The sequence below is a fragment of the Nannobrachium achirus genome (assembly GCF_963921795.1).
Source record: "Nannobrachium achirus genome assembly, chromosome: 11".
NCBI lineage: Eukaryota > Metazoa > Chordata > Actinopteri > Myctophiformes > Myctophidae > Nannobrachium > Nannobrachium achirus.
Genome location: NC_137820.1, coordinates 1,565,010 through 1,637,098, shown reverse-complemented (window position 1 = coordinate 1,637,098; position 72,089 = coordinate 1,565,010). Strand labels below are relative to the sequence as shown.

General features: G+C 41.1%; 1 protein-coding gene across 1 annotated transcript; it reads right to left on the bottom strand.

Moving 5' to 3' along the window:
- Positions 1–36,873: 36,873 nt before the first annotated feature.
- Positions 36,874–71,671, bottom strand: scamp5a (secretory carrier membrane protein 5a; the record flags this gene model as incomplete). The annotated part of the gene is made up of 9 exons (XM_080736227.1): positions 71,542–71,671; positions 69,423–69,480; positions 68,266–68,385; positions 64,942–65,098; positions 63,433–63,534; positions 60,730–60,847; positions 57,584–57,786; positions 38,385–38,454; positions 36,874–37,008 (listed from the first exon to the last, which is right to left on the bottom strand). Exons 2-9 carry the CDS (start codon positions 69,427–69,429, stop codon positions 36,874–36,876), a joined length of 912 nt encoding a protein of 303 aa, XP_080592353.1. The 5' UTR covers positions 69,430–69,480; positions 71,542–71,671.
- Between the last annotated feature and the right edge of the window lie 418 nt (positions 71,672–72,089).

Below are 72,089 nucleotides of genomic sequence, written 5' to 3'. Positions count from 1 at the left end.
TCAGTCTGTTGTAGAAAACCATCCCGGTGTCTTGAACTCTAATTGTCTGCAAATGAAAGAATAACATTTTATTAATATCACTACTCGTATACTGTACACACTGTATCCACACACTCTCACATCGCAAACAGCCTATGGCAGGGTTTCTCAAAGTGGGTCCCGTGGCACCCCAGAGGGCCGTTACGCTGCTGATGCAAGTGGTTTGTAACTCTGGGGTCGTGTTCACACATTTAAAGGACAACTTTGTTTTTTTTACAACAAGGGTTCATATTTTAGATTGTAATTAGAGAAAATAAAAAGTGAGTGTTAAAATGTTTTCATTTGCTTTGTTCTATTGTTTTATCGCGTTTACCGTGCTAAAATGTGGGGCATGCGTACGCATGGGGGCATGTGTACAAGTGGCTAAATATGTCTTTTTAGATACAATAAGCCAGCCGTTTCTTTATTGCTATTTACAGTAACACTTCTAGCCCCCAAAAATCACATCCAACCATGAAAGGTTGCGTTGTATCTTGGGAATGGGATTATTCTGTGTAAAATGACATATTTAGCCACTTGTACGCATGCCCCCACCCCCTGAAATAAAATGTCCAAATAAAAACAATAGAAAGAAGTAAATGAAAACATTTTAACACTATTTATTTTTTATTTTTTATATTCTTTATTTTCAATCTAAAATATGAACCCTTGTTGTAAAACACTAGAGTTGTCCTTTAACTGTTTGTGATAAATTTACCCCCATTCGTTCCGGATCCGGAATCAATGGGGGTAAATTTACTCGAATAAAATCTTTGTCTTAGGAATGTGACAAAAAACTAAATATATTATTGAACTCTACTCTCCATGGCATGAGTAATCAATAGAAAAAAAGTAATTTTGGGGGTGAACTACTCCTTTAAGTAAAAGTATCAACACTGCAATATAGAAATACTGCTGTTACAAGTAAAAGACCAATATTCAAAATGTACTTGAGTAAAATGGACTTAAAAGTACCTAAAGTAAAAGTACTAGTTATGAAGAATATCCCGTCTAAATTGTGTAGAAGTCTTTTGAAAGTAGCAGATCTACAAGCTCACAACGAGTCACATCGCAGCGCGTTGTGAGCTTGTAGATCGTTAATCTTACCGTAGAGCCATGTAATATGACGGTCACAGCTTCCAGACAGGTCTCGTATTGGTTCCCACAGCTGTACATGTCACCCAGCACCGTGAAGGACCCGTTCATCTCCTGCAAACAATGGAAACCGTCAGCCGCATTACAACCAGCAAGACTCCCTTATCGGGAGATAAGCCACCGTCAGGTCGCATACACAAACTTTAGAAGGCAATGGTAGCCAAACAGGAGGGAATATGGGAAATGAGACAGATCCATGTTGATGACATGACTGTAGAGATACTGTGTACCACTTTGTGTGATTTTAGGGCAAAATCTGTAGGAGCAGTGTCCAAAAATGTGTTGTAAAAAAATTGGCCTTGTGGTGGCGCTAGAAGAGGGCCATGTGAGCAATCAGGCTGGAGGTTGTGATTTGCCATCCAAGGAGTGTGTGTGCAAGGTTTGGCATGGATAGGGCCAACGGTGGCAGAGATAGAGTAGGGGCAAAAGTGTGACGTGACGGACAGACAGACGGACAGACAGTCGTTGCCGTCGCAATAATTGCCTGACTCACTTTTTGGTCAAATTGTAATTCTTTCCTCTACTCTCCTAAACACCTTCTGCACACAGGATCTGATTTTTTACGTGGAAAAAAAAAAGAATGTGTACAAATTGGGACCCGATGTGCATGAGGTCAGAGAGACAACATGTGCTCATTTATTGTCATGTATTTTTGAAGCGGTGAAAACCGCTTCCAATGAGTGGCTTTGTGTGTCCCACGCCCATATATGGTCATTTCAGTCCAGAATGAACAGGTTTTTTCTGTCCCGTACGTCCAGAATATCAGTCCAGAACGAATAGGCTTTTTCAAAAAGCAAAATGTGTGTCCCATGTCCATATATGGCCATTTCAGTTCAGAATGAACAGGTTTTATCTGTCCCGTACGTCCAGAATATGTGTGTAGTGTCCGTCCCGGTCTGATGATTGGATACTTTGAGGATTGGTCAAGCTTCACATGATAATTTGGCCCTCCATTCTTTATATATTCATTCAGAATATATAAAGAATGTAGAATTCAGAATATATAAAGAATGAATAGATCACAGAGTCCATAACTGTATAGATGTATAGATCACAGAGTTCATAACTCTAGAACACATAGAATAAAAGTTCACCGCTTCACTTCGAACCGAGGTTTGATTTTTTCATAATGTGAGGAAAATGGGAGCCTGTGAGCAAAGGCCTTAACACTGCTGCACCACTGGCTTATCACCTCATTGTTCTAAGCCAATCAGGATGCTTGTTACATTCTAAAATATGATAAAGGCTCCTCCACAGGAGTTAAGCTGGTTGCACTGCGGGCTTTCGCTGTGTTTTATAAATCCAAAATCCGGAGGCCAGGAGAGAGAGAGAGAGAGAGAGAGAGAGAGAGAGAGAGAGAGAGAGAGAGAGGAGAGAGAGAGAGAGAGAGAGAGAGAGAGAGAGAGAGAGAGGAGAGAGAGAGAGAGAGAGAGAGAGAGAGAGAGAGCAAGGGACTCTGCTGAAAAAAATCAACCCTGGTCCAAAAAAAATAATTCACTCCGTTATTCGACCTGAAAAACGCAGCAGTGTGCAAAGACCTTCAGTGCCAAATCACTTATTTATTTTTCATCCCACGATTTTGCAACCCATTTTTCACCCAGTGCCAATTATGTAATGTAACCCTGGGCTCTGCTCTCCCTCTGCCAACCTGAGCAGAGCCCTGAACTGAGCTCATGCTTCCTTCAATGACCTACCCTCGCCCCATCGCCTACCCTCGCCCCATCACCTACCCTCACCCCATCGCCTACCCTCGCCCCATCGCCTACCCTCGCCCCATCGCCTACCCTCGCCCCATCGCCTACCCTCGCCCCATCACCTACCCTCACCCCATCACCTACCCTCGCCCCATCACCTACCCTCGCCCCATCACCTACCCTCGCCCCATCACCTACCCTCGCCCCATCACCTACCCTCACCCCATCGCCTACCCTCGCCCCATCGCCTACCCTCACCCCATCACCTACCCTCGCCCCATCGCCTACCCTCGCCCCATCGCCTACCCTCGCCCCATCACCTACCCTCACCCCATCACCTACCCTCGCCCCATCGCCTACCCTCACCCCATCACCTACCCTCGCCCCATCACCTACCCTCGCCCCATCACCTACCCTCGCCCCATCACCTACCCTCGCCCCATCACCTACCCTCGCCCCATCACCTACCCTCGCCCCATCGCCTACCCTCGCCCCATCGCCTACCCTCGCCCCATCACCTACCCTCGCCCCATCGCCTACCCTCGCCCCATCGCCTACCCTCGCCCCATCACCTACCCTCGCCCCATCACCTACCCTCGCCCCATCACCTACCCTCGCCCCATCACCTACCCTCGCCCCATCACCTACCCTCGCCCCATCGCCTACCCTCACCCCATCACCTACCCTTGCCCCATCACCTACCCTCGCCCCATCCCATCACCTACCCTCACCCCATCGCCTACCCTCACCCCATCGCCTACCCTCGCCCCATCGCCTACCCTCGCCCCATCGCCTACCCTCGCCCCATCGCCTATCCTCGATGTTCATATCATACATGAAAGCTAGATAGTATTTTTAGGTTTTAAAAAAAAGCTTTTACTGATTAGGTGCGTGGTCTATCTACTTAGCTATTTAGTTATTGTTTTCTAGATTGATATTTCCTATATATGCATTTATTGTATTGTTATTGACGTATTACCTTGCTTATTGTATTGATGTATTACATTGCTTATTGTAAATCGCTCTGGATTAAGCGTGTCTGCTAAATGCCTACATTGTAAACTGTTAAATGTAATTGTTAGGTGTGCTGGTGTAACGGAGGTGATCCAAACCCGGCTTCGAACCCGGGTCTCCCACGTGAAAGTCCAATATCTTAACCATCACTCCAAAGGGACATCCCTATGGAATGAGTGCAGATACTAGACTTTTGAGGCTTCTGGCTGGGGCTGCACAACTCACACTGCAACTCACTACACTGGTTCGTCTCACCTTGGACAGAATGTAGGAGCAGTGTCCATGGAAGGTGTAGTGTAGTCCCAATAGGCGGCTCGCAGGCCATTTGCGGCCCGCAGGGGGCTACTGTCTGGCCCACACCAACCCCACCAATATAATGGTGGTATAAGAGCAGCAACAACACTAGTATATCGCCGTTGTCGGGTGGAAATCTCGTATCTCCAAATGTGTACGTTCTTTCGCAAATCATACAAGGCCGTCGCACGAAAGTAGTGAAAACAGCCGATCTACAAGCACACAACGCCTCGCGGTGCGAGGCGTTGTGTGCTTGTAGATCGGCTGTTTTCACTAGTTTAAATCATTTGTAAAATGATAAATGCAAAAGGAATGGTTTTGTACATACAAGATTTTCACCCGACAACGACGATATCTGAACTGTCGCTGGAGTAGCGGGAACACCACCGTCGCCCCTTGCAATGTTGTGGCCTTCGGCTTGGTACCCTAGACATGATTCAATGTTGTGGCCCTCAGCTTGGTACCCTAGACATGATTCAATGTTGTGGCCCTCGGCTTGGTACCCTAGACATGATTCAATGTTGTGGCCCTCAGCTTGGTACCCTAGACATGATTCAATGTTGTGGCCCTCAGCTTGGTACCCTAGACATGATTCAATGTTGTGGCCCTCGGCTTGGTACCCTAGACATGATTCAATGTTGTGGCCCTCAGCTTGGTACCCTAGACATGATTCAATGTTGTGGCCCTCAGCTTGGTACCCTAGACATGATTCAATGTTGTGGCCCTCGGCTTGGTACCCTAGACATGATTCAATGTTGTGGCCCTCAGCTTGGTACCCTAGACATGATTCAATGTTGTGGCCCTCAGCTTGGTACCCTAGACATGATTCAATGTTGTGGCCCTCAGCTTGGTACCCTAGACATGATTCAATGTTGTGGTCCTCGGCTTGGTACCCTAGACATGATGCAATGTTGTGGCCCTCAGCTTGGTACCCTAGACATGATTCAATGTTGTGGCCCTCAGCTTGGTACCCTAGACATGATTCAATGTTGTGGCCCTCAGCTTGGTACCCTAGACATGATTCAATGTTGTGGCCCTCGGCTTGGTACCCTAGACATGATTCAATGTTGTGGCCCTCAGCTTGGTACCCTAGACATGATTCAATGTTGTGGCCCTCAGCTTGGTACCCTAGACATGATTCAATGTTGTGGCCCTCGGCTTGGTACCCTAGACATGATTCAATGTTGTGGCCCTCAGCTTGGTACCCTAGACATGATTCAATGTTGTGGCCCTCGGCTTGGTACCCTAGACATGATTCAATGCTGTGGCCCTCGGCTTGGTACCCTAGACATGATTCAATGCTGTGGCCCTCGGCTTGGTACCCTAGACATGATTCTATGTTGTGGCCCTCGGCTTGGTACCCTAGACATGATTCAATGCTGTGGCCCTCGGCTTGGTACCCTAGACATGATTCAATGCTGTGGCCCTCGGCTTGGTACCCTAGACATGATTCAATGTTGTGGCCCTCGGCTTGGTACCCTAGACATGATTCAATGCTGTGGCCCTCGGCTTGGTACCCTAGACATGATTCAATGTTGTGGCCCTCGGCTTGGTACCCTAGACATAATTCAATGTTGTGGCCCTCTGCTTGGTACCCTAGACATGATTCAATGTTGTGGCCCTCGGCTTGGTACCCTAGACATAATTCAATGTTGTGGCCCTCAGCTTGGTACCCTAGACATAATTCAATGTTGTGGCCCTCGGCTTGGTACCCTAGACATAATTCAATGTTGTGGCCCTCAGCTGTACCCTAGACATAATTCAATGTTGTGGCCCTCGGCTTGGTACCCTAGACATAATTCAATGTTGTGGCCCTCAGCTTGGTACCCTAGACATAATTCAATGTTGTGGCCCTCAGCTTGGTACCCTAGACATAATTCAATGTTGTGGCCCTCGGCTTGGTACCCTAGACATGATTCGGCCCTTGGGGAAAACCAATTGGTGAACCCTGAACTAGTAGTGGTTTTACCTTAGACAGGATGTAGGAGCAGTCTCTATGGAAGGTAATGCAGTTTTCCCCAAGGGCTGAGGGCCACAACATTGCAGGGGGTGACGGTGGCGTTCCCGCTACTCCAGTGACAGTTCAGATATCGTCGTTGTCGGGTGAAAATCTTGTATGTCCAAAACCGTTTGTTTTGCATTTATCATTTTAAAAATGATTTAAACTAGTGAAAACAGCCGATCTACAAGCACACAACGCCTCGCACCGCAAGGCGTTGTGTGCTTGTAGATCTGCTGTTTTCACTACTGTTGTGCGACGGCCTTGTACGATGGCCTTGTAAGCAGAGCTTTACTTTGCGAAAGAACGTACACATTTGGAGATACGAGGTTTCCACCCGACGACGATGATATACTAGTGTTGTTGCTGCTCTTATATCACCATTATTACTGGGGTTGGTGTGGGTCAGACAGTAGCCCCCGCCCGCGGGTCGCATATTGGGGAACCCTGGGTTGTTACCTTAGACAGGATGTAGGAACAGTCTCTATGGAAGGTGTAGTGGTTGTTACCTTAGACAGGATGTAGGAACAGTGTCCATGGAAGGTGGTGTTACCTTAGACAGGATGTAGGAACAGTGTCCATGGAAGGTGGTGTTACCTTAGACAGGATGTAGGAACAGTCTCTATGGAAGGTGTAGTGGTTGTTACCTTAGACAGGATGTAGGAACAGTGTCCATGGAAGGTGTAGTGGAAGGTGTAGTGGTTGTTACCTTAGACAGGATGTAGGAGCAGTGTCCATGGAAGGTGGTGTTACCTTAGACAGGATGTAGGAGCAGTGTCCATGGAAGGTGTAGTGGTTGTCATCGTAGGTGGAGATGTGAGATCCTGCCACCAGAGAGCAGGTGGAGGGACAGTCCATGTCCTCACAGCTCCAGGCTCCGTGCTGACAGGTGCTGAGCAGGGAGGTGCAGAGAACGTTAGAGAGGCAGGGGGCTGGACTTTATAAAAGGGCATTTTGGTGGAAATGTGGAGAACAGCAGACCTCCAAGCTCACAACGCATCACATTGTGACAGGGACATGCTGGGCCCGGGAAAAAGAGTTGTAGAGGCCCTCATTGCGTGCTATAGAGAGAGATCTCTCTCTATAGCGCTGCTGCTGCTACTCAAAGATTTGCCATTTCAGATCATGACAAGTGACAAGCCAGTGGGCCAATTACTGTACATGAGTTATATTTCGTCGTTGTCGGGTGGAAACATGTCAAAAACCGTTTGTTTTGTATTTATAATTTTAAAAATGATTTAAACTAGTGAAAACAGCCGATCTACAAGCACACAACGCCTCGCACCGCGAGGCGTTGTGTGCTTGTAGATCTGCTGTTTTCACTACTTTTGTGCGACGGCCTTGTATGATGAAGCAGGGCTTTGCTTTGGGAAAAAATGTACACATTTTTAACTTGGAGATAGGAGGTTTCCGCCCGACAGTGGCGATTTACTTTGTTGGCCGCCCAGCCCCCAAAATGGAACGACATTTTTTTAATTTCTTTTTCCTATTTTTTTTCCTGGACCGGCCAGGAATGAACCGGCCGTTCGGGAGTTGTCCTGCTTTTCCCAATGGCCAGCACGTCCCTGCATTGTGAGCTTGGAGGTAGTTATTCATTCTTACCGAAGGAGCAGTAGCAATTAGTCGCCGTGTTGAGCGTTACGAAGGTCGCATGAGGCGCCATTAGAAGTTGTAATGTTGTTGTTTTGGGGCAAACTCTCACTCAAAATACCTCTGGCCAATCACAACGCGTCTTTTCCGGGACGCTATCATTCACTATTACACTTGTGCAGTGTTTCTCAACCTTTTCAGGCTGTGACCCCCAAAATAATCATATTTTAACTGGGACTGACAAGCACTAAGAGTTGAGGCATTACATTTTGTAAAACACGGTTCTATTGTGAAAATGGCAGATCTACAAGCTCACGACTTTGTGAGCTTCTAGATCTGTTATTTTCACACTTGCTGCCTCTAATATTTGACAGTTTGGCCAATGTTTAATTTGTCATTTAAAAAAAAAGTCCTTAAATTGTCACTTTAGAAATATATAGAGATACCCTCTATACACTTAAACTTATGTTGGTTTGTTTACTGTTGAGAGAGAAAAGAATGTTTCACATCATCTGGGGACCCCCCAAAATAATGTGGGGACCACCCTAGGGGTCCCGACCCACAGGTTGAGAACTACTGTCCTACAGGCTCTTAATGTGTACGATACCATTTCCTACAGGATGTTGTGTGCATTACCATTTCCTTTTTTTTAATAATTTTTATCCCACGATTTTGTACCCCTTTTTCACCAAGTGCCAATTGCCTAAGCTAGGTATTCCTGGGCTCTGCTCTCCCTCTGCCAACCTGGGGAGACAACGGACTGACCTCATGCTTCCTTCTATGCATGAGGAGTCCAAGTTGTTTCTTTTCACCTGACAGTGGAGATTTCCCTGGTTTGGACGTAGCGCGTGGAAGGAACACGTTATTCCAACCAGTTCCTTTCCCCTCCATCAGGCGCCCCGGCCGGCCAGGGGGAGGCAGTATAGAGGCCAGGATTACTGCATGTTTTTGTGAGACGCGGGGAGAATATGCAAACTCCACACAGAAAGGCCCTATCGCCAACCCCACCTAGGGTGTGGGCGCTGATGACGCGGAGGGAGGAACACGCCCCCAGCGCCCACAGCGTCCCCCTGCGGGAATCAAACCCAGGACCTTCTAGCTGTGAGGCGAAGCGTTAACCACTGTGCCACCGTGCCCCCTGTACGTTACCATTTCCTGCAGGACTTGGTGTAGTTCTCCCAGGGTTTGTAGATCTTTCCTTCATGTAAACATGAGCACCTTTCCTCAGGGATGCAGCCTGACTCTGTGATGTCATCCAGGACCGTTCCTGCATGAGGGGAGATATGAACACGTCAGTCTCAAATAGTCAGGGGCCTTTTGGTTTTTTCATGCTAGTCAGTCTAAAAGCACCAGATTTTGCACAGCAGTATCCCAGGGCTTGCTCTAGGGCGCCCGAGTCGGCGACCTTGAGGTTGTTTTGCACAAAAAAACATTCCTCGTGCCAAAAATGGCCTCCTAACTGTGAAAAGTGATGACTAAACCATCGTTTTGTGGGGCTGTTTTTACCCCGAGGAATGTTTTTTGTGCAATAGATTCAGAATCATGACAAACCTCTAGTTAGACCCCTCACATGCTACTTAAAGCTAGCCTGGTTAATAAACCAGACCGCACAACACCACCCCCTGGTGGTAGTGGTGGTGTAGTGTGGTCTGGAGCATCACGATTGAGAATCCATTTCCACCAGCCACCAGAAAGGGTTAGCCAATCAGGGCTGTGTGGACTCAAAAACATTCCCCCCTCCCCCTCCCCTCTATGACAGACATCAAACAGGTAGTTGTCTTTGATGCTTTCATTGATTAGAGAGAACACTAACGAGGTCTTGACACTTGTATGGCCCAATCAATTACCTTATTGCACAACCCCTTTGAAGTTCAAAGGGAGCAATTAAGAGACCAGGCTTTAGCCCGCCAAATCTCTCCCTGCAATCCAAGCCTCTCTTCCCAAAACGAAGTGTGTGATAGAGGCTGGCACCGCCAGGCTAACTTTTCTGAATAGAAACCAAACAACAACACAACAACAATCTGCAGCCCATGTTTCCAGACGAATCCTACCAGACTAATGGACAGCAGAAGAATTATTATAGTTTAACACTGCTCTAAAAGGCAGCGCTCACTTCACACTGGGTGTGTTTTTTCCCCTCGATCAAAAATGGACAACATCCTGCATCCCCCACCCAGCCTCTCCCAGGTGGTAGAATCTCAGTGCTCCAGATAGACTGGTCTCATGTTTCATCTTTCCAGGGTGGGTCTCCGTTTCACCGCCTGTCCCTCTGCCCGTCCGTCTTTGTGCTCTATTGTTTCCCCGGGGAGGAGCTGGAGGCTCAACTCCCTCTTTCTACTTCAACCTACTTTACAATCCTCCTCCATGGAATGAAATAAATCGCTGATAGCACTGATAGCAAGGGCTTTATTCAGGGTTCCCACACATCTTTACCAAGTAATTTACAAAACCTTTCCAAAACTTTTCCAGAACACTTAACCCGATTTCCAGGACTATATTAACACTAATTCAGCTCAATAACGCTCAGTATATGTCAGTGGTTCTCAACCTTTTCAGGCCGTGACCCCCGAAATAATCATATTTGAACTGGGGGACCCCCCCACCCTGACGAGCACTAAGAGCACTAAGATAATTTTGTATAACACGGTTTTATTGTGAAAATAGCCGATCTACATGCTTGTAGATCAGCAATTTTCACAATTTCTGCCTCTAATATTGTTTAAAAAAAGCCCATAAGCTTTTACACAATTTTAGCAGACACAGAATAACATCTGTTTAGCAGACACAGAATAACATCTGTTTAGCAGACACAGAATAACATCTGTTTAGCAGACACAGAATAACATCTGTTTAGCAGACCCAGAATAACATCTGTTTAGCAGACACAGAATAACATCTGTTTAGCAGACACAGAATAACATCTGTTTAGCAGACACAGAATAACATCTGTTTAGCAGACACAGAATAACATCTGTTTAGCAGACACAGAATAACATCTGTTTAGCAGACACAGAATAACATCTGTTTAGCAGACACAGAATAACATCTGTTTAGCAGACACAGAATAACATCTGTTTAGCAGACACAGAATAACATCTGTTTAGCAGACACAGAATAACATCTGTTTAGCAGACACAGAATAACATCTGTTTAGCAGGGTTACCCTAACCCAGACACAGAATAACATCTGTTTAGCAGACACAGAATAACATCTGTTTAGCAGGGTTACCCTAACCCAGACACAGAATAACATCTGTTTAGCAGGGTTACCCTAACCCAGACACAGAATAACATCTGTTTAGCAGACACAGAATAACATCTGTTTAGCAGACACAGAATAACATCTGTTTAGCAGGGTTACCCTAACCCAGACACAGAATAACATCTGTTTAGCAGACACAGAATAACATCTGTTTAGCAGGGTTACCCTAACCCAGACACAGAATAACATCTGTTTAGCAGGGTTACCCTAACCCAGACACAGAATAACATCTGTTTAGCAGACACAGAATAACATCTGTTTAGCAGACACAGAATAACATCTGTTTAGCAGGGTTACCCTAACCCAGACACAGAATAACATCTGTTTAGCAGGGTTACCCTAACCCAGACACAGAATAACATCTGTTTAGCAGGGTTACCCTAACCCAGACACAGAATAACATCTGTTTAGCAGACACAGAATAACATCTGTTTAGCAGGGTTACCCTAACCCAGACACAGAATAACATCTGTTTAGCAGGGTTACCCTAACCCAGACACAGAATAACATCTGTTTAGCAGACACAGAATAACATCTGTTTAGCAGACACAGAATAACATCTGTTTAGCAGACACAGAATAACATCTGTTTAGCAGACACAGAATAACATCTGTTTAGCAGGGTTACCCTAACCCAGACACAGAATAACATCTGTTTAGCAGGGTTACCCTAACCCAGACACAGAATAACATCTGTTTAGCAGGGTTACCCTAACCCAGACACAGAATAACATCTGTTTAGCAGGGTTACCCTAACCCAGACACAGAATAACATCTGTTTAGCAGGGTTACCCTAACCCAGACACAGAATAACATCTGTTTAGCAGACACAGAATAACATCTGTTTAGCAGGGTTACCCTAACCCAGACACAGAATAACATCTGTTTAGCAGGGTTACCCTAACCCAGACACAGAATAACATCTGTTTAGCAGACACAGAATAACATCTGTTTAGCAGACACAGAATAACATCTGTTTAGCAGACACAGAATAACATCTGTTTAGCAGACACACAATAACATCTGTTTAGCAGGGTTACCCTAACCCAGACACAGAATAACATCTGTTTAGCAGGGTTACCCTAACCCAGACACAGAATAACATCTGTTTAGCAGGGTTACCCTAACCCAGACACAGAATAACATCTGTTTAGCAGGGTTACCCTAACCCAGACACAGAATAACATCTGTTTCTACGGCGGCTACAAAACGAAAGCATTTCAGACGACATATAAAATATGACTAAAGATGAATGGAATTTAATTCAAAAGACTAAAATGACAAACTAAATAAAGTGTTGTTTTCTAAACCAGGGGTCTTCAACGTTTTCAGTCCAAGGACCCCTTAGTTGAGAGAAAGATGAAGCAGGGACCCCTTAGTTGAGAGAGAGATGAAGCAGGGACCCCCACAACCTTTCCATATAGTTTCATTGTTTGACAGCACAATCATCAGTTTATTTTGGATTCATGGCAATAATGTGTGTTTTCAGATATTGAACCACTTGAACCGTCAATACTTAATAAACTTGACCTTTCGCTCTGTACTTAGTCTGCTCTTTTTCCCCTCTACACCAAAGCTCTTTGCCGAAAATAGCCGATCTACAAGCTCACAACGCCTCGTAGCGCGAGGCGTTGTGAGCTTGTAGATCTGCTATTTTTGGCTAAAGTTCTCTGAATATGGAAGCTAGGGTTCAAGTGGTTAATACAGTATAAAAAAGGAGAAAAGAGGTTTCTATCACACAAAGATTTGGAGGACCCCCTGTAGTAACTCTGAGGACCCCCTAGGGGTCCACGTCTTCTAAATCCTTCTAAGGTTTTTGAAAAACTCCTGTTTCTATCGTCAGTGGTTCTCAAACATTTTCACGTCAAGGACCCCCTAGAATGATGTGTATTTGACCGCAGACCCCCATCTCAAAATATGAAATATGGAAATCCCCACTGTCAGGTGAAAAGAAGCAACTTGGACTCCTCATGCACTGAAGGAAGCATGAGGTCAGTCCTTTGCTGTCCCCAGGCGCGGCAGAGGGAGAGCAGAGCCCAGGACTACAAAGGCAATTTGGCACTGGGTGGAAATGGGTTACACAATTGTGGGAAAAAAATATATATATGATTGGAATTTCATTCCAAGATGACTAAAACAAACTAAAGTGTAGTTTTCTATAAACCATCAGTGACTCAGTGATAGTGACTGACCTGCTGGACAGAAGCATCCGTCGATGCAGACTGCTGGACACACACGATCACTGTTGCGATGGTTACTGCAGGTGTCGTCCCCACAGCCACTGCCACACTCCTGGTACTCCATGTTGAACTGACACCAACTCTCTGTTAAAACACACTCCATATAAGGTTAAAACACACTCCATATAAGGACACCAGGTAGCTGTAGACAGTTAAAACATACTGGATGTGGACAGTTAAAGGATGTGGACAGTTAAAACATACTCCATGTGTAAAGGACACCAACTGACTTTGACATTTAAAACGTTTGAACACCACTGACATAGAAACATAGGTTTTTCATAAAACTGTTTTAGAATAAATTAATTTGGTCCTCAGATCTTAATGGGTTGAAACTAGGGGTGTAACGACATAGTAACTGCATCGGGAAAAAAAATCTATTTTAATTTTCAACTCTCTACGATATCGATGTGCAAACAGCAACATATCGAATGGTTTGGTTTTGTATCGTATCATATTGTTTCACAATGCGAATAAGCAGTATCGAATCGTTTTGCAACGCAAATAATCGATTGTATGGAAACTAAGTATTTCTGTCTTGTATTTAGCAATTTTAAGAAGACAAATTAATTACTAATTACTCTTACATTCCACATATCTACTCTTGGTCGATCGATAAATGTGTGTTCATGTCAAGGTTTAGGTTTGTAGATTTGTGTTGAAATATGATCTCCATGTATTTGCCAGAGAATCACTGTTTACTTATTTATATCCATAATACAGCACTATCAACACGTTTCTCACACATATTTAATTTATTTTCTAAATAGTTACGATTTTAAATCATTGAATGTAATCGTATCGTATCGTCATGAATGAACCAATATCGTCCATGCATCGTATCGTCAACCATGTGTCGTGATGCCTATCGTATCGCTGTTGAAATGGAAACACTTCTCACCGCACAGTTGCTGCGTCTTCCAGCGCTGCGGCGTTCCGCCTGCGTGCGAACACTGGCGGGAGAACTCCGCTACCGTGGGACACAGGCAGGTGGCGCTGCCGTTGCAGTGACACAGGTCCTGCTGGCAGGCTGCCACCAAGGCCTCCACGTCCAGACCAAGGTCCTGGCAGCTGACGAAGGCTGGTCCCAACAGGACACGCCGACACGCCTCTGTCTGGAGGTCACAGTTCATTGAGGAGTCAGTGGACCCTTTTTTTTACTTACATTTTTATCCCATGATTTTCTAACCATTTTTTTTCACCCCATGTCATTGTCCTGGCCGCTACACTCCCTCAACCTGGGGAGAGCAACGGACTGACCTCATGCTTCCTGCTATGCATGAGGAGTCAAAGTCGCTTCTTATCACCTGACAAGGGGGGAGTTTCCCCGGTTGGACGTAGCGCGTGGAAGGAACACGTTATTCCAACCAGTTCCTTTCCCCTCCATCAGGCGCCCCGGCTGGCCAGGGGGAGGCAGTATAGAGACCAGGATTACTCCATGTTTTTTTTTGCATCCTTTTTACAGATTTTGAGCTACGCTGCCCTCATTCATGTTATTCCTACCTGGTCTGTGCAGCTCCTCTTAGTCTGAACAGAGACCTGCTCACAGCTCTCTGTGGGACCGTTTAACTTCCACATGTCTCCATAATCCATGATGTTTATTCTCTGACCTGTTGAACAATACCAAAGATTACACCGTTTAACTTCCACATGTCTCCATAGTCCATGACGTTTATTCTCTGACCTGTTGGGGAACAATACCAAAGATTACATTGTTTAACTTCCACATGTCTCCATAATCCATGATGTTTATTCTCTGACCTGTTGAACAATACCAAAGATTACACTGTTTAACTTCCACATGTCTCCATAGTCCATGATGTTTATTCTCTGATCTGTTGGGGAAACAATACCAAAGATTACAGTAGGGAAACCTCAGAGTATCCACTAGAGGGCGACATGGTACACAAATCCTACAAATAATCTCCTAAAGCCCCTTTTCGACTGCAGCTTTAGCACCACACCACACCACACCACATAACAATATCTACATTTTCCATTACACAAAAGTACCCCTATCAGTAAGAAACAAATTGAACCTTTTAACTGTGATTATACAATATAAATTTGTATTACAACTATCCTAAATATAACACATAATGGATTATAACTGTGATTATAATACACTATAAAGTATTAATGTATTACTATGATAACACTATAATAGATTATAATAGTGGCTATAACACAATATAATCTATTATCATGTATTACAACAATATCCTGGTGGTCTAAATGAAAATTCAGTGAGTGATCAGTCATTATGAAGTGCTTGGCCCTGTGTGGCCTAGCTCAGACCTACTCTAGATTGGATACTTTTTAGTACCACGTTTAGTACCACTTTCACACCACTCTACCCAGGTCCTTGTAGTGGAAAACCTGGCACAAGTGGGCGGTGTGGTGTGGAGTGGTGTGGTGTTGGGCCTGTGGAAAAGGGGCTTAAGTGGGCGGATTTACCTTCTTCAATGAACTCATCATAAACCTGAACTCCGTTGAAGTCTCCACACAGTCCACACGTCTGGTTCTGGAACCTCTCGTCCAGTTCCACCTTTAAAACCAATGCAAGAATATGTTGTTTAATACCATAGAATAATGTCTACATTAACACGTTGTTTAATACCATAGAATAATGTTGTTTAATACCATAGAATAATGTCTACATTAACATGTTGTTTAATACCATAGAATAATGTTGTTTAATACCATAGAATAATGTCTAAATTAACATGTTGTTTAATACCATAGAATAATGTTGTTTAATACCATAGAATAATGTCTACATTAACACGTTGTTTAATACCATAGAATAATGTCTGAATTAACATGTTGTTTAATACCATAGAATAATGTCTAAATTAACATGTTGTTTAATACCATAGAATAATGTTGTTTAATACCATAGAATAATGTCTAAATTAACATGTTGTTTAATACCATAGAATAATGTTGTTTAATACCATAGAATAATGTCTACATTAACACGTTGTTTAATACCATAGAATAATGTCTGAATTAACATGTTGTTTAATACCATAGAATAATGTCTAAATTAACATGTTGTTTAATACCATAGAATAATGTCTGAATTAACATGTTGTTTAATACCATAGAATAATGTCTAAATTAACACGTTGTTTAATACCATAGAATAATGTCTAAATTAATATGTTGTTTAATACCATAGAATAATGTCTAAATTAACACGTTGTTTAATACCATAGAATAATGTCTAAATTAATATGTTGTTTAATACCATAGAATAATGTCTAAATTAACACGTTGTTTAATACCATAGAATAATGTCTAAATTAACACGTTATTTAATACATTCCAAAATGTCTAAATTCATGCTGTTTAATCGGGGTGTAACAATACAGTAACTGAATCGAAAAATCGATTTTAATTTGCAATGATCGACTATATCGTTATGCTAAAGCTAAATATGGCTGTATCGTATCGTATAGTTTTACAATGCAGATTATCAGTATTGAATCGTATTGTAATGCAACAATCGATTCTATGGAAACTAATTATCTGTGCCTTGGATTTAGCAATTTTAAGAGGGAAAATGTAAAAGAGGGGTCTAATTACCTTTATAATGTAATATAATGTCCATGTATTTGCTAGAGAATCACAGTGTTTACTTATTTATATCCATAATAGATTTTCCCTTAAAAAACTATTGACACGTTTCACACAGATTAAATTTCTTTGCTAAATAGTTACTATATCGATTTTAAATCATTGAATCGAATCATGAATGAACCAATATCTCATGTATCGTATCGTTAACCATGTATCGTGATGCATATTGTATCGCTGTTAAAATGTATCGTTACACCCCTAGATTCAATTAATTCTTTTAATGGACTAAAATCATGTTTTATTTGATGGCCTTCCTGCCCTGGCGTTTGGCCTTTGTTTGGTGGCCAAGTGGCCACGCCCCTTAAATGAGGAGATGTCAGGCTGGGTAACAACACATACGTACAGTGTAAACACAGTAACAACACATACGTACAGTGTAAACACAGTAACAACACATACGTACAGTGTAAACACAGTAACAACACATACGTACAGTTTAAACACAGTAACAACACATACGTACAGTTTAAACACAGTAACAACACATACGTACAGTTTAAACACAGTAACAACACATAGGTACAGTGTAAACACAGTAACAATAGTATGGTGACGCAACGCAGTGGTTCTCAACTTGGACACAACTTGGTTCTCAATTTGGGGACCCCCAGGGGGGTCCCCAATTTATTGTGGGGGGTCCTCAGATGATTAGCTTAAAGAGTCATGAAACACAAAATCACTTTTTCTATAAATATATATTATATCAATGAGTCACTTGTGATGGGGAGCAATGATATGGTTCAGTTTGCCCATAGGCTTGTGGATTCAAAGCTTTCTGCTGTCTCTGTAGCTATTTCTGTGTTCTTTCAGTTTCAGGGTAGAAAATAAATATTTGGCGCCACTCATTAAATATTTGTTCTCTGCATTCCATTAGTTCGGCATGACGTGGCTTATCTAATTAATATTATTGTTTGTTATTTAGATTTGTATCAATGGGGGCGTGGTTTCATTGTACTGACCAGAGAGAAACACCCGCAGTCGCCTTATTTGGAAACACATATGAGTTGCAGACAGTCTGAGTCACACTGTGTGAAACACATACGAGTTGCAGACAGTCACACTGTGTGAAACACAGTCACACTGTGTGAAACACATACGAGTTGCAGACAGTCTGAGTCACACTGTGTGAAACACATACGAGTTGCAGACAGTCTGAGTCACACTGTGTGAAACACAGTCACACTGTGTGAAACACATACGAGTTGCAGACAGTCTGAGTCACACTGTGTGAAACACATACGAGTTGCAGACAGTCTGAGTCACACTGTGTGAAACACATATGAGTTGCAGACAGTCTGAGTCACACTGTGTGAAACACATATGAGTTGCAGACAGTCTGAGTCACACTGTGTGAAACACATACGAGTTGCAGACAGTCTGAGTCACACTGTGTGAAACACATATGAGTTGCAGACAGTCTGAGTCACACTGTGTGAAACACATACGAGTTGCAGACAGTCTGAGTCACACTGTGTGAAACACATATGAGTTGCAGACAGTCACACTGTGTGAAACACATATGAGTTGCAGACAGTCTGAGTCACACTGTGTGAAACACAGTCACACTGTGTGAAACACATACGAGTTGCAGACAGTCTGAGTCACACTGTGTGAAACACATATGAGTTGCAGACAGTCTGAGTCACACTGTGTGAAACACATACGAGTTGCAGACAGTCTGAGTCACACTGTGTGAAACACAGTCACACTGTGTGAAACACATACGAGTTGCAGACAGTCTGAGTCACACTGTGTGAAACACATATGAGTTGCAGACAGTCTGAGTCACACTGTGTGAAACACATACGAGTTGCAGACAGTCTGAGTCACACTGTGTGAAACACATATGAGTTGCAGACAGTCTGAGTCACACTGTGTGAAACACATACGAGTTGCAGACAGTCTGAGTCACACTGTGTGAAACACATACGAGTTGCAGACAGTCTGAGTCACACTGTGTGAAACACATATGAGTTGCAGACAGTCTGAGTCACACTGTGTGAAACACATACGAGTTGCAGACAGTCTGAGTCACACTGTGTGAAACACAGTCACACTGTGTGAAACACATACGAGTTGCAGACAGTCTGAGTCACACTGTGTGAAACACATATGAGTTGCAGACAGTCTGAGTCACACTGTGTGAAACACATACGAGTTGCAGACAGTCTGAGTCACACTGTGTGAAACACATATGAGTTGCAGACAGTCTGAGTCACACTGTGTGAAACACATATGAGTTGCAGACAGTCTGAGTCACACTGTGTGAAACACATATGAGTTGCAGACAGTCACACTGTGTGAAACACATACGAGTTGCAGACAGTCTGAGTCACACTGTGTGAAACACATATGAGTTGCAGACAGTCTGAGTCACACTGTGTGAAACACATATGAGTTGCAGACAGTCTGAGTCACACTGTGTGAAACACATATGAGTTGCAGACAGTCACACTGTGTGAAACACATACGAGTTGCAGACAGTCTGAGTCACACTGTGTGAAACACATATGAGTTGCAGACAGTCTGAGTCACACTGTGTGAAACACATACGAGTTGCAGACAGTCTGAGTCACACTGTGTGAAACACATATGAGTTGCAGACAGTCTGAGTCACACTGTGTGAAACACATATGAGTTGCAGACAGTCTGAGTCACACTGTGTGAAACACATACGAGTTGCAGACAGTCTGAGTCACACTGTGTGAAACACATACGAGTTGCAGACAGTCTGAGTCACACTGTGTGAAACACATATGAGTTGCAGACAGTCTGAGTCACACTGTGTGAAACACATATGAGTTGCAGACAGTCACACTGTGTGAAACACATATGAGTTGCAGACAGTCTGAGTCACACTGTGTGAAACACATATGAGTTGCAGACAGTCACACTGTGTGAAACACATACGAGTTGCAGACAGTCTGAGTCACACTGTGTGAAACACATACGAGTTGCAGACAGTCTGAGTCACACTGTGTGAAACACATGAGTTGCAGACAGTCTGAGTCACACTGTGTGAAACACATATGAGTTGCAGACAGTCTGAGTCACACTGTGTGAAACACATATGAGTTGCAGACAGTCTGAGTCACACTGTGTGAAACACATATGAGTTGCAGACAGTCTGAGTCACACTGTGTGAAACACATATGAGTTGCAGACAGTCACACTGTGTGAAACACATACGAGTTGCAGACAGTCTGAGTCACACTGTGTGAAACACATATGAGTTGCAGACAGTCTGAGTCACACTGTGTGAAACACATACGAGTTGCAGACAGTCTGAGTCACACTGTGTGAAACACATATGAGTTGCAGACAGTCTGAGTCACACTGTGTGAAACATATATGAGTTGCAGACAGTCTGAGTCACACTGTGTGAAACACATACGAGTTGCAGACAGTCTGAGTCACACTGTGTGAAACACATACGAGTTGCAGACAGTCTGAGTCACACTGTGTGAAACACATACGAGTTGCAGACAGTCTGAGTCACACTGTGTGAAACACATATGAGTTGCAGACAGTCTGAGTCACACTGTGTGAAACACATATGAGTTGCAGACAGTCTGAGTCACACTGTGTGAAACACATATGAGTTGCAGACAGTCTGAGTCACACTGTGTGAAACACATACGAGTTGCAGACAGTCACACTGTGTTTTTTTTTCTCTCTCAACGGTAAACAAACCAACATAAAGTTAAAGTGTATATAGGGTATTTCTAAAGTGACAATTTAAGGACTTTTTAATACCTCTAAAATGTCTACCTGCACACGAGGCGTTGTGAGCAACGTACCCAGAGAGCGTCGGCTCCGTTCCAGAAGAGGACCAGACCAAGGTCAGCTCTGATCTTCACATAGGAGCCACTCCTCTGTATGGAGACACCATGCTGACTGGAGGGTAGAGAGACCCTAGGAGACACAGAGAGAGACCATGCTGGTTGAATGGTAGAGAGACCCTATAGAGGAGAGAGAGATAGACCATGCTGACTGAATGGTAGAGAGACCCTATAGAGGAGAGAGAGAGACCATGTTGACTGAATGGTAGAGAGACCCTATAGAGGAGAGAGAGAGAGACCATGCTGACTGAATGGTAGAGAGACCCTATAGAGGAGAGAGAGAGAGACCATGCTGACTGAATGGTAGAGAGACCCTAGGGGAGAGAGAGAGAGAGACCTTTGACCTTTAAAAGCACCTTTATTAAAACACTGCACTATATATAAATTACATCAGTCACATCTTTTGACCTTTGAAAATTACAATTTTTCTTTCTTTTTTTTTTTCTCAAAATGAAAGGTATAGTTCTCCCTATTGTACAGAACATAGCATCTCTTCCTGAGCCCAGAAAGAGATTCTCTAAGAGTCTCTAAATTGTCCACTGTTTTCTGATAGGCAAACTCCACCCTAAGGCGAGCTGCCAGCAGTCCTTTCAGTACCTGTACTGGGTCTGTGTTTCCCGTTCCCTCTGTTTTGTTTTTCCATGTCAACCAAATAGCCATCTTTGCTGTCCCAGAAATGAAATTAATCAATGTATGTATATGTTTTTTTCGGATAGAATATTTTGGACCAAAAATAAACAGTTCCTGAGAGAAGGCTTCCCCTAACCCTTGAAACCACTGTCCTAACAGGTTAAAAAGCCCGCCCAGCCTAGGACACTGAGTGAACAGGTGGGTCAGAGTTTCACTCTGCATACAAAACAGACATCCCTCCCCAACACTAGGATCCAGGTGTGCTCTGTGTCTGTTCGTAGCTATAGCACCATGTACAATCCTCCATTGGAGGTCGCCAGCCCCAGAGAGAGAGAGAGAGAGAGAGAGAGAGAGAGAGAGAGAGAGAGAGAGAGAGAGAGAGAGAGACCATGCTGACAGTGGCCATTTTTTCCATCAGGGAATACGTTTGCAGGGACACCGCATGCACTGTGAAAAGAAGACAACTTCCGGGAGAATTCAGCCCCACCTCTTAGAAGTCTCTGCCTCATATCTTGACCAGGCTTTTATCTTCGCAGATGAGTAAGCCTGGCTACGCAAGGCTACATCCATACAGACAGGACCAAAAGTAGTACTTGCGCGCTCTGCAGGCACACAGGTAGGCCATATATGGCCATGAGTGCATGAGGCTCAAGTTGGCACCTCGACAGAGTGCAGTCTAGTTAGTGTGGCTGCCAGTAGGGCAACCACACTATTGTTCTAATCCGGAACAAACATAGCTTATACATAGCCAATCAGGAAGCAGCAAAATGATTACGGTCAACATAGCCAATCAGGAAGCATCATTCTCGGTGATGTCACCATTGAGTCTGATTCTGATTGGTGTAGTCAGTGTAGATGAGTTCTATGGGGGAGTGGTGACGTTCTGCTCCTGGACACCCTTGCTGACCTTGGCATCACCGGGACGGCACTAACGTGGTTCTCCTCCTACCTGTCGGACCGGACCTACCAGGTCTCATGGAGAGGTTTGCTTTCATCCCCCGAACCCTCCAAACGGGACAAAATTCTCACTTCTTAGTTAATTTGACACAAACCAATACCTCATTTCAAGCCGTCTTCGTTGATACCTCGCATGTTGATACCTCGCATGTTGATACCTCGCATGTTGATACCTCGCATGTTGATACCTCGCATGTTGATACCTCGCATGTTGATACCTCGCATGTTGATACCTCCATATCCATACATTTTGGATATATTGCCCAGCCTTAGTAGATAGTATATATAGTGGTACAGTTATATATAGTATACAGTTATATATAGTATACAGTTATATATAGTATACAGTTATATATAGTATACAGTTATATATAGTATACAGTTATATATAGTATATATAGTGGTACAGTTATATATAGTATATATAGTGGTACAGTTATATATAGTATATATAGTGGTACAGTTATATATAGTATATATAGTGGTACAGTTATATATAGTATACAGTTATATATAGTATATATAGTATACAGTTATATATAGTATATATAGTGGTACAGTTATATATAGTATACAGTTATATATAGTATATATAGTGGTACAGTTATATATAGTATACAGTTATATATAGTATATATAGTATACAGTTATATATAGTATATATAGTGGTACAGTTATATATAGTATACAGTTATATATAGTATATATAGTGGTACAGTTATATATAGTATACAGTTATATATAGTATATATAGTATACAGTTATATATAGTATATATAGTGGTACAGTTATATATAGTATACAGTTATATATAGTATATATAGTGGTACAGTTATATATAGTATACAGTTATATATAGTATATATAGTATACAGTTATATATAGTATATATAGTGGTACAGTTATATATAGTATACAGTTATATATAGTATATATAGTGGTACAGTTATATATAGTATACAGTTATATATAGTATATATAGTATACAGTTATATATAGTATATATAGTGGTACAGTTATATATAGTATACAGTTATATATAGTATATATAGTGGTACAGTTATATATAGTATACAGTTATATATAGTATATATAGTGGTACAGTTATATATAGTGGTACAGTTATATATAGTATATATAGTGGTACAGTTATATATAGTATACAGTTATATATAGTATATATAGTGGTACAGTTATATATAGTATACAGTTATATATAGTATATATAGTGGTACAGTTATATATAGTATACAGTTATATATAGTATATATAGTGGTACAGTTATATATAGTGGTACAGTTATATATAGTATATATAGTGGTACAGTTATATATAGTATACAGTTATATATAGTATATATAGTGGTACAGTTATATATAGTATACAGTTATATATAGTATATATAGTGGTACAGTTATATATAGTATACAGTTATATATAGTATATATAGTGGTACAGTTATATATAGTATACAGTTATATATAGTATATATAGTGGTACAGTTATATATAGTATACAGTTATATATAGTGGTACAGTTCAACAGAAGGTGGTATATCTACTCTGCCCTACAAAGGCAGAGTGCATTAACTACGTTTTCGGACAAACCAACTTATTTGTGTCGCCCAAAGGTCCATGATACGTCCAAATAGCTTTCACGATACATGCTGATGAACAATTAGCTCAAGAACAGATATACAATCAGTATAATATCACTTTTATGCCTCTATCTCATTTGGCTGATCAGCTGTAACACTTTTAAACCAATTCTTTAGTGAAATTATTGTATGTAGTTTCTGCACTCTGCCTTTTGTAGGGCAGTAATATGAACTCACTGCTTGTTGTTATATAATGAAGGTTGAAGTATTTGGTAGAATAATAGTGGTATAGTACAGAACAGAAGGTGGTACAGTATATCTATGAACTCACTGCTTGTTGTTAATGAAGGTTGAGGTCTTGGACATCTCCACCAGGGTTCCATCCAGCTTCATGGAGAGCCTGCTGATGAAGGCCGGGCCCTGACTCTGCTGCTGCTGCCGCTGCAGCTGGATGTTAAAGCTCTGGTAGGCGGCCCTGCAGTGGGCCGTCAGGACATAGTTGCAGGAGAAGGGCAGATGGAACACGTCTCCGTCGAAGGTCCGGTAGTGGAAGTTCCCCCACGTGCTGCAGAACCGGCCGCTGCCACTGGAGGGCCTCGCAGCCTCCGAGAGGTTGGAGCCTGTGGTGGTAAGAAGAGCATTTAAAGAGGCGGTGCCATAGTTTTGTACTTTTTCTGTTTTTCATGTGTCTAGGAGGTTGACAGTACTTCATTAGACCCCTGGTGTGGTTGTTATGAGCAATTATGTATTCTCTCTGTATTTGAGGTTTCTTCCTGGAGGCTGCCACCTTGTGGGTCAAAAGTGCCGGTCCAAAAACACAGATACTTATTACATCATAGAATCAACCCCTCCCCTAATTACCATTCACCCAACACTGTGGGTGTGGCTAACTTCAGCTGGGTCACCACCACCCATGACAACCAGGCATACTTAATGAACTGGTGGGTGTGGCCACATAAAAATATAATTTTAACTCTTTCTGTACACTTTTTTGGAAAAAAAATCTTCCTGATAGTATAATCATAATAGCTGATGATCATGTTTAGAGGGGAAATAAATCATGGCACCCCATCTTTAAAGATGGTAAAATCTCAATATTTCTACTTGTCATTAGTTCGACTCTCAATAATTATACATGTCATTAGTTCGAGTTCGACTAAGAGTTAGGGTTAGGTTTAGGCATAGTTTTACTGAGGTTAGGGTTTGGGTTAAATGTCAGGTTTGACATTTAGCTCTGTCGCAGACTGGGGCTGCGATAAGCACTGGGAGAAGCGAGTAGCTTGAAAAGCAAGTTTCTTTGCTTTTCTTGTGTCCATGTGTGTTGTGCAAAACCAAAACAAACGCAACCCTAACCCTAACCCACGCAGAAAAGAAGAAATGCACAATAAAATGACACACTGACGCAAGTGAAGGAGGATTGGCTGTACTGTTCAAACTAAGACTAAATATGTTGACAGTTTTGTCAACAAATAAAAACGGGACTAGTGGAGAAGAGATCCAGTAGAACTAAAAGACAAGTCATATTATGTGTGGTTGCGCTCACAATGTGAGCTTGTAGATCGGCTATTTTCAGCGTGCAACCAAGGGCAGAAATCAGGCATTAGTTCGGATGTTTGAGCGGTTCTGACCGCTCCTACATCTGGCTCTGTCTGTTTGTATGTACATCCCACCCCATCCCACAGTGGCCACGCTTTGTGGAATGGTTAAAGAAATTAACTCATACAGCACGTCTCACTTCAAACTGTGTGTGACTTTTTTTTTTTTTAGTGCTGTTGTCAACCGTTTTCAGGTCAAGTAGCTTCAACACCATTTGTTCTTTTTGGACTGGATTTCCAGACCCATTTTGTTTGTTCTATTCTGTACAACATGGGTTTTACAAAGTGGGTGACGGGGCACCCTGGGGTGCCGCGAGATAATTTGATAATATTTGGAATTTATTTGGACACTTGAAAAAATATTTAGTATCATTTTAAACTTGAAGTACAAAGTTATTTTCAGTCAGCTCTAACCAAAATGGCTATTATCTCAACGTTTTCCTCGCAACATAATCACTAAAATGTCGTCACTGTCGGGCAGAAACCTCGTATCTCCAAGTTTCAAATGTGTACGTCTTTTGGTAAAGCAAAGCCCTGCTTCATCATACAAGACTGTCGCACAAAACTAGATGCGAGGCGTTGTGTGCTTGTAGATCTGCTGTTTTCACTAGTTTAGTACATTTTATGGATGATAAATAGAAAACAAACGGTTTTGAACATACAAGGTTTCCACCCGACAACGACGATATGCTATAAATATAAGGTGCTGGGAGTGAAAATTATAATGTAGGGGTGCCTCGGATTAAAAAAATATTCATGGGGTGACCTGAGACAAAAAAGTTTGGGAACCCCTGCTGTACAACATGATGTAACCCTTTTGGTGTGGGTTTATCCTTTGGGTTTTCATTAAACAGTCTTTGCTTTAGTTGGCCTTCTCAATGTCTTGGCATCACAGCTGAACGGGTAGAGAGGGCGCCTGTCTGGGAACCACCAAGTCCCAGGTTCGATGCCCTGGCAACGTGTCGAGGGGTCCTTGAGCAACAGAACATGGGTCTCCAACAAGGGGTCCTAGGGGTCCTCAGAGTGCGTGTTTCCTAAACCCACCAGGATTGAGTTAAGACCCGCCTCGCGGAAACGCCCCTCTCAATAATCTTAAGTATGAAAGTGCGTATATGAACGTTTATAGTGCTCTTAGTGCAAAGCAATACTGTACCTACAGTAACTACCTACTGTACCTACTGTACCTACTGTACCTACTGTACCTACAGTAACTACCTACCTACTGTACCTACTGTACCTACTGTACCTACCACCTACCTACTGTACCTACTACCTACCTACTGTACCTACTGTACCTACAGTAACTACCTACCTACCGATCCATTACAATAATACAATACTGTACCTACAGTAACTACCTACCTACCGATCCATTACAATACTGTACCTACAGTAACTACCTACCTACCGATCCATTACAATAATACTGTACCTACAGTAACTACCTACCTACCGATCCATTACAATAATACTGTACCTACAGTAACTACCTACCTACCGATCCATTACAATGATACAATACTGTACCTACAGTAACTACCTACCTACCGATCCATTACAATGATACATACAGCATAATACGCCCAAAGCCATATCCAAACTATAACAATCAATGTAACTGATAATCAGTAAGAGTTTTTATTTTGAGCACAGTAGTGACAAATTAATAGCTTTCTCAGTACGTTTTTCTCTTTTGCAAAGTTACAAAGTTTCCCTTTTTTAAGCACAGTACAAAGTAAGTTTCAGGTTTTTTTGTTTAGCACAGTTTATTGTGAGCACTGTAGTGACAAATTAATAGCTGTGCATTGTGCAAATGCAGGATTTTCTCAGTACAAGTTTTAAGAATGTCTTCGTGCCTTTACTGACTTTATCCACCCTCCATGTGAACGGCAAGAAGTCAGCCACTCCTAGAAGTTCTCCTGTTTCCGCGAGGCGGGTCTTAACTCAAGCCTGGTGGGTTTAGGAAACACGCCCTCAGAATTACTACAGGGGAGGAGGGCACCACACATGGGGAGGATGACTCTTTTCTTTGTCTGAGTGGAATGATGAAGCTTTGCCAGGTGCTCCAGTTCAGTGTCATGTTGTGAACACAACAGTATGAATGAATGAATGCTGCTGGGCTCGATGCCCACAGCCTCCTCACTGCTGTTATGACCTGAATATACTGAACAGTTAACAGTATGAATGAATGAATGCTGCTGGGCTCGATGCCCACAGCCTCCTCACTGCTGTTATGACCTGAATATACTGAACAGTTAACAGTATGAATGAATGCTGCTGGGCTCGATGCCCACAGCCTCCTCACTGCTGTTATGACCTGAATATACTGAACAGTTAACAGTATGAATGAATGCTGCTGGGCTCGATGCCCACAGCCTCCTCACTGCTGTTATGACCTGAATATACTGAACAGTTAACAGTATGAATGAATGCTGCTGGGCTCCATGCCCACTGCCTCCTCACTGCTGTTATGACCTGAATATACTGAACAGTTAACAGTATGAATGAATGCTGCTGGGCTCAATGCCCACTGCCTCCTCACTGCTGTTATGACCTGAATATACTGAACAGTTAACAGTATGAATGAATGCTGCTGGGCTCGATGCCCACAGCCTCCTCACTGCTGTTATGACCTGAATATACTGAACAGTTAACAGTATGAATGAATGCTGCTGGGCTCAATGCCCACTGCCTCCTCACTGCTGTTATGACCTGAATATACTGAACAGTTAACAGTATGAATGAATGAATGCTGCTGGGCTCCATGCCCACTGCCTCCTCGCTGCTGTTATGACCTGAATATACTGAACAGTTAACAGTATGAATGAATGCTGCTGGGCTCAATGCCCACTGCCTCCTCACTGCTGTTATGACCTGAATATACTGAACTGTTAACAGTATGAATGAATGCTGCTGGGCTCCATGCCCACAGCCTCCTCACTGCTGTTATGACCTGAATATACTGAACAGTTAACAGTATGAATGAATGCTGCTGGGCTCCATGCCCACTGCCTCCTCACTGCTGTTATGACCTGAATATACTGAACAGTTAACAGTATGAATGAATGCTGCTGGGCTCAATGCCCACTGCCTCCTCACTGCTGTTATGACCTGAATATACTGAACAGTTAACAGTATGAATGAATGAATGCTGCTGGGCTCCATGCCCACTGCCTCCTCACTGCTGTTATGACCTGAATATACTGAACAGTTAACAGTATGAATGAATGAATGCTGCTGGGCTCGATGCCCACTGCCTCCCTCACTGCTGTTACTGACCTGAATATACTGAACAGTTAACAGTATGAATGAATGAATGCTGCTGGGCTCCATGCCCACTGCCTCCCTCACTGCTGTTACTGACCTGAATATACTGAACAGTTAACAGTATGAATGAATGAATGCTGCTGGGCTCCATGCCCACTGCCTCCCTCACTGCTGTTACTGACCTGAATATACTGAACAGTTAACAGTATGAATGAATGAATGCTGCTGGGCTCCATGCCCACTGCCTCCCTCACTGCTGTTACTGACCTGAATATACTGTACCGTACTGTATCCCCAATAAACGAACACGAGAGGTCATCATCCGATGTCTCATCGACCATCTGGAAGAAGATAGTGTCAAGATCAAGGACTTTCAAGTTAGTAAAATAAATGTTTTGACGTTTTAATGTCATCGTGGATGAGACCATCACATGCAAAGGAACAGCATAGTGATGTCCAGAGAATGAGCTTGTGACATTGGCTGAATGGCTGTTGTATCCGTTGCATGTCTGGTCCAACTGATTCAAGATTATGCCCAGGGCTGCATGTGTGGAGACAGCTAGGATTGCTCAATGTGTGTCTGTGTGTCTTGTAACATTTAGCCTGAAAGTGAGCTCTAAACAATTATCTTCACAATGTGTGCAGGAAGGAAGCTGCTGGTGCACCTGTCAGAGTAGAAGAGAAGATGACAGAGGAGGTGATGATGAAGATGAAGATCTACCTGCTGCAGAACCAAGAGGACTCAATGAATGAACCTACTGATGTAGGTATTGTGATTAAGGGCATCACTGCCCTCAACAATCTTGGGGGTCTGCTGCTATCTGTTGGGACTGTTCTATGCCTTTAATCTGAGATACCCCAAGAACCTCAGATATGGTCTTGAGATGTTCCAAAAAGTACTAGTTGAGTTGGATCCTGGACACCTTTCAGCCAAAGTTCAGAGACTGAAAACATTTCTGCTTGCCGACTACTGTTCAGCAAGATGCTCTCAGAAAGTGGGTACTGAAAGTGGATTTATTGTCAAAACAGCATTTTTGCAATGGTATTTGTTGCTGATAGTAATTAGTTAATGTAAAGTGTTTGTTTCTGGTGCATTCGAGTCATAATGCAAACAGGTCAGTTTAGCATAGAGACATTACACGTGTGCATAGTCAATATGTTTAAATGTTGAGCTACTGTAAATGCTTATTTATTATTTCATATTCCAAGTTGTGATTTTCTTTCGTGCCAAATGGCCTCTGACTGTCTTCTTTAATGTATTTTGTGGTTATGACTTACTGTTCATTTGATGGGCTCATTGTTCTTATGGTGCATAATGTTTGACAGACTGCTTACTTACAGTATGCACAGTTCAATTAGAGGTACTTATATACAGTATTGTGAACACACACTGCTCTTTAGTAAACAGAACATTTTAAAAGTGTCAGGGATACCCCTTTCCTGATCATTATCTTTAAACATATTGTTTTTGCAGGCATTGTTGCATGTCATTTACATACTAAAGTATGTTGAATGTTCATACTTGATGTGGTGTTACACTGGTCAAAATTAGTTGATTAAAAACATAATTATCTGCATAATTATTTCATGTGTATTCATTTGACATCATGTACTCCTGGAGTAAAAGGTAAAGTAAATGAAAGGGGTAAATGGTACTATATGAATTAAATCAATAAAAGTAAATGAATAGAGTAAATGTGACATATTTGTTTTGTTAAATCATACTCTAATATTCAATTAGATCTACTTAATATTTCAATGTATTTACTTGTAGTCTTTTGTGGCATTGACTGAATAATTTAATTATATCTACTCAATTTCTTTAGGTCATTGTACTCAATTTTAGTTGTTAATAAGTACGTAAAAGTTTTGGTTACTTTTACTCAAATTAATTGAGTATCATCTACCTGATTTCATAACAGTAATATTTACTAAATATTTTTGAGTGTAAAAATGTTTCACCAATAAAATTGAGTAGAGCCTAGTTTTTGTTTTTAGAGTGTACCAGTAAGACTCCCTAATCGGGAGATAAGCGACCGTTGGTCGCTTATCTCCACAATCTGTCGGTAGATAATGCCGGTCTTATATAAGGGTCATTTGTGTACGGTGTGATGTCATACTGATGTCAGCAGTGTGATGTCATACTGATGTCAGCAGCTATGTTTCTATATATGGAGTTATATGTTGTTCGTGTCCAAATATGGGGCTTGTGAGGTCAGACTTAGTGAGATTCGTCGGTTATCTCCATATATGGAGGGATGTAGGGTAAAAAACATGGTTGCTATGGTAAACAGTTGGTTGCTAAGGTAAAAAAACATGGTTGCTATGGTAAACAGTTGGTTGCTGGGGTAAAAAAATGGTTGCTATGGTAAACAGTTGGTTGCTAGGGTAAAAAAACATGGTTGCTATGGTAAACAGTTGGTTGCTAGGGTAAACAGTTGGTTGCTAGGGTAAAACCATGGTTGCTAAGGTGGTTGCTAACGTACACTAACAGACCAGCAACAACAGACTGTTGCCACAGCAACGTACACAAAGGTTTGTGTACACATGTGGTGTGATGTCATACTGATGCGGAGATATGAGCAGGGCAAAGGTGTGACGTGTGACGTGTGACCGACCGACCGACCGACGGACGGCCGGTGGAGGTTTTGACTTTTTCCTTTCTTTTCTTATTGTTTCCTTTTTTATAACTGCCCCCCCCCCTTTGTTAATTGATGATATCCTATATAAAGTACTGTGTTCTATCCGTCTCTCTTTCAATGTTATATGAGATACATAAAGTGGTTCCTGTGTAAATAAGACGTAAAGCTTACTTACTAGGATCTCCTTTTAGTTGACCTTGTATCAGTGAACTGTACTGTCATGAAACTGTACCTATTTCCTATGCAAACGTCTAAAAAAATAAGACAAATTCTGAACATAACTTTTGTGGCTGACCACCATCTATGAAGATGATAATTGACAAAAGTAACAAATATTATTAAAACAATAATTGGTGTGCAATAAGTGTTAAATGGATTTATATTATGAATAGTACTGTAATAATGTTTTGATCGCCTCTTGTCTTGATTGTATAAACATGACATCATGGGCCGCTATGCTCGATAACAAGCTTGATAAGCCCAAAGCTTATTGATACCGGGTAATCAATACATTTGTAATCGAGTTTGTAGCGGGCTCTTGTTTCGAGCTCTATCCCTACTTATCACACTACTTATCTCATTTAGAGGTATATCCTTCTTCTGTAATATTTAAAACAAGGCAGATCTACAAGCTCACAAGGTGTCGCAACGCGTTGTGAGCTTGTAGATGCTGTAGATCGGCTATATTTGACGAAGAGATTTGCCTAAAGGGGGGAAAAAGCGATCCAAGTACAGACACAACTCGGATCCAGACTAGAGCATGGGTCTTCAACAGGGGGTCCGGGACCCATAGGGGGTCCTCAGAGTTCAACAGGGGGTCCGGGACCCCCAGGGGGTCCTCAGAGTTACTACAGGATCCTATCACTATACATTAACCACTTGAACCCCTAGCTCAGGGGTGGGTAACTGTGATGATGGAGACATAGTGGCCACTATGTTTCCACACTCACTGCAGAGGGCAGTTATGCATATACAGTAAATCTACTGTCAATCAGAATCTGTATTTTAATGCATTTTTAATTAATGCCCTGCTTCGTCATTCTGTCTCACAAAAGTAGCAAGATTTATTTTGATGTAATTTCAAATGCATTTAGTTATACTTCATGAACTTAAATACAAATATATTGGACATAAAAAAAGGCAATCAAATTGCAACGCTAGTCATTAAGCTTCTAATAGACTGAAGTAATTAAAGCGGCTCACATTTGGGACTGTAGCTGAAATCAGTAATATTATCAGTATTCCGATATTTGCATTTGTCACATTCCTAAGACAAAAAATAAATATTATAGTAGAATTACCCCATTGATTCCAGATGCGGATCGTCTGGATTCAATGGGGGTACATTTATTGTAATCAAGATTATTGCCATAGAAATGTGACAAAAAACAAAAACACATTATTGAACTCAAGTCTCCATGGCGTGAGTAATCAATGAAATAAAAAAAAAGGTAATTTTAGGGGTGAACTACTCCTTTAAGTGAAGGCGCCCCCGGATCGCCAGTTGCCCATGGTATGCACTACGGCAGTGTTTCTCAACCTTTTGTCTGCATGGGGGCTCTTTTCATGTCCCAAGAATCCATGGTCACACCAACATAATACGGGGGTGTAAATATCATCACTGTCTGGAAGAAACCTTTCAAATGTGGACGTTTCTTCGCAAAGTAAAGCCCTGCTTCATCATACAAGGCTGTCGCACAACAGTAGTGAAAACAGCTGATCTGCAAGCACACAACGCCTCGCGCCGTGAGGCGTTGTGTGCTTGTAGATCTGCTGTTTTCACTAGTTTAAATCATTTTTAAAATGATAAATACAATACTGGCTTTCAAGCAGTTTCAAGGGGCACACTTGACCCTTCTCAGGGGCCACCAAAGGTCCCCAGGACCAGTGGTTGAGAAACATTGGACTACAGCATCTCTAATGTGAGAGAATAACTTTAGCCCCAAAAATAGCAGATCTATGGGCGCCCGCTGGCCTACTGGTTCAGGCGCATACCACTGATGCCTGATGGAGTCGCCGGTTCGATTCCTGACCCGGACAACGTTTGCCACCATGTCACTCCCCGTCTCTCCCCCCATTTCCTGTCAGTCTATAATGTCCTATCAATAAAGACCTGTCAGTCTATAATGTCCTATCAATAAAGACCTGTCAGTCTATAATGTCCTATCAATAAAGACCTGTCAGTCTATAATGTCCTATCAATAAAGACCTGTCAGTCTATAATGTCCTATCAATAAAGAGCTGTCAGTCTATAATGTCCTATCCAATTAAGGCATGAAAGCCCCAAAAACGTAATCTTTAAAAACAGCAGATCTACAAGTATATACAGACCAGTGTTGGAGGCAGGCAGTCCCAGCATCAGCATCATCCATGGCAGCAGCGATCCGGGTGTCAGCCCGCTCCACTCCATGTTTTACACCTGCTGCTGTGACCACTGCTGTTTACACCTTTATACCAGCACTCTCTCTCTGTCTCTGTCTCTGTCTCTCTCTCTCTGTCTGTCTGTCTGTCTCTCTCTCTCTCCCTCTCTCTCTCTCTCCCTCCCTCTCTCTCTCTCTCTCTATCTCTGTCTCTCTCTCTCTCTCTGTCTCTCTCTCTCTCTCCCAGGTGTTTCGTCCAGGTGGGCGTGGCTGGACTACTCTCTCTCTCCTCACTGGTCTCCCAGCATGTGCTCTTAAACCTCTCCAACGGATCCAAAATGCCTCGTCACGACTGGTCTTCAACCAGCCTAAGTTCTCACATGTCTTCCCCCTTCTCCACTCCCTCCACTGGCTCCCGGTTGCGGCCCGCACTGAATACAAAACACTGATGCTGGCCTTCAAAGCAGGCAAAGGTATGGCTCCTCCATACCTCCAAAACCTGATCAACCCCTACACCCCCACCCGTTCACTTAGATCAGCCAACACAGGGATGCTGACAGAACCCTCGCTAAAAACCCCAGGACAGCGATCCACTCGTCCGAGACAGTTTGCACTCCTGGCCCCCAAACTGTGGAATAAACTCCCTGTTGCACTTAGAACAACATACCCAGTATAGTTTTTAGTTCATTTGATCAACTCTCATACATTTATACAAGTCATACATCCACACAATCATTGTTGCAGGTGATCAAAAGGAACAGGCTGAAGCTGAAAGCTTCATCCTACATATTCATGGAGTAAAATACATTGATTAGTTATAAACGTGTTCAAAATTAGGGGAAATAAGGAGATTGTTAAATAGAAAGACATTTTAATTTCATGAACAAAATACATCAGCCTAATAACTGATCAAGGAGTGCCTGTTCATCATTATTCATGATTTAGGAAGCAGTAAAATGTTGAAGGATTTGACAGGCTCACCATAGAAAAAGAAAAGAAAAGAAAGGAAACAAAAATGTAAATGAAGATAAAGGAAACATAATAAAGGGAATACCCAAATACATCAACAATAGCAATTCAAGAGTCAGAAATATAAAGAGTATACAAGTTTACCTTCTAGAGCAGAGGTTCCTAAACCTTTTTGGCTCAGGGCACCCCTATAAAAACGTAGAGATAACAGCCATTTTGGTTAGAACTGAATGAAAATAACTTGTACTTCAAGTTTTAAATGATACTAAATATTTTTTTTTATGTGCAAATAAATTCCAAATATGATCAAATTATCTTGCGGCACCCAGGGACCCTGTCACCCATTTGAAAACCCCTGTTCTAGAGAATGATAATGGCATATCACTCCCTAGCTTCCACGTGGTCTGAAGACTCACCCATTCAGACTCTAGCTGAGCCCATAGCATTTACTGTAGCACTTGCCTAGTGCCTACCCTCAAATGACAGCGTCATTAGCGCATAGATAGCAAATATTTTTTTGGTCATGATTTGTTTGCGATGTTTTTACTGATCTACCTAACTGTTTTATTTTATTTATTTTATTTTTTTGTGTCTTTTGAGCGGCGTCGAGGGCCTAGCGGTTATAATATAGGCTCTGCTGTAGCCTGACATTGTGGGTTCGATTCCCGAGCCCGTCCACCTTTGCTGCGTGTCACTCCCTCTCTCTCTCTCTCTCTCTCTCTCTCTCTCTCTCTCTCTCTCTCTCTCTCTCTCTCTCTCTCTCTCTCTAATAGGCCATCAACACACAGGCAGTGGCGTCAGTTCAGAAAAAGCTAAGGTATGGCAACATGACTGGTGTCTTGTTGCATGATACATTTATTTTAAGAAGAAGTACATATATTATAAAATTATATATACCTGTAATATAATTATAATACCTTGTTAAAGTGGCCATTTTGTTACATTTTGCATTTGTAGTTATTTTACTGTAATTTAACAACATAATAACCAGCACAGATAGACAAAGAGACATTCATGGATTCATATTCAGAACTAACTTTTATCTTCCCCCCTGGACCCAGGGTATGGCAGCTGCATACCCCTGCCATACCCAATTGACGCCCCTGCATACAGGCAAGCTTGCTTGTAGGTCTGCTCTATGTGTAAGTGGTTAAAATGATTGTGATGCTGGATTAACCCTTTTGGCTGGGGGACCCCCACACCGCCGATGGACCCCCGCACTCTGAGTTTACAGGAAACCCAATAAGCCCTATTCACGGCCCGCCCACTCTGAGAAAACTGCTGAGAAAATTTCTCAGCAACTTCCTGTTTCTGACGTCAGTTTAGAAGGGGAAACTATAACAGAAACTAGCCTACAGCCCCTTGGTGTGAAGCAGACAGACAGACTTGTTGACGCCCATTTGTGATATAAATCGCATCACAGCAGACAGACAGACTTGTCGACGCCCATTTGTGATGTAAATCGCATCACAGGACAAAGCCGCCTACAGGCCAAAATTTGGGAAAATATTTTAAACATTTGGGGATTATGAGAAGTAGAGACACATCTGAAGGTGATAAAGTTGATGTTGGGCAAGGTACATGCGTTATTGATTTTTGTATTATGTTTTTTAGACAATTGAACAACTGCTGAACGTGGAGTTACAGATGGAAACACACACACACACACACACGGGGCAATTCTAATTAAGGTTGTGGGATGGCTGGACTTAAAGCCAACAAATCATTATTTCGAACGGTGAAGTAAATTATAACGCTTTGTGCCTTTTACTAACTTGTGTTCTTGATCATGCTAGCCGTATTTTATACTGTACTATTCGGAAATTGCATTACATTTGTGATTTCTGTGTTCACTCTATGGGCTTTTAGCAGGGTTTCTGTGTTCACTCTATGGGCTTTTAGCAGGGTTTCTGTGTTAACTCTATGGGCTTTTAGCAGGGTTTCTGTGTTAACTCTATGGGCTTTTAGCAGGGTTTCTGTGTTAACTCTATGGGCTTTTAGCAGGGTTTCTGTGTTAACTCTATGGGCTTTTAGCAGGGTTTTACCCTTCAAAACGTGACTTCAGCACCGGGGGGATGCTGAGTGGGCGGGCCGTGAACAGGGCTTACGGGCTTGCCCCGTGGACGGTGCTGGACGGTGCTGGCACGGGACGGTGCTGGGCGGTGCTGGACGGTGCTGGACGGTGCTGGACGGTGCTGGCTCGGGACGGGAGCTTCAAACAGAGCAGGCTGCATGGCGGCTGCCCAGAGCACAGGGTCCGGTGTCAACAGAGAACTGATAAACATCTGCTCTGGAATCTATGCTTTGTGCTCTGTTCCGCTTGTTGCTGATTGGCTGCTAGACAGGATGACTGACAGGTCTGTGGTGACTCACAGGACATGATGTATTACACTAGATGGGGAGGGTGGCATTCATATAATGTTCAGTAGGAGGGGAGGGTGGCATTCATATAATGTTCAGTAGGAGGGGAGGGTGGCATTCATATAATGTTCAGTAGGAGGGGAGGGTGGCATTCATATAATGCTTTATCCAAGGAGGGTGGCATTCATATAAAGCTTTATCCAAGGAGGGTGGCATTCATATAATGCTTTATCCAAGGAGGGTGGCATTCATATAATGCTTTATCCAAGGAGGGTGGCATTCATATAATGCTTTATCCAAGGAGGGTGGCATTCATATAATGCTTTATCCAAGGAGGGTGGCATTCATATAAAGCTTTATCCAAGGAGGGTGGCATTCATATAAAGCTTTATCCAAAATGACACTGTCCATCCTATCTATATATCTATCTATCGATCGATCGATCTATCGATCTATCGATCTATCTTAAATTATCTGTCAGCTGTCTTAAGTCATCGTCCATTCACGTTGAGCTTGCTTTCATCTGCAATTGCTTCTCTCTCTCTCACAGCCAGACTTTTCACACGCGTCAGTGCGTTTTGAAAGATCCAATTTATGTCAGTGATATCGGCTACACCTAGCCTGACACTCAGCCTGAATTGACATTTCGTTTCACTCCATTATTCAGTCTGAACTTGCTCTGATCTAAGGCAATTTCAAGGATGGGCGTTGCCAAAGAGGCAGCCTTCTGCGATTGGTTCGTAGTGTTGTTATGTGTGGCTGGCTAGTGGCTAGCCTGTTGCTTGCTAGTGCTACTTGCTAACCAAATAAACAGGCAGAATAGGAGCACTACGAACTAGTAATCAAACACAACATAACATGCCTGCTACTGGTGTTTCATAGCGAGATCGATGCGATCGCATTTTACCGCAATTTACTGCATTTTACCGTGACGCGATGCGCGGTACGGTACGGCGGCGGCGCTGGTGTACTTGGAAACACACATGAGTTCTGGGAAACCCCCACCCACGCTGATCACAAGACGCTGATTCGCCGTACGGATTTTCGAACGAGGAAGGCCTCTTCAATGAGACCAATTCTAGACCCCTGAATCGCCAAAACAAAAATTTAAAGGGGTGTGGCTAGCGATTCAGGGTCTGGAACTAGGCTAGGCTACACCAGGCTCATGGACAGCGCCAGCACCGGATACGCACGCTGCAAAAATGGGATCGGTTCTGTTTTGTACAAGCGCGCATATTCGTTTTGTACACCGACTCTCTGGTCTCCCGCAACAAACGCTCCCTCCTTGGTGTAGCCAGGGTCTTTTCGCACACGTAGCCAGGGTCTTTTCGCACGGACAGCACACGCACGGACAGCACACGCGTCGTGCTCGCACGTGTTCTGGTGGCCCGGCCGCAAGAGAAGCCTCGTAGGCCTGACGTCCTGTCATGTGTGTCGTTGCTGCATACGTGATATTTGATGACAGGGACGTGCTGGGCCCCTTCAGCCCAGGAAAAAGAGTTGCAGAGGCCCTCATTGCACGCTATAGAGAGATCTCTCTCTATAGCGCTATAGAGAGAGATCTCTCTCTATAGCGCTATAGAGAGAGATCTCTCTCTATAGCGCTGCTGCTACTCAAAGATTTACCATTTCAGATCATGACAAGTGACAAGCCAGTGGGCCAATTACTGTACATGAGTTATATTTCGTCGTTGTCGGGTGGAAACCTTTTTAAAATGTCCAAAACCATTTTAAAAATGATGTAAACTAGTGAAAACAGCCGATCTACAAGCACACAACGCCTCGCACCGCGAGGCGTTGTGTGCTGAAGCAGGACTTTACTTTGCAAAAAATTGTACAAATTTGAAACTTGGAGATACAAGGTTTCTGACCGACAGTGACGATTTACTTTGTTGGCCACCCAGCGCCCAAAATGGAACGAAGGCCGACATTTAATTTAATTTATTTTTCCTAATGGCCGGCCTGGACCGGCCGGGAATGAACCGGCCGTTCGGGAGTTGTCCCGCTTTTCCCAATGGCCAGCACGTCCATGTTTGATGATGGATGGTGTTATGATGAGTCAGTGGCGTCAGTTCAGAAAAAGCTAAGGTATGGCAACATGACTGGTGTCTTGCACGCACGCGACACCAGTCATGTTGCCATACTTTAGCAACAGGCACGATACATTTATTTATTTATTTTCCACGTTTCTACGGTTTCTTGGGCTGGATATGGCAGCCTGGAACGGTTGTTCAAGTGCAGCTAAACATGGCATGTTAGTAAACGTGCCACAATTAACAATAATGCATTGCACCTGTGCAGCTGACCTGCAGAACCTGGGAATATACCATTCTGTCAAGATGGGGAGAATAAAAGTGTGGAGAATATATTTATAATACCTTGTTAAAGTGACCTTTTTGTTACATTTTGTATTTGTAGTTATTTTACTGTAATTTAACAACATAATAACCAGCACAGATAGACAAAGAGACATTCATGGATTTATATTTAAAAAGTAACTTTTATTTTCCCCCCTGGACCCAGGGTATGGCAGCTGCATACCCGTGCCCAGTAGCGCTTTGGAGGCCGGACGTGACCGGACGCCGTGTGGTCGAAAAATTTCCACACGGACGCACGGACGGCACAGAACGGTGCACGACCGTGTAAACGCGTGCATACCCCCCCGCGAGAGCCGCGACAACCCCCCACCCCGATAACTACAAGCAATAGCCTACTTTAATCAGTGGCTACTACTTTGCATAACAGGTTTCTAGTGGTGAATGTGTGAGCGTCCTCAAGCCCCCTCTATTCATATGGATATAGCCTACTTTAACAACTAGGTTTCCAGCTGTGACTGCATGTGCATGTGTCGATGTGTGTGTGTCCTCAAACTCCTCATCCAGACCATTACTGTGGTATTTAGTGTTTGAGATTCGTTCAAGGCAAACTTTGTTTCTCTAGCCTACTGCAGTGCTGTATTTTCTAAATGAATTAAAAGAAAGTAGCCTAGAACATAAAATCTTAAGTAACAATGCAAATGTAATTAAAACTAGAAAACTATTGTTTTCCCACCATTAGATCTGCTGACATCCTTTCTATCTAAATAGCCTCTAGAGGCGCGTGCACGCACGTGCACGTGACGTCAATAAATGACTGTCCGCCCGGAAAAGAAAATCCCAAAGCACCACTGCCCGTGCCATACCCAATTGACGCCCCTGTGATGAGTGCCAGCTGGGTCACTGACTCATGTAGGCCTGCCGGAAAATCACTTACAAAGTTACAGGTATAAGAGTAACACAAAGAGAGTATGTGTGTCGTGATAAAGCCAGTCCAACAATGACTGCATGAACAGAACATCACTGACAGATCCTTCTGGCCCAGATTCACACAGGCCTTCTTGCTCTGCTCCTGTGTGTCTCTGTTAACTCTGTGTGTCCGGGGCGTCAGTTGGGTATGGCAGGGGTATGCAGCTGCCATACCCTGGGTCCAGGGGGGGAAATAAAAGAACGTGATTCTCCCCATCTTGACAGAATGGTATATTCCTAGGTTCCGCAGGTCAGCTGCACAGGTGCAATGCATTATTGTTAATTGTGCACGTTTACTAACATGCCAAGTTTAGCTGCACTTGAACAACCGTTCCAGGCTGCCATATCCAGCCCAAGAAACCGTAGAAACCTGTGTAAAAAACTGACAAAAGTCTTTTGTCATTGTGAAAATAGCAGATCTACATGATCACAACGCCTCGCAGCGTTGTGATCCCATTGTCCTTGAGGACTCCCATCTTTGCCATACCCTAGCTTTTGCTGAACTGACGCCACTGCGTGTTTCCCTGGAAAACAACTCCTTCCTGTAAACATTTCTCCTTTCAGTGCTTTGGGTTACCCCCCCCCCCCCCCCCCCCCCCACCCTGATGAGCACTAAGAGTTGAGGCATTACATTTTGGATAACACGGTTCTATTGTGAAAATAGCAGATCTACATGCTCACAACGCCTCGAGTTGTGAGGCGTTGTGAGCAATGTAAAGTAGATTTGCTATTTTCTAATATTTGACATTTTATGTAGGCCTATTGAAAGTCCTTAAAGGAGTAGTTCACCCCCAAAATGTTTTTTTTTACTCACACCATGGAGACTTGAGTTCAATAATATTTTTAGGTTTTGTGTGTGTGTGTGTGTGTGTGTGTGTGTGTGTGTGTGTGTGTGTGTGTGTGTGTGTGTGTGTGTGTGTGTGTCTGTGTGTGTGTGTGTGTGTGTGTGTGTATATATGTGTCCCAATCTCACTGAGAGCCAGTCATCTCGGAAAGTACAGCTTTAGACAGGGACTGAAAATACTTTTTTTTAATATATATATATATAAGTCATTTTGGGGGTGAGCTACTCCTTTAATTTGTCACTTTTTGAAATGTGTTAAGTTAAGTTAATCATCTGGGGGCCTCCCAAAATAATCTGGGGACCCCCCTGGGGGTCCCGACCCACAGGTTTAGAACCAGTGTGTTAAATCAAAGTGTGTGTAACCAGATGGATGTCTCAGCCTTTAGGAATGATCAGGTCGACATCGTTCCCACAACCTTAACAAAGCTTTTCTATCATATCTGATTCAACAGGATCGAGTTGCATGTCTTCACATGGAGACCTTAATTCTTCTTTTATCGTTTTATTCACTGGGATCGGCTTACATTGGACGCACACAGCATCTCGGAAATGTTTTTTTTCTTCCTTTTTTTCCCCTATTCATTATAATTTCCAGTGCAGTCCATGGCACAGACATGGCAATAGTGTTATTACATTATGAGACATATGAGACTCAGGGGTTTTCAAAGTGGGTGACGGGGCACCCTGGGGTGCCGCAGCGGCAGTCCAGGGGTGCCGCGAGATCATTTGATAATATTTGGAATTTATTTGGACACTTGAAAAAATACTTTTAGTATCATTTTAAACTTGAAGTACAAAGTTATTTTCAGTCAGTTCTAACCAAAATGGCTGTTATCTCATCGTTTTCCTCGCAACATAATCACTAAAATATCATCACTGTCGGGCAGAAAACTCGTATCTCCAAGTTTCAAATGTGTACGTCTTTTGGTAAAGCAAAGCCCTGCTTCATCATACAAGACTGTCACACAAAACTAGTGAAAACAGCTGATCTACAAGCACACAACGCCTCGCATTGCTTGTAGATCTGCTGTTTTCACTAGTTTAGTACATTTCATAGATGATAAATACAAAAAGAACGGTTTTGGACGTACAAGGTTTCCACCCGACAACGACGATATGCTATAAATATAAGGTACTGGGAGTGAAAATTAAAAAAATATTTATTGGGTGACCTGAGAAAAGTTTGGGAACCCCTAATCTGGGTTCCCAGAAGTTTTTCTCTTTGGGAACCCCTGCTATAACCCACACCTTTAATCAGTTCATCAGCCAAATTCCTGTGGGTATAACATTAAAGGACAACTTTGTTTTTTTTACAACATCTTAGATTGTAATTAGAGAAAAGAAAAAGTGAGTGTTAAAATGTTTTCATTTACTTCATTCTATCGTTTTAGCACGTTTAGCGTGATAAAACGTGGGACATGCGTACGAATGGGGGCATGCGTACAAGTGGCTAAATATATCTGTTTAGACACAATAAGCCAGCAGTTTCTTTATTGCTATTTACAGTAACCCCACAAGTCACATCTGTCCATGAAGGATTGCATTGCATCTTGGGAATGGGCTTATTCTGTGTAAAATACATATTTAGCCGATTGTACACATGCCCCCAAACACTGAAATCTAAATCATTAAAATCTCTAAAACGATAGAAAGGAGTAAATGAAAACATTTTAACTCTCATCTTTTATTTTCTTTAATTACAATCTAAAATATGAACCCTTGTTGTAAAAAAAACAAAATGATTACCGTTTGCATTGGTGTTTATATTGCTAAGTATTTTTATCAACGTAAGATTTCATGTCATTTAGACAGATGGCCCTCTTCTAGCGCCACCATGAGGCCGATTCTTGCAAAACACATTATTGGACACTGCTCCTACAGATTTTTCCCTAAAAGCACACAAAGCGGTACACATTATCTCTACAGTCATGTCATCAACATGGATCTGTCCCATCTAGCGCCACCATTTGGGCGATTCTTGCAAAACACATTTTTGGACACTGCTCCTACAGATTTTGCCCTAAAATCACACAAAGTGTTAACTCATTCGATGCCTTTTCAAAATGGCCGCCAAGTACCAGGATGCCATTCCATGTAATTTTTAGTGCACGGATAATTTTTTTGTGCACAGACCATGCACGCCCATGCCTAGATCATGCACCATAATGTGTGCACGCTGTTCACAGCTTTCAAACAAAAAAATAAGTTTGGCTATCCGTTCAGGCATTCATGAGATAGAAGCCATTGTTTTCTTCAAATTGAAAGAAGAAATATATAGTGGAAATATAGTGGCCCTCTCCATCATCTAAGTTGCCCACTCCTACCCTATCCAAATGCTACTTATTATTTTAATGTGCAATAAAATTAAGATCTCACACAAGACACAACAGAATTGAAAATATGCCACATACTGTAGAGTTGAATAGGCCTACAAGTTGCAATTTGAGACCAAAAGAACACAGGATGAAGGTGTGTGATGTTTTGTATGAATCTGATTCAAATCAATTGTTGTTTTTTCTTGTTATAACATTACACTCATGTTTTTGGACAAATTAAACAGTGTCTAGAAATAGATATGTATTATAATAGTTATATCTTGGTTTTGAAATGTTTTTCATTAGAGCATAGGCCTACATGTTTCTGTTTTAATAGCTTTTAACTAACCAGAGAGAATAATCTAATAATGTTTTATCTGTGCCAAAATGCAGATTTCTATGCATTTCTGGGGTTTTGACCACCCCTCAAAACCCCAAATTCTTTCGCAAAAATTGCAAGGCCGGCCAGGATGTATCTCGTATTTGAATCTCTGGGAGTTGGCAACCCTATGTGTGTAGTTAGTAGATACATGCTTGAGTGCTAACAACAGACACCACATGTTCTACTAGATAGAAGAAGACATTATTATTTATAACTTTGGTTTTGGCGATTCAAAGACAGTTAATAAGTGCGCGCGTCCGTCAGTGGGGGGCCACCTAAAATAATCTTGCTTAGGGCCACCTGAACCCTAGAACCGGCCCTGCCGGCACGTTTGACCCCACAAGGTGGCAGCCTACAGCTAAAACCCAAATAGAAAGGCAATACATAATTGCTCATAACAACCACACCAGGGGGTCTAATGAAGTACTGTCAACCTCCTAGACACATGAAAACCAGAAAAAGTACAAAACTATGGCACCGCCTCTTTAAACAGTATGTCTAGATCCCATCTAGCGCCACCATCAGGCCGATTTTTACATCCGACCTGACGGTCGCTTATCTCCCAATTTGGGAGTCTTATTGGTTTAGACGGTAATAAAGTTTTATGCTTTTCTATAAACGACTCGTCTACTGATTGTGGTGTCTTAGGGGTATTGAATATGAGCCTTTGCTGCGTGACATATATTACTAGTAAGACGCCTCAGGGTGACATGCAACCTCGGCCTAAAGGGCGAGGTCGCCAACTCTTGGCCATTACAATGCGTTGCATCGCATTGTGAGCTTGTATTTTTATACATTTGAAAACATGCATGTGAAATGGGACATTTTGCATAATGAGTACTTTTGGTGAAAATAGGCTACTCTTGTACTTTTAATCAAGTAAATTAATTTTCATTATTGATACGTTTAAGTAAGACGTTTAACTTTGTCCTCCACTTCCTCACAGACAGTCCAGCCCACACAGAGGAGGGTCAAACTGTGACCATTCTGTGGCCACTGGGGGCGCCGTACTAATGCATTCTCAATGCAAGGTTGTTTGGTGTTTTGTCGTTGCCGTGTCTCTTCAAGAGCGTACAGGCTGCGGTTGAGCTTGAGACACGGCAACGACAAAAAACCAAACAACCTTCCATTGACAATGTAGCACGGCGCCCCCAGTGGCCATTCCCTACGATAAGATGATGATGCGTGACGCAAATGTGTGAGCGCGGCCAAAGAGACCAGAGCGGAGGCTGACGTAAGTGATGTTTTAATGAGTTAAACTACACCCACTTGGTTCTGGTGTTGACTTTTGGCAGCACATTTTTTTATTTATTTGTGGTCACAGTCTTTGCCTTGACGGCATCGTAATGGCTGCTCTTACACTTGGGTTTGCTCTGAAAATAGACGATCAATGCTATGGGAATGGAAGGTTTTTATTGGCAGCAAACCCCTCGATTCCTCTTGAAATGCTTTGGCAGGAAACCACTCTTACAGTAGGTTGAATACCAGTAAGACTCCCTAATCGGGAGATAAGCGACCGTTGGTCGCTTATCTCCACAAATATCACAGCCTCCACCTCTCACGTCATACGGGCAGCCATAGTTACACCTGGAATGTTGAATCTCCATATATGGAGATAACCTACCCATCACACAAAGTCTGACCTCACCAGCCCATACCTGGGCATGGACGACTTATATCTCCATATACGGAGATGGCCATATATGGAGATACGCAATACAATACACAAAACAAGCCCTATATAAAGGGGCAATTCTCACCAGGGAAGAGAGCATTCCCCACTAGCTGAGTATCTTAAGATGGTTGGATGTGATGATAAGCCACAAATAGGCCAAAAGTTTGTTTTACCAATTATCAAGACATACGGGCAGTTGACAGTTTGCCATTGTTACTCATTGAAGTTGAATCTCCATCTGAATCCCTTTTATGCCCATATATGGAGATCCCTGCTCTGAGTATCTGACATCACTAATCCCTTTTATGCCCATATATGGAGATCCCTGCTCTGAGTATCTGACATCACTAATCCCTTTTATGCCCATATACAGTATGGAGATCCCTAACAGAATCCATTTTATGCCCATAATGGAGATACCTGCTCTGAGTATCTGACATCACTGTGATGTCACCTGTTTATGCCTAAATATGGAGATCCCTGCTCTGAGTATCTGACATCACTGCGATCTCACCTGTGATGTCACAGTGACACATCACCTCAGTATCTGTGATGTCACAGTGACACATCACCTCAGTATCAGGCGTTACACGTATACATTGAGCAGGGCAAAGGTGTGACGTGTGTGACGGACGGACGGACGGACGGACGGACGGACGGACGGACGGACGGCCGGTGGAGGTTTTCATACTAAACTGCGACCTTACGGTCGCAATTATTCTGGTGTGACCGTGCCCTAAGACGTCAGCTTTTCTTTTTACTTTCTTTCCCTCTCTGCTGAAACCATGCTGAGTTTAACAGTGAGATCCGGTCTAGAGCCCGCCTACTGAATCTGCTACATTCAACCACACAGAAGCACGTTATGCAGTGTTTCCGTATCCGCTCTAAGACGTGGACCGGATCTGCAACCTGAACCTGATCACCAGCCGTTCTAACACTACTAGTCAGGGTTGCCAGGTTTGCTTATTATAAGCCAATATGTGCTTAATATTGGTGGTAGTGAGTTGTGTTATTTTGAGCTTGTTTCTGAATTGTAGTTGTTAAAGTGTCCCCACCATGAATTTCACATTTTTAATTTTCTCTTGTTTTTTGGTCTTCCCAGTGTCTCTTCCACATGTTCTCTCCTCCACACAGACACACACAGTTTCACTTCCTACAGATCTCACTACAGACTGGTTTCAACCGGTTCTCACGTGCACACTCATGCACCCACATGACTCACGTGAACTGTTGTGTAAAGCAACTTAGTACATTTACTTAAGTACTGTACTTAAGTACAGTTTTGAGGTATTTGTACTTTACTTGAATATTTCTAGTTTTCAGTACTTTTGCTTTTACTGTACTTTTACTCCACTACAATTATTTGACATTTTTAGTTTCTAGTTACTTTGCAGATATAAATGATTATATTATAAAACATACATTAATCCACTTTAGCCCTATTTTATACCTAGGATATTTTCAAACATTTTGTACTTTTACTTTTGGTACTTTCTGGTTCTGGATCCCATACTTTACTTGTAACAATATACATATATATATATAACATTATCCCACCGGTCACAATTGTGACCGGTCATAAAACACACCTTTTCACCTACTTTTTCATGAAAATTTCAAAAAAATATGATTGATTATTTCAAAGGGTTACTAATGACACAATATTTGAATATTCTTATGTCTGGGGAAAATTCGGGATTAAACGGGTTAAACGATGATAAACTCATCAATATTACAGCTGTACAGACAGCTTGGGTTCTCCTCTTTATCTCTGTCAACACTCTGTTTCATATACATTTTATGATCAACTTTATGTCAATAAATCTTCTGTGAAAACATGATTTATTTCATGTGTTGCAGTTATAAATCACTCAATGTCCTGTTTACACCTGTTTACACATATTGTGACAGTAATCATTGCTATAGAGTGTTTGTTCAGTAACAGTGTTAAACAGCTCTATATTGTGACAGTAATCATTGCTATAGAGTGTTTGTTCAGTAACAGTGTTATAGCTCTATATTGTGACAGTAATCATCGCTATAGAGTGTTCAGTAACAGTGTTAAACAGCTCTATATTGTGACAGTAATCATTGCTATAGAGTGTGTGTTCAGTAACAGTGTTAAACAGCTCTATATTGTGACAGTAATCATTGCTATAGAGTGTTTGTTCAGTAACAGTGTTAAATAGCTCTATATTGTGACAGTAATCATTGCTATAGAGTGTTTGTTCAGTAACAGTGTTAAATAGCTCTATATTGTGACAGTAATCATCGCTATAGAGTGTTCAGTAACAGTGTTAAACAGCTCTATATTGTGACAGTAATCATTGCTATAGAGTGTGTGTTCAGTAACAGTGTTAAACAGCTCTATATTGTGACAGTAATCATTGCTATAGAGTGTGTGTTCAGTAACAGTGGTAAATAGCTCTATATTGTGACAGTAATCATTGCTATAGAGTGTTTGTTCAGTAACAGTGTTAAATAGCTCTATATTGTGACAGTAATCATTGCTATAGAGTGTTTGTTCAGTAACAGTGTTAAATAGCTCTATATTGTGACAGTAATCATTGCTATAGAGTGTGTGTTCAGTAACAGTGTTAAACAGCTCTATATTGTGACAGTAATCATTGCTATAGAGTGTTTGTTCAGTAACAGTGTTAAATAGCTCTATATTGTGACAGTAATCATTGCTATAGAGTGTTTGTTCAGTAACAGTGTTAAATAGCTCTATATTGTGACAGTAATCATTGCTCTAGAGTGTTTGTTCAGTAACAGTGTTAAATAGCTCTATATTGTGACAGTAATCATTGCTCTAGAGTGTTTGTTCAGTAACAGTGTTAAATAGCTCTATATTGTGACAGTAATCATTGCTATAGAGTGTTTGTTCAGTAACAGTGTTAAATAGCTCTATATTGTGACAGTAATCATAGCTATAGAGTGTGTGTTCAGTAACAGTGTTAAATAGCTCTATATTGTGACAGTAATCATCGCTATAGAGTGTTTGTTCAGTAACAGTGTTAAATAGCTCTATATTGTGACAGTAATCATTGCTATAGAGTGTTTGTTCAGTAACAGTGTTAAATAGCTCTATATTGTGACAGTAATCATTGCTATAGAGTGTTTGTTCAGTAACAGTGTTAAACAGCTCTATATTGTGACAGTAATCATTGCTATAGAGTGTTTGTTCAGTAACAGTGTTAAATAGCTCTATATTGTGACAGTAATCATTGCTATAGAGTGTTTGTTCAGTAACAGTGTTAAATAGCTCTATATTGTGACAGTAATCATTGCTATAGAGTGTTTGTTCAGTAACAGTGTTAAATAGCTCTATATTGTGACAGTAATCATTGCTATAGAGTGTTTGTTCAGTAACAGTGTTAAATAGCTCTATATTGTGACAGTAATCATTGCTATAGAGTGTTTGTTCAGTAACAGTGTTAAATAGCTCTATATTGTGACAGTAATCATTGCTATAGAGTGTTTGTTCAGTAACAGTGTTAAATAGCTCTATATTGTGACAGTAATCATTGCTATAGAGTGTTTGTTCAGTAACAGTGTTAAATAGCTCTATATTGTGACAGTAATCATTGCTATAGAGTGTTTGTTCAGTAACAGTGTTAAACAGCTCTATATTGTGACAGTAATCATTGCTATAGAGTGTGTGTTCAGTAACAGTGGTAAATAGCTCTATATTGTGACAGTAATCATTGCTATAGAGTGTTTGTTCAGTAACAGTGTTAAATAGCTCTATATTGTGACAGTAATCATTGCTATAGAGTGTTTGTTCAGTAACAGTGTTAAATAGCTCTATATTGTGACAGTAATCATTGCTATAGAGTGTGTGTTCAGTAACAGTGTTAAACAGCTCTATATTGTGACAGTAATCATTGCTATAGAGTGTTTGTTCAGTAACAGTGTTAAATAGCTCTATATTGTGACAGTAATCATTGCTATAGAGTGTTTGTTCAGTAACAGTGTTAAATAGCTCTATATTGTGACAGTAATCATTGCTCTAGAGTGTTTGTTCAGTAACAGTGTTAAATAGCTCTATATTGTGACAGTAATCATTGCTCTAGAGTGTTTGTTCAGTAACAGTGTTAAATAGCTCTATATTGTGACAGTAATCATTGCTATAGAGTGTTTGTTCAGTAACAGTGTTAAATAGCTCTATATTGTGACAGTAATCATTGCTATAGAGTGTGTGTTCAGTAACAGTGTTAAATAGCTCTATATTGTGACAGTAATCATCGCTATAGAGTGTTTGTTCAGTAACAGTGTTAAATAGCTCTATATTGTGACAGTAATCATTGCTATAGAGTGTTTGTTCAGTAACAGTGTTAAATAGCTCTATATTGTGACAGTAATCATTGCTATAGAGTGTTTGTTCAGTAACAGTGTTAAATAGCTCTATATTGTGACAGTAATCATTGCTATAGAGTGTTTGTTCAGTAACAGTGTTAAATAGCTCTATATTGTGACAGTAATCATTGCTATAGAGTGTTTGTTCAGTAACAGTGTTAAATAGCTCTATATTGTGACAGTAATCATTGCTATAGAGTGTTTGTTCAGTAACAGTGTTAAATAGCTCTATATTGTGACAGTAATCATTGCTATAGAGTGTTTGTTCAGTAACAGTGTTAAATAGCTCTATATTGTGACAGTAATCATTGCTATAGAGTGTTTGTTCAGTAACAGTGTTAAACAGCTCTATATTGTGACAGTAATCATTGCTATAGAGTGTGTGTTCAGTAACAGTGTTAAATAGCTCTATATTGTGACAGTAATCATTGCTATAGAGTGTTTGTTCAGTAACAGTGTTAAACAGCTCTATATTGTGACAGTAATCATTGCTCTAGAGTGTTTGTTCAGTAACAGTGTTAAATAGCTCTATATTGTGACAGTAATCATTGCTCTAGAGTGTTTGTTCAGTAACAGTGTTAAATAGCTCTATATTGTGACAGTAATCATTGCTATAGAGTGTTTGTTCAGTAACAGTGTTAAATAGCTCTATATTGTGACAGTAATCATTGCTATAGAGTGTGTGTTCAGTAACAGTGTTAAATAGCTCTATATTGTGACAGTAATCATTGCTATAGAGTGTTTGTTCAGTAACAGTGGTAAATAGCTCTATATTGTGACAGTAATCATTGCTATAGAGTGTTTGTTCAGTAACAGTGGTAAATAGCGCTATATTGTGACAGTAATCATTGCTATAGAGTGTTTGTTCAGTAACAGTGTTAAATAGCTCTATATTGTGACAGTAATCATTGCTATAGAGTGTTTGTTCAGTAACAGTGTTAAATAGCTCTATATTGTGACAGTAATCATTGCTATAGAGTGTGTGTTCAGTAACAGTGGTAAACAGCTCTATATTGTGACAGTAATCATTGCTATAGAGTGTTTGTTCAGTAACAGTGGTAAATAGCTCTATATTGTGACAGTAATCATTGCTATAGAGTGTTTGTTCAGTAACAGTGGTAAATAGCGCTATATTGTGACAGTAATCATTGCTATAGAGTGTTTGTTCAGTAACAGTGTTAAATAGCTCTATATTGTGACAGTAATCATTGCTATAGAGTGTTTGTTCAGTAACAGTGTTAAATAGCTCTATATTGTGACAGTAATCATTGCTATAGAGTGTTTGTTCAGTAACAGTGTTAAACAGCTCTATATTGTGACAGTAATCATTGCTATAGAGTGTGTGTTCAGTAACAGTGGTAAACAGCTCTATATTGTGACAGTAATCATTGCTATAGAGTGTTTGTTCAGTAACAGTGGTAAATAGCTCTATATTGTGACAGTAATCATTGCTATAGAGTGTGTGTTCAGTAACAGTGGTAAATAGCTCTATATTGTGACAGTAATCATTGCTATAGAGTGTTTGTTCAGTAACAGTGGTAAATAGCTCTATATTGTGACAGTAATCATTGCTATAGAGTGTGTGTTCAGTAACAGTGGTAAATAGCTCTATATTGTGACAGTAATCATTGCTATAGAGTGTGTGTTCAGTAACAGTGTTAAATAGCTCTATATTGTGACAGTAATCATTGCTATAGAGTGTGTGTTCAGTAACAGTGTTAAATAGCTCTATATTGTGACAGTAATCATTGCTATAGAGTGTTTGTTCAGTAACAGTGTTAAATAGCTCTATATTGTGACAGTAAACATTGCTATAGAGTGTTCAGTAACAGTGTTAAATAGCTCTATATTGTGACAGTAATCATTGCTATAGTGTTCAGTAACAGTGTTAAATAGCTCTATATTGTGACAGTAATCATTGCTATAGAGTGTTTGTTCAGTAACAGTGTTAAATAGCTCTATATTGAGACAGTAATCATTGCTATAGAGTGTTTGTTCAGTAACAGTGTTAAACAGCTCTATATTGTGACAGTAATCATTGCTCTAGAGTGTTTGTTCAGTACTATACAGTATTGTTCAATATGTTGCCATTAGGACAGATTGTAAATAACATTGTACTTGATGTAACCACTTGAACCCCAGCATCCCTATTCTGGGCTGAACATGAGCTTGTAGATCAGCTATATTTTAGCAAGGACATGTTGTGTCCTGTAGCTGGAAGAATAATCCACCATGTAAGACAGAGCTTCATTTACAACATACATGCAACATATAGGCTTTGCTGCCACCTTGTGGTGACAACGGACAATCACAGAATACAATGTCCAGACATTAAAGATTGATTTTGCTTGAAGAACAAAATAACTATGAATCTACTGACGTTTATAGGGGTGTAACGATATAGTAACTGCATCAAAATATCGTTTTTAATTTAAAAAAATCAAAGTATATCAAAAAAACAGCTAAAATCTAATCTATCGTTTGACTTTGTATCGGCAGTGCAGATACTACCTTCTTGTGCATTGTATTTAGCATTTTTAAGAAGAATTTTAAAAATTAAAAGGAGGGGTTTAATTACTTTTTCTTTCCATATCGGTACACTGGTCTATCGATAAATGTGTGTAATCTCTGGGTTCATGTCAAGGTGCAGGTTTGTTCATATGTGTTCAAACTATCCACACTTTTCACACAGATTTAATTTCTTTGCCAATTAGATACTATATCGATTTTAAATCATTGAATCGAATCGTATCGTATCGTGGCCCCAAATGGCCCCAGAAAACGCCCACAAAACTGATGAAACCGATGAAAAGTGATGATCACTTTTCATCAATAAACCATCGTTTTAGATTAACAAATCAAATCAAATCAAAACCTTGATACAAAACAGTACAGGATGAGCATGAACCGGAAGTAGCCTAGGACAGGGGTTTTCAAAGTGGGTGACGGGGCACCCTGGGGTGCCGTGACAGCAGTCCAGGGGTGCCGCGAGATCATTTGATAATATTTTGAATTATTATTATATTATATTTGGACACTTGAAAAAATATTATTTAGTATCATTTTAAACTTGAAGTACAAAGTTATTTTCAGTCAGTTCTAACCAAAATGGCTGTTATCTCAACGTTTTCCTCACAACATAATCACTAAAATATCGTCACTGTCGGGCAGAAACCTCGTATCTCCAAGTTTCAAATGTGTACATCTTTTGCCCTGCTTCATCATACAAGAGCCGTCGCATCAAACAGCCGATCTACAAGTAGCCTAGTTCCAGACCCTGAATCGCTAGCCACACCCCTTTAATTTTTTTGTTTGTGAAACGAAATGTCAATTCAGGCTGAGTGTCAGGCTAGATCTACAAGCACACAACGCCTTGCATCGCGAGGCGTTGTTATTATTGGTATTCTTATTGGTATTTATTGGACCCTTTTGGTTCTTATTGGTGTTTATTGGACCCTTTTTGGACCGCTTTTATAATGTTACAGTCCATACAGTCTCCGACCACTGAACTTTTCGTCAGAAAGGTCCGGTTCAGCTTTAAAATGACGTCGGTCGCAACTTCTGAAAAGCGTTTACCCTGAATTAGAGGTTGGAAAGCTGCACTCCCAGATGTTGTGACTCTCCTAGGAAAAGTTCAGAGATCGGAGACGGTAGAGCACTTTAGTCCTGACACCACTCCCCCTGCCTCTGGACCCCCCCTAGTGGCAGGGATGTCACACTGCGGCGCTCCATGAAATAACCAAACAAAGGTTTTCATTAATTAAATGGATTTAATCAACAGCAATAAAACAATAAAACAAAACAGCTGTGGGAAGACAAAGAGGAACACATTACACTTCAGACTCACACACACACACACGCACACGCACACGCACACACAAACACACACACGCACACGCACACACACATACATACAAAAAACGTTCTGTACAAAAAACAATTGAAAAGTCAAACTGAATAAATTTCACATCATCACAATCAGACGAGACAAAGGACAAGCATTCAGATACATAGTAATCTTAACACTGTATTATTACTGTATCATTAATAATTCATAGTTTATAACCCCTACTGTATATACGTTGAACCACAGCTTATCGTGTTGCTCGAGTGGCGTGAGACTTTTTTTCTTTCTTTTTTTTTTTCTTTTCTTGAAAACATTATACAGCATCGTCTCTACAGATCTAGAGGTTTCGGGTTCATTAATTAAATAAATAATTCAATAGATATTTACTTTTCTTTCTCATAAGCACTGTTTCACATCTAGTCATGAAATTACACCAACAGCCACACAACGTGTTCCCTCTGCTGGTTGTGAAGGGAACAGCAGGAGAAATATTCACTGGGAAGAACAACCATTATGGTACGATATTAAAGAGCACCGACAGTACGACGACACATGTTTCATAATGTATAGAATACAGTATATAATATATATACAGTATATTATATGTCACCGCTAAGATGGAGAATCAGTTAGATCCAGAACCAGAGCGCTCGCCGTGCGGCGCGGGGCGGAACAAGCGGTCGCTTTGATCCACAACAACGACAACGTAGCGCCGGCAGGAATGATAGCGCCTCACCCCACGGAGGTTAGGGTTAGGCATAGTTTTACTGAGGTTAAAGAGGTGGTGCCATGATTTCCCCCCCCCCTCTAAAACATGATTATCAGGTATTATGATTATACTAGGAGGAAGATTTTTTCAAAAAAAGTGTACAGAAAGAGTCAAAATTATGTTTTTATGAGGCCACACCCACCAGTTCATTGGTATGCGGGGTTGTCATGGTGGGTGGTGACCCAGCTGAAGTTAGCCACACCCACGTATGTTGGGTGAATGGTAATTAGGGGAGGGGTTGATTCTATGATGTAATAAGTATGTGTGTTTTTGGACGGGCACGTTTGACCCCACAAGGTGGCAGCCTACAGCTAAAAACCCAAATAGAAAGGCAATACATAATTGCTCATAACAACCACACCAGGGGGTCTAATGAAGTACTGTCAACCTCCTAGACACATGAAAAACAGAAAAAGTACAAAACTATGGCACCACCTCTTTAAGGTTAGGGTTAGGGTTAGAGTTAGGCATAGTAAGCTAATGGCTAATCACAGCTGAGCTAGGCTAGTAGATAAACCCAAAGAAAGAGGAGTCGCAAACGAGTGACGTCAGCGACTACACAAGTGAATGGCTGTTGTCGCCATCTCATGGTGAATACGCAGAATTACACAGATGCACTGATAAGAGACTATCAAAGTGAATTGATCCAGGTGGTGGTAGGGGTGTGTGGTGAACGACAAAACGAGCGCTCTTACCACGATCTAACCGAGTTACCCAATCTAACTGTAACATATACATATATATAATACAGTATATACATCATGTATATGTTACAGTGTTTTTGAGACACCAGTGAGACTGTTCTTGTTCACCACACCCCGCCGCAAAACGAGCGCTCCTGGTCTCAATCTAACTGAATCTCCAAAACACTGTGACAAATACGATACGTATACAGATTATACACATATATGTATATCAAATATACACACATGTGTACACACATACTGTATATACTGTACTTATGACACCCAGACATGTTGACAGGTTGACAAGTGGACAGTAAGGTACAATCTAAACACAGAGGAGAATCTCAGGGGAAGACATTTAAATAATAACCAATATAGTTATAGTTATATATTGGTTCTTATTTAAATGTCTGGTTTGTGTGATAAAGATTTAACCGGACACTGCTTTGAAGTCATTTAAATGTCTGTCTCACATTGGAGACACATTTCCATTTTTTAACTTGGGTGTTTTGTTTTTAGTGTGGCGGAGAGAGTCGCAGCCCCAGCCTGAAGCCTCAAAAGTCTAGTATCTGCCCTCATTCCATAGAGATATCCCTTTGGGGTAATGGTTAAGATATTGGACTTTCACGTGGGAGACTTGGGTTCGAAGCCGGGTGGGAACGTTCGGATCACCTCCATTACATTAGCTTCACAAAATGTTTATTTTCTAAAGTTCAGGCCAGGTTCTTGTCCAGTGTTAAAGGGATAATGAACTCATTCCTATTCTATTTATTACCTTACAGCATAACGGGGGAGATTCCCTTAAAACATCATTTGTTGTGGTTCTAAAACATTTATCACATTGTAAACGGTGGCAGTCAAAGACATTGGGCCCCGATTCATCAAGCACTTTATGGCCAAATTACTCCCATATTTTGATCTTACCAGCATTTAGGACAATTCCCAAGTTAAGGGTCAGATTCAGCAATGTTTTTTTTTGTCAGGGTTCTGAAAGGAGTTTGAAGGTAAGACAGAAATATAAGCCAGATATATTGTCACTTTATTTACACTATATTTACGACCAGGTTGATGAATCAGGCCCCTTGGACTTTATGTTCATAAGCAACCATGTAAATCATTCCTGTTTACTTTCCAAGAGCCTTACCTTGAGAATCTATTGTAAAGTCATGAAACCAGAACATTATATAAGTCAGTATGGTGTGGCCTATAGAATCTATTGTAAAGTCATGAAACCAGAACATGATATAAGTCAGCATGGTGTGGCCTACAGTATAGAAGCTAATTCAACATGAAGGAGCTGGTTGTAAAGCTACATTCTGTGTCTCTATGTACTGTATTTACACTGACATGGGTCTCATATACTGGACCATGTATAGGCCTACACATACAGCTCTGTTTCCAAAAGAATGAGAATATTGTGCACAGTCCAGAAGCATTGGAAGCAGCAGGTGGCAAAGCCTCCCAAATCATCGCTGACTGCAGAAACTTCACACTGGACTTCAGACGGTTGATTTGTTTTGAGTGGTCTCGTGTAATATTGTAACATTTTGAGTTATGGAGTTTTGATGTTCATGAGCTGTATGCCATAAACGTTTTGAATATTTCACTGCATGCGCAATGTATCGAGAATATATGAATGTTTTTTTGTATGGAATTACGGAAAAATAATGAACTTTTCCACGATATTCTAATCTTTTTCAGACAGAGCTGTATACATACATATATATATATATATATATATATATATATATATATATATATATATATATATATACAGATCCTTCTCGAAAAATGTGAATATTGTGTAAAAAAGCATTGCAGAAATCATAACTGACTTCATAAACTTCCCACTGGACTTCAAGCTACTCTGACTCCATAAGGCTGACATTTCTCTATTATTGTTTTGAGTCTCCTGTAATTTTGAAATATTTTGAAATATGGACTTTTGATATTCATGAGCTGTATGCCATAAACATTTACAAAAAATGTTTGGAATAATTCACTGAATGTACTTTTACACAATATTCAAATTTTTCGAGAAGGATCTGTATATATATATATATATATATATATATATATATATATATATATATATATATATATAGGTACTGTACACTGACATAGATACATGGATCAGGTCATTTAGTATTGAGTATTAACAGCGAGCTCCTACAAAATAAAACCTCCTCCCTCTTAAACCAACTGGACGGTGGTCCTTATGATGCATGGTGGTCTCTCTCCCTCTCTCTCTCTCTCTCTCTCTCTCTCTCTCTCTCTCTCTCTCTCCTCTACATCTCGTCGTAGTTGTAGGTGGGCGCTGCGTTGTACTGCTGCTGGTTCTGGTTCTGGTTCTGCTGGTTCACGGCTCCCTGGGCGGCGCCCATGGCCGCCTGCTGGGCCGCCTGCTGAACGTGAGGGTTCTTCCACGCTCCGCTGGTCCACTCCTCCTGGGCCTTGGACATGGAGCCTCCTCCTCCTCTGTAGAAGTTATGGACCTGAGGAGAACATCACTACTATTAATACACTGGTCCACTCCTCCTGAGCCTTGGACATGGAGCCTCCTCCTCCTCTGTAGAAGTTATGGACCTGCATGAGAACATCATACAGTAGAAGTTATGGACCTGAGGAGAACATCACTATTAATACACTGGTCCACTCCTCCTGGGCCTTGGACATGGAGCCTCCACCACCCCGGTAGAAGTTATGGACCTGAGAACATCATACAGTAGAAGTTATGAACCTGAGGAGAACATCATACAGTAGAAGTTATGGACCTGAGGAGAACATATTAATACAGTTACATGATGCCTCCACCGGTAGAAGTTATGGACCTGAGGAGGACATCATCACTATTAATACACTGGTCCACTCCTCCTGAGCCTTGGACATGGAGCCTCCTCCTCCTCTGTAGAAGTTATGGACCTGCATGAGAACATCATACAGTAGAACATGGGTATTCAACTGGCGGCCCGCGGGCCAAATGCGGCCCGCGGGGACCTTCCTTGTGGCCCCTGGAGCAATTTTGAAAAAAAAAAATCCAAAATCTTTTTTTTTTTTTTTTGTGGAGACTAATGAACGTTATAGGTATGGTTTGCGCGATATGAAACGTGAGCTTCATTTTACCATAATCACAGTAATCCCTAATCATATTCCATCATATTCAAGTGAAGAGACTCCAGTCAGAGCACTGCAGCAGAGTGGAGTGTGTGTGTCTGCGACCCACCTGATCCTCGTTGAGCATCGTTAAAGCATCAAAGAAGGCAATTGTGTGTGCACTGCAATAAGGTCGACATCTACTCTAAGATAGCATCAAAGCCAGGTTGGCCATCATAGTGTGATGTAGTTAGCACTAGGTTTTAAACAAGAAAGCATGTGTACAGTTGTCAACTTGTTGAACAGAAATTAAGCACATTAACATGAAAAGTATTCTACTTGAAAAGTATTCTGCTTTGCAATGTAGTTAGATGAAAATGTGCTTGTTTGTGAAAATGTAGTAGTGAAAATGTGGTCGTGCCCGTTGTTTCAAGTGTTCATTAGATTAATAGCTGGTGGGGGGGGGGGGGGTGGATACGTTAGTGCGGCCCCCGGCCCCTTGGGTTTCTGTCAATGTGGCCCCCTGGACAATTTTGTTGAATACCCCTGCAGTAGAAGTTATGGACCTGAGGACATCATACAGTAGAAGTTATGGACCTGATGACATCATACAGTAGAAGTTATGAACCTGAGGACATCATACAGTAGAAGTTATGAACCTGATGACATCATACAGTAGAAGTTATGAACCTGATGACATCATACAGTAGAAGTTATGGACCTGAGGAGAACATCACTACTATTAATACACTGGTCCACTCCTCCTGGGCCTTGGACATGGAGCCTCCTCCACCTCTGTCGAAGTTATGGACCTGATGACATCATACAGTAGAAGTTATGGACCTGATGACATCATACAGTAGAAGTTATGGACCTGATGACATCATACAGTAATGGACCTGATGACATCATACAGTAGAAGTTATGGACCTGAGGAGAACATATTAATACAGTAGAAGTTATGGACCTGCATGATGAGAGCATCAATATTTTCTTATTTTGAAGGGCCGGGCGAAAATTGCGCTGATTTTTTGTGACTTTAATTTTTTCAACCTTGACCCGGATATAGTTTAGAAGCTGGGTGTCATGGCAACAGTCAGTAGAAATCCATCATGTTTTTGGGATCAAAATGTCTTTTTTAGAGATAATGAGGCTTCTTTGATGGAAGATCAATGGGTTTCTATGGAGGATGTTCACTTTGTGTGCACGTCAACGTGCGTTGTGCGTTGTAAACAAACCACGGCCATGACGGATGCACAATGGACAGCCCAGACTCCACGGTAAGGAGAAACAACTTTACTGTATTTACCGTATATATATCGCTCGTATACCCGGGATAGGCACTCAGTGTGTTTTAAGACTGCGTGGTCATCAAGGCTAGATAAGTGCTACGGCCTGAGCTGGAGTCTGAAGATGTGTCTGCAGATTACAGAGGAAGAGTGGGAGTGAGTCTGCAGTTCTAAAATGTAAAATGTATGAAAGCAGTTGTCCACACCACAACTGTGGATGGATGGATAGATAGATAGATAGATAGATAGATAGATAGATAGATTTATTCCAGGGTTGTAGCTGAGCACACAGAAAAGGTACAAAACTATGGCACCACCTTTTTATGCCTCATTCACATACAGAAAAGCCAAGCTAATGGTGTGCTTGGTAATTCAATGTATTCTCTATGCAAACCAGCTTTTAACATTTCCAAGCTGGAAAAAAAAGTTTTAAAGCTGGTTTGCATAGAGAATACATTGAATTACCAAGCAAACCATTAGCTTGGCTTCTCTCAGTGTGAATGCAACATAAGAGGACAGATAGAATATTATTGTATTGTATTGTATTGTATTTAAAGGACAGTATACAGACCTTGGCGAGAGCGATGAAAGACACAGTATTGTAGTGTAGTGTAGTGTATTTAAAGGACAGTTAAAGGACAGTTAAAGGACAGATAAAATACATATATACAGATATACAGACCTTAGTGAGGGCGATGAAAGACATTGTATTGTATTGTAGTGTAGTGTATTTAAAGGACAGTATACAGACCTTGGCGAGAGCGATGAAAGACACAGTATTGTAGTGTAGTGTAGTGTATTTAAAGGACAGTTAAAGGACAGTTAAAGGACAGATAAAATACATATATACAGATATACAGACCTTAGTGAGGGCGATGAAAGACATTGTATTGTATTGTAGTGTAGTGTATTTAAAGGACAGATAAAGGACAGTTAAAGGACAGTATACAGACCTTAGTGAGGACAGTTAAAGGACATTTAAAGGACAGATATACAGACCTTGGTGAGGACATTTAAAGGACAGATAAAGGACATTTAAAGGACAGATATACAGACCTTAGTGAGGGCGATAAACGACAGCACGGCCACAGCAGTGAACATCACCGTAGGGATCAGCATCACCACAGCAGAACCGATGTTGGTGCTGAAGAAGGTGATGGTGGCCAGCCAGCCACTGGGGGGAGACAGAGAGAATGAGTTACAACAACAACAACAACTCAGTCCTAGTCTAGTCTTTGTTATTGTGTAGTGGCATTATTGGACACTAGATGACGGGCATTTGATGGACAGTATATAGAGGGTATGCATGCATGCAGAGAATGGCAAATCAAGTGGCACAGTGAGTGGTAAAGTGAATTTAACGTTGTATAGTGTAGTTTAATGCAATCAGACAGGACTTTTCTGTTTGGATGCAGGGACTCTCAAGGCCACAAAGTAGGTTTTTGCCACTCAGTAGGTGTTTTTGTTCTTTTTTCGCACTGATTTTTGATCAGGTTGTGTTGGTAGTTTCTGAGTATTTTGCTTTGTTTAACAATGACAGTGAGATACTTGTTTGCACTAACTAGCATTGACTGTTACGGTCGCTTTTGTAAGACACTTTATGTATATATACTTATATATTATTCGCCCCCTCTAATGATGCACCTTCTCTTTATTGGTACTGTACTGCTCTTGTTTTTGTTTTGTTTTTTCCCCTCTTATCTATCTTTTCTTACTTCTCTGTAACTTTGTAAATAACTGTATACTGCTGTGCTACAACTGGACAACTGAATTTCCCCCTTGGGATAATAAAGGTATCTATCTATCTTCACGCATAACTTCTGGACTGTACTGAATAGTATAACTACATGGTTAAATAAATGAATATTGTTCTGTACTGAATAGTATAAATACATGGTTAAATAAATGAATAGTGGACAGGTAGTCTCACCACACTCCCCAGCCAGGTTAAATAAATGAATAGTGGACTGTTAGTCTCACCACACTCCCCCAGGTTAAATAAATGAATAGTGGACAGGTAGTCTCACCACACTCCCCAGACAGGTTAAATAAATGAATAGTGGACAGGTAGTCTCATCACACTCCCCAGCCAGGTTAAATAAATGAATAGTGGACAGGTAGTCTCACCACACTCCCCAGCCAGGTTAAATAAATGAATAGTGGACAGGTAGTCTCACCACACTCCCCAGCCAGGTTAAATAAATGAATAGTGGACAGGTAGTCTCACCACACTCCCCAACCAGGTTAAATAAATGAATAGTGGACAGGTAGTCTCACCACACAGCCAGGTTAAATAAATGAATAGTGGACAGTTAGTCTCACCACACTCCCCCAGGTTAAATAAACTAGTCCTTACCCGTTCAAAGATATGAGCTCTGAAATGATGTGCAGTGGGTGGGTTATGGGATGTGCACTGTGCACACAGTATATGAGGGATGGAAAGTAACTTTAACTGGTGCTTGCATGATAATATGTAGGAGCATCAATGTAAGAAATACCCGTTCCATTTAACGGCTACAGAGATACTGTGTACCGATCTGCATGATTTTTGGACAACATCTGTAACAGGGCCCGCCCGCCCGCACACACACACACACTCCCCCCCCCCCCCCCCCCCCCCCCGTGTGTGTGTGTGTGTGTGTGTGGGTTTGTGTGTGATTGTGCATGGCCTGAACAACAGCGCCCCTCCCTTAACATGTGTGGTCACAAAAGGTACTGTAGGCTAAATAGATATAGATACACCATAAAAATGCTAATATACAGCATATGATTTGTGAAAGTGACAAACGGGCTTCACAGTTATGTCAGGTGTGTTCATATGCTAATGGTGATGCGATTTCAGATCAATTGCTCCAGCCACTGAGGAGAAACGCTGTGACAGACAGACACTCACTCAGACACTCAGACAGACAGACAGACAGACAGACAGACAGACAGACAGACAGACAGACAGACAGACAGACATTCGCAAAATTATATGTTTGATGAATAGTGGACAGGTAGTCTCACCAGCCAGGTTAAATAAATGAATAGTGGACAGGTAGTCTCACCACACAGCCAGGTTAAATAAATGAATAGTGGACAGGTAGTCTCACCACACTCCCCAGCCAGGTTAAATAAATGAATAGTGGACAGTTAGTCTCACCACACTCCCCCAGGTTAAATAAATGAATAGTGGACAGGTAGTCTCACCACACTCCCCAGGTTAAATAAATGAATAGTGGACAGGTAGTCTCACCACACTCCCCAGGTTAAATAAATGAATAGTGGACAGGTAGTCTCACCACACTCCCCAGGTTAAATAAATGAATAGTGGACAGGTAGTCTCACCACACTCCCCAGGTTAAATAAATGAATAGTGGACAGGTAGTCTCACCACACTCCTCCAGGTTAAATAAATGAATAGTGGACAGGTAGTCTCACCACACTCCTCAGGTTAAATAAATGAATAGTGGACAGGTAGTCTCACCACACTCCCCAGGTTAAATAAATGAATAGTGGACAGGTAGTCTCACCACACTCCTCCAGGTTAAATAAATGAATAGTGGACAGGTAGTCTCACCACACTCCCCAGCCAGGTTAAATAAATGAATAGTGGACTGTTAGTCTCACCACACTCCCCAGCCAGGTTAAATAAATGAATAGTGGACAGTTAGTCTCACCACACTCCCCAGCCAGGTTAAATAAATGAATAGTGGACAGTTAGTCTCATCACACTCCCCCACGTTAAATAAATGAATAGTGGACAGGTAGTCTCACCACACTCCCCAGCCAGGGATGCCCACAGTCTGGATGATGCTGATGACAACCTGAGCCATGAAGACGAAGAAGAAGGCCATGTAGTTGAAGGAACTGTCCGTCCTGGAAGACACAAGCACACCCTGGTATCACACTGGTATCACATACGGCAGGTATCACATACTGCTGGTATCACACTGGTATCACATACGGCAGGTATCACATACTGCTGGTATCACACTGGTATCACATACGGCAGGTATCACATACTGCTGGTATCACACTGGTATCACATACGGCAGGTATCACATACTCTTGGTATCACACTGGTATCACATACGGCAGGTATCACATACTGCTGGTATCACACTGGTATCACATACGGCAGGTATCACATACTGCTGGTATCACACTGGTATCACATACGGCAGGTATCACATACTGCTGGTATCACACTGGTATCACATACGGCAGGTATCACATACTGTTGGTATCACACTGGTATCACATACGGCAGGTATCACATACTGCTGGTATCACACTGGTATCACATACGGCAGGTATCACATACTGCTGGTATCACACTGGTATCACATACGGCAGGTATCACATACTGTTGGTATCACACTGGTATCACATACTGTTGGTATCACACTGGTATCACACACTGCTGGTAACTGGAATGGTGTCTTTAGATCCACGTTATTGTTCCTGACTATATCTACTGCATAGTACTGTGTTCTAGCCATCTGGCATTCAATGTTATATGAGATACCTCAATGGTTTCCTGTGTAAATAAGCCAAGTGCTTTTCTAGGTTCTCCTTTTAGTTGAAACTGTACCTTTTCCTATGCAAAATGACAATAAAGTCTTCAATCAATCAATCAATCATTAACTGTCTACTCTGGACACTGCTCCTACAGATTTTGCCCTAAAATCACGCAAAGCGGTACACAGTATCTCTAAAGTCATGTCATCAACATGGATCTGTCCCATTTCCCATATTCCCTCCTGATTGGCAACCATTGCCTTCTAAAGTTTGTGTATGCGACCTGACGGTCGATCTCCTGATTAGGGAGTCTTACTGGTAATTAAGGTAATATTCTACTCACTTGAAGGCCTTATAGATGGTCTGAACAAGAGGTAATAGGTAGTAGGTCTTACTTGAAGGCCTTATGGTCTGAACCAGAGGTAATAGGTAGTAGGTCTTACTTGAAGGCCTTATAGATGGTCTGAACCAGAGGTAATAGGTAGTAGGTCTTACTTGAAGGCCTTATAGATGGTCTGAACCAGAGGTAATAGTAGTTCTTACTTGAAGGCCTTATAGATGGTCTGAACCAGAGGTAATAGTTAGTAGTTCTTACTTGAAGGCCTTATAGATGGTCTGAACCAGAGGTAATAGTTAGTAGTTCTTACTTGAAGGCCTTATAGATGGTCTGAACCAGAGGTAATAGGTCATATTAAGGTAGTAGTTCTTACTTGAAGGCCTTATAGATGGTCTGAACCAGAGGTAATAGTTAGTAGGTCTTACTTGAAGGCCTTATAGATGGGTCTGAACCAACACACGTAGGAACAGGGTGTGAACAGGATCAGCCACAGGATGGCCATGCCAAAGTTGGTGGCTCCGCCCCCGCCACACATCCACGCCAGGCAGCCAATGAGATTCACTGCCAGCGTGGCGCTGTTCACTGTGGAGCAAGAACAACAACACATTATCACAGATCATCTGCTCAGGGGCCTCCTGATGGAGGGGAAAGGAACTGGTTGGAATAACGTGTTCCTTCCACGCGCTACGTCCAAACCGGGAAAACTCCACCCTGTCAGGTTATAAGAAGCGGCTTGGCCTCCTCATGCTTGTGCCCACATCAAGGCAAGCGACAAACAAACTGCAGTTTGTTTGTCGCTTGCCTTGATGTGGGCACAAGTTGGACTGGACAAACTTCATTCCCTTTAGTAGTACATGCAGCCAGCGAGGTGTGTTTGTTTTCGTATTTTTCTTTATTCCTTATTGCATTATGTTTGTTTTTGCGTTCTATTATTTATGTTTGTATGGTTTATGCTTGTTTTGAACAGTTTTACGTTGCGTGACACTCACACAATACTAACCTTAGGGACAAGTGTCCAATCACTATGAAAAATAAACAACAGGTTCTATGAATCTGTTTTACTAATCTAGGACCAAACAACAGGTTCTATGAATCTGTTTTACTAATCTAGGACGAAACAAAAGGTTCTATGAATCTGTTCTACTAATCTAGGACCAAACAACAGGTTCTATGAATCTGTTTTACTGATCTAGGACAAAACAACAGGTTCTATGAATCTGTTTAAGTAATCTAGGACAGAATAAGGTTCTAAAGCTGCTATCATTCATGTTAATCAGAAAGTGTCTATTCTAGGGCTCTCTAGTCTATAATCTAATCATTTATTACTACTATACTATACTATAGGAATCTAATCATTTATTACTACTATACTATACTATAGGAATCTAATCATTTATTACTACTATACTATAATAGGAATCTAATCATTTATTACTACTATACTATACTATAGTAATCTAATCATTTATTACTATACTATAGGAATCTAATCATTTATTACTACTATACTATACTATAGGAATCTAATCATTTATTACTACTATACTATACTATAGGAATCTAATCATGTATTACTACTATACTATACTATACTATAGGAATCTAATCATTTATTACTACTATACTATACTATAGGAATCTAATCATTTATCACTGTAGGACTTACATTTAAGTTTAAGTGTCCAAACCTATATGTGAAAATATAACAGGTTAGGTCTATCATTTAACTAAAATATATTTGTATCTTTGGGAGAAACAGTGGAAATGAACAGCAGCAGCAGACAACACAGCATGGCATACACACACACACACACACAATTATGAATTATCCTCTTTCTATCTGCAAAGCTTTTGTTCCATAAAAATCCACCATAAGCGTGTTATGAGCTACTTTCTGTCAAGACATTCTGTGCAGGTTTTTATTTTTCCAAGTGTCAGAGTTTGGAAGCGCTCGTTTTCAACAACACAACATCCTGCTGCCTCCTGCATTATGTGCAAATTAGAAACAGGTGGTATGCAGGGCCGTTGAGTGATTTGCAACGAGCACTTCCAAACTATAACACTCCAAGCTGCTCAATGTTTTGCCACTCAGTCTAGATTGGGGGGGGGCGGGGCCCAGTGGACGTGCAGACCCTCTATAGTGTTTGTTGTCAAACTAATTGGAAATAAAGTAAAATGTTGTCTTTAAAAAGCTCCAGTGAATCTAAGACACAACGTGTGGACAGTAAACACAAACACATCAGGAAGGAAGGGTTGAGTCAGCAGAATGAGAACCAGAATGATAACTCTGGACAGCCTGGTGTTTGGGGTTAAAACAGAGCAGCAGTGCAGGGGTTAACAACTTCATCTAAAGCTTTGGTTCTCAACCTTTTCAAACCCCCAGTAATAGATCTATAACTCACATATCCACACATAGTAGATCTATAGTAATAGTAGATCTATATATTAGATCTATAGTAACAGTAGATCTGTAGTAATAGTAGATGTGTATATAACTCACAGATCCACAGATAGTAGATCTTCTTGCAGAGTCCTCGTGTTGGTCTGGGATCTATATATCTATATTAGATCTATAGTAACAGTAGATCTATAGTAATAGTAGATCTATAGTAATAGTAGATCTATAGTAATGGTAGATCTGTATACAACTCACATATCCACAGATAGTAGGCCTATATCTTCTTGCAGAGACCTCGGTGTTGGTCTGGGATCTATATATCTATATTAGATCTATAGTAACAGTAGATCTATAGTAACAGTAGATCTATAGTAACAGTAGATCTGTATATAACTCACATATCCACAGATAGTATATCTTCTTGCAGAGGCCTCGGTGCTGGTCTGGGATCTATATATCTATAGTAGATCTATAGTAACAGTAGATCTATAGTAATAGTAGATCTATATAACTCACATATCCACAGATAGTAGATCTTCTTGCAGAGACCTCGGTGCTGGTCTGGGATCTATATATCTATATTAGATCTATAGTAATAGTAGATCTATAGTAATAGTAGATCTATATATCTATATTAGATCTATAGTAATAGTAACTCACAGATCCACAGATAGTAGATCTATATATCTATAGTAGATCTATAGTAACAGTAGATCTGTATATAACTCACATATCCACAGATAGTAGATCTTCTTGCAGAGACCTCGGTGCTGGTCTGGGATCTATATATCTATATTAGATCTATAGTAACAGTAGATCTATAGTAACAGTAGATCTATAGTAACAGTAGATCTATAGTAACAGTAGATATACTCACAGATCCACAGATAGTAGATCTTCTTGCAGAGACCTCTGTGCTGGTCTGGGATCTATATATCTATATTAGATCTATAGTAACAGTATATAACTCACATATCCACAGATAGTAGATCTTCTTGCAGAGACCTCTGTGCTGGTCTGGGATCTATATATCTATAGTAGATCTATAGTAACAGTAGATCTATAGTAACAGTATATAACTCACATATCCACAGATAGTAGATCTTCTTGCAGAGTCCTCGGTGCTGGTCTGGGATCTATATATCTATAGTAGATCTATAGTAACAGTATATAACTCACATATCCACAGATAGTAGATCTTCTTGCAGAGTCCTCGGTGCTGGTCTGGGATCTATATATCTATAGTAGATCTATAGTAACAGTATATAACTCACAGATCCACAGATAGTAGATCTATAGTAACAGTAGATCTATAGTAACAGTAGATCTATAGTAACAGTATATAACTCACAGATCCACAGATAGTAGATCTTCTTGCAGAGACCTCGGTGCTGGTCTGGGATCTCGTTGAAGTCTTGGTAGAAACAAGGTTTCAGAGGAATGAACCTCGGCAGGGGAGGGAAGTTGTTTTCTGAACAAACAAACAAACAAACAAATGTGTAACTATTTCATAAAATATAGCTACGTCATACAATATGTAATTATTTAATAAAATATGACTCTGTATTCTTTCCAAATCAAGGGTCAAATCATGTCTTTCCTGTGTTGTTTTCATTCTTGATTTCTGTGAGAAGCATTTAATGTGTTTTCATTTTAATACAACCATGACCTCTAATAAATCAACTCAAATCGAAGTGTAATAAAATAATATAACAATGTAACAACAGCGACAACTACATTAAGCTAATGGAACACAACCTGGATTAAATCACACTAACGATGAATCTGTCATTATTTACAGTATAAGTAAGGTCTATAAGGTGAGATCATATTGTTTAGTCACGGTGCCAACATGGGCCCAGGGCAGGAGGGTCATCACTGCACACTGGCAGAAGTGTGAGAGAGTTTTTCTTTTAAATTGTAATATTCCAAAAGGTTGAGTCCGTTAAATGAATTCCCCTCACATCGATATGCACATGACATCCTGCACATGTAATAATTCTACATTCATTCAGACTCCTGACTCTGACTGGGGAGTCTAATGAGCATTACATCCTCATGTGGAAGAAAATGAAAAAACATAAAAGTTGTTTTGTACAGCCTATGGCAGGGGTCTTCAACAGGGGGTCCGGGACCCATAGGGGGTCCTCAGAGTTACTACAGGGGGTCCTCCAAAATCTATGTGTGGTAGAAACCTTTTTTTCTCCTTTTTTATATTAACCACTTGAACCCTAGCGTCCATATTCGGAGAACATTAGCCAACAATAGCAAATCTACAAGCTCACAACGCCTCGCAGCGGAATCATGGATTTTCTGATTTGTTATACTCTGAAGTTTAGAAAAGTATATAGTTTTCATAATCCCCCCAACATTTGAATGAAATTACACAAGCAACTTGACTAATACACTGACTATGAAGAACATGAAAACGTTGTGAAAGGTTGCTGACTGGCTTACAGTAATAAGGTGATATGATATAATTATTACAGTAATAAACTCTTATCTTACCTGCCATGATGACAGTGTGTTTTTATCCTCTTCAGAACAGACACTGCTTCACTTCACACTGTAACACACACACACACACACACACACACACACACACACACACACACACACACACACACACACACACACACACACACACACACACACACACACACAACAACAGAACTACTTTAAAAACACAACTTCAATCATAGTTCTCTTCCTAAGGCAGGGGTCTTCAACAGGGGGTCCGGGACCCCTCGGGGGTCCTCCAAATCTTTGTGTGATAGGAGATCATATAAGACCTGCTTCATCTCTCTCTGCTATTGGAGTCCCTGCTTCATCTCTCTCTGCTAAGGAGTCCCTGCTTCATCTCTCACAGATAAGGGTATCAGATATCTACAGACCCAGCTAAAAATATTAGAATATTGTGTGAAAAATCATTTCAGATGCCATAGCAGCCCAAATCATCACGGACTGTGGAAACTTCCCACTGGACTTCAATCAACTCTGGCGTTCCTTGTTGTGAGTGTTCTTGTGTAATATTGTAATATTTTGAAATATGATACTTTTGATATTCGTGAGCTGTATGCTAAAATCCACATTTTATGGAATAATTCACTGAATGAGCAATGAATCGTTTCACACAATATTTTTTTTAAGTGGATCTGTATAGCCTCTAGCATCAACAGTGCTGTAAAGTAACTAAGTACATTTAGCATACTTAAGTAGGCTACATTTACTTAAAGGGCCGCTGTCAGCCCCAAAATTATAATAGTATGATACAGTTCAAGTGGTCTCTCTCCCGACGTGTCCATCCTGAAACAGTTTGAAACTGTCACAGTGTAATCTGCCCCTCGCCCCCCAACAACAGCTGACCAGTACAGTAAGTAGTCTAGTTACAGTCAATTAATTTGATTGGCTTATAATTGTGCATTCCCACAATGACATCATAAAAATATTAAATAGTTTTTAAAATGATTTCTTAAGGTGACAGTAATCCTTAATCCTTTAAGTAGCCTATTGACACTTTTGAGATATTTGTACTTTACTTGAGTATTTCCAATTTTCAGTACTTTTACTTCTACTACTTCTCCACTACATCTCAGATCCAATATTTGTACTTTTACTCCACCCTAAGGACTACAAATACAACCACCCCAAGGACTACAAACCATTGAGTGACATCTAGACCTCCTGCACATACAGTATAAACAGAGCTGCTACCTTTAAACATATTTTTTTCTTTTGTTTTCTTTATTTATATATTATTGAAATCGTATTGAGAAAGAGAACAAAATATTGCTATTTGTTCCAAAACGCTTCATACCCTGTAGATACTGTAGGTACATAAATGTGACATACAGTAGCTCTGTTTACACAATGCTGTACCTCCTCCAACTGTATACACCCATTTCCAACAGTTTTTATTATGTTTTGACACTTGCTTTGGCAATGTAAAGCTATGTTTTCTCCTGCCAATAAAGCTGTTTTGAATTGTCCATAACCTCAAGCAGCATCAAGGTGTGAAACTGTGGCCTTGCATCATCCAGACGTCCAGACCCCCCACATCCTCCTCTCTGCTACAGTACTGTTCTCACCCACTGTTTAATACACTGATATGGTTAGGATTACAAGCATTTATTTCATTAATCTATATCTCCATCACTAATACAATGAATGAATGAATGAATGAATGAATGAATGAATGAATGAAATCCAGCTCAGCTCCGGTGCAGATTTTAGCTGCTGCTATGAAGGACATCTTCCTCTAAATCTCTCCACAGATCCATATATAAAAACACACACAGGACGGTGAGAAGAGGTCACTGTGCTTCTATTTATAGATCTGTTCTGTGTTTTTCTGCATGTCGTGATGCTGAAAACAGTGACGATTATTAACGTTAAAGTGAACCAAATGTAATTTCGTCCTTCAAACAGCTAAAGCATCGGCTGTGATATTTATATGGATATATTTTACACATTGTGTGATTATATTAGTGCATATAAAAGGTCACAACATGAAACCAATATCATTATCATCACCATCCTTCATTAATGTTATTATTCTGTTTATTTCGGCTTTAATCGCAAATCCAGCTGTGACAAAAATGAAATGTCAATGAAATGAAATCCTTACCTTCCTTTGATGTCCGAGATGTGATCGATCCTAGAGTGATTCTGATTCCTTAGATTGCATTCTATTGATCAGCTGTATAATGTAATGTAATGATGTGTGAGATTAATAAAATGTAAATGTGATAAATAAATCTCTATTCCTTCTTCACCGAGCGGTTGGGAGTAAATGGTCACGTGACGCGCGTAGGCTGCCAGTCAAGCTGTCACACAGCGTTTGGTGACCTGTGGAATTATGCGACGCCAGAGCTTTTTTTAAACCCATGACCGCCTGAGAAATTGACAATCATGTGAAAAATGTTGTTTTATTTTTAAGCGGATCACATACTTTAACAGATTTTATTATAACATGTGAACTTGGTGAAAAGTATCGTATTTTCATCCCCGCTTTTGGTTGTAAAAGTGTGTTATTGTTACAAAATAGCGGCCCCTGGGGTCACAGGAAGTGTTAGGTCACGGCTTTCGGTGTAACATCATCTAGCTCGTTGCGTCTGTCACTTAGCCCCGCCTTTTCCGGTGCTGTCCATGGTTCTGATGAGTTCTGATTGGACA